Below are 72,089 nucleotides of genomic sequence, written 5' to 3' on the forward strand. Positions count from 1 at the left end.
TAGTTGTGGATTGTATGTGACCAATAGGGGAACCAGATTTATTTCAGGTTTTTGTTTATATTGTAGAAGGTGAGTTCTGGGAATCCTGCTTACCAGTGCTCTATACAGTTGCATAATTACCCCCTCCACCCATGAATCTATGCCCCTTTTAATACAGCTCAAGACCTTATTTGCCCTTGATGCTGCTGACTGGCATTGCTTGCTACAGACAAGTTTATTATCTACAAGGACTCCAAGGTCCTTTTCCATAATGGATTGGCCTAGTGCAGTCCCATTAAGGGTATAAGTGGCTTGGATATTTTTACATCCCAGGTGCATAAAATTTACATTTATCAACATTGAATCTCATTTGCCACTTAGCTGCCCAGATTGCCAGTTTGTCAAGATCGTGTTGCAAGGATGCCACATCCTGGATAGAATTAATTGGGCTGGATAGTTTTGTGTCATCTACAATATCCTCCCCTAAGTCATTAATGAACAAATTAAATAAAAAGTCATTAATGAACAAGTAAAATAAAAGGTAGCAATGAGCAAAATTTTTCACCAGGTTTTGCCACGAAAATAATGGCTATAGACTCCAATCGATGAAAAAAATGGTTGTGCGTCCAAAATTTGTTATGCAATTTGTCGGCTATCGCCCATTGACTTCAATGCATTTGGCGATTGTTTTGCCATTTTGCAAATTTTTGGTGAAGCAAAATGGGTCAGATTCGCCCATCATTATTAACAAGAAAAGCCAACTACAATCATTATAGTTATTCCCTGGTTGTAAAGCACAGTTCACCAAAGAAAATGTTAGGGGGTTATTTATTAAAGTCCTATTTTTTTCTGGTCAGAGTTTTAAAGGGGAAAACACAATTTTTTTTCAGAGGAGAAAAAAACTAAAATTTTTCGTGATCTATTAAACCGCGATGCTGCTAAAAGTCTAAATAAAAAAATACTCCATCTCAAATTGGCCGAGGTTATGTAGAAGTCAGTGGCAGATGTCCCTTCAACAATTGGAAGATTTCATGATCTGCGATGGGTTTTGTGTAATAATCCGAATAATTCGTGATTTTCATGTGACAAATCCGAAACGATTTTTAACGATTTTATCAAGCCTTTCCCGCACAAGATTTCTAAAATAAATTTATTGATACGGTAAAAATGTGCATGGGAGTTTGGTCGAAGTGGTTTTAAGAAAATAGTGAGACATTTTAGAATTTAAGTAAATAACCCCCTTTGTGTGTAGTAGTCCTTTAAAGGAAAAATATACTGTAATTAGGCATAGCTAACTTCCTAAAGCTGGCCATAGATGCAAAGATCCGATCGGACGAATCATCGTACGATCGGACTTTCCCATCTCCCGACCTGCCACTAACCATTCAGATCAAAGTCTTACCAGTCAGATTAGTTAAAGAACAGATCAGCAATGTTCTGCCCCTGACAGCAATCGTACGATATCTATGTCCAACCAAAGCTAGTGACAGTCTCCCACTGAAAATCGTATGATCGGCAATACGCGCAGAGATATTATCGGCAGTCGACAGAAATTTTCTTACCTGTCCGATCGACCAAACGACCGATCTCCGCCAGACGAAAAATGTCGGGACTCTCCACACACGGTCCGAAAATCGTACGAATCCTCGATTCGTACGATCAGATCTTTGCGTCTATGGCCAGCTTAAGAAAGGCAAGATGAGCAATGGAAGGGTATTGGACCTATTTATTTGAGGGGTTAACTCCTTTTGGGTAACAGACAATATATACTGGCACTAAAATTAGGCTATTTAAGTCCTTAATTTTGTACTTGAAGCTTCCTACTAGGAGTGCTCTCAGTGCTCTTGCAGTCACAGATGACACTTTACACACTTTGCCCATCACATACAGCAGCGCAGAGACAAACAAAAGATCCAAGACTACTTGTGGTGCTTCTGACACGGCTCTCCTCTGCCTGCATCCCTCCAGGTGTACATGTGCAGGGAGGGTGGAGGTAAAGTGATCTTGTGTGTTATAGGGGGCCTCCAATTTTTTCTGCGTCTAGACATGTGACTTTAAACCCAGAGTTAGTTCAGTGTTCGAATCTGTTTGCACATATGAGCACAAATGAATCACCATATGTTAAGTATCATTCTACATTTTCCCAATATTGCTCTGTACAGAAATGGATATCAAAATGAATCCTGTTTGATTGATGTGTTATACATTTGTGAGCCTTTATTGCTTGGTTGAATTGGTATTAATCTCTGCAATTTAGCCCCCAGTGGTAAGTGAGGAAAATTTCTGCTATCTCAGCAGTGTCTACAAATAACATCAGACCTAATGCATTATTGTTTGTTTTCCATTTCCATGCACATAGATCATTTCTAGCAAATGTGTCTGGAAAGTGTTTGTGCTGAAAATTAGAAAGCCAAAGCACGTGAGCAGTGCATGCTTAACTAATCACTGACCTAATGTAAACACGGATCTATCTGAGTTGTTTGGAAAGTGAACACCCCCTTTAATAGAAAGACATATACAGGTATAGAAACTGTCATCCTGAATGCACAGGAGCAGGAGTTTTTTGGATGAGTGATCTTTCTGTCATTTGGATCTCCATATATTAAGTCTACTGAATCCAGGATTCAGTTTGGGATTTGGCCAGGATTCTGCCTTTTTCAGCAGGATTCAGATTCATCTGAAATCTTGTGCCTGGCTGAACCGTATCCTAAAAATCATGTGACTTTTCATCACACTACATGAAGTAAAAAGATTTTTAACCGCACACGCAACACATGATTCTTTTTGCAAGGGCAGATGCAAATTAGGATTCAGATTCCGTTTGGTATTGGGCCGAATCTTTTGTGAAGGATTCGGGATTCAGCCAAATCTTAAAATAGTTAATTTGGCGCATGCCTGCATAAAATCAATTTAAACATTAAATAAACCCATACAAAAATAGTGTTTTGCCGCCACTATGGATTAATTATATTTTAGTTTGTAGAAAATCTGAATTATTTGATTAAAGTGGAGTCTGTGGGAGATGGCCTACCCATAATTTGAAAATTTTTGGCTAATGAGATTCTGGATGACGGATCCGATATTTGTAATACAAAGTGTGCAAACTGTGTAGAAAGATAGACCCAGCAAACAACAGAACTAAACGGATGGGGGTTAAACCCCTGTCCTTTGTATCTTAAGTCCAAGCCAAAAATTTGCATTTGTTAATCATAATCATAAAATGTCACACAAAAATATTTTGATATTCCACTGTAAGCGTTTATGTGGCAAATAGCTCTGACTGACGGGAGGGAGGTTTCTGAATTGTTCCAGGGTTCCAATGACTATTTCCTGCCTTTAGACTATATAATTAGAGGGAGCACATGGCTCTGACTCTTCCTGGACGCCATCCAAGCAAGAGGAAACTCTGCCAGAGAGCCTGAGATGGATGTAGACCTCAGTACAGAAGTCCAAGTTGATCCCTATTGTTGCTCAAGCTTAGAGAAGTTGGGGATAGGGCTCCAATGAGCAAAGTAAAGGAAGGGCCCATGTGAGAGTGATGGGGGGTCACAGGACTGGACTGGGAGTAAAAAGCAGCCCTGGCAAAGCAGGGCAAAAACATTGGTGGCCAGTCCCCCAAGTTAAAAAACCATTGGTAGCAAAGGTCCCCCATTAAAGTAAAAAAAAAAATGGTGGTTAGGGTGGGGTAAAAAAAAAAAAGACCATTGGTGTTCAGTGGGAACTTACCTTTGAAATTTGGCTGACAGCAGCTTCCTTGTTCTCGGTTCGCTTTAGTCGCTTCTGCTTCAGCTCCCGCTCGGCCCCCATCCAGGCTTTGGCTCCCATTTGGCTTAATCTCCCTCTCGACTTCAGCTCCTATTTGGCTACACTTCCCTGGCCCATAAATGGAGCGACCCACTGGGCTTTTGCCTGAACGGCCAAATGGCCAGTCGAGGCCAGGCGGGTTGCAGTGCCTGGACTGGCAATCTGTGGGTTCTGGAAAATGCCAGAGGGGCTGCTGTAAGTTGCCATAGAAAGTCAGTATTTAATGGGCTGGTGGGGAGATGTTTGGGCCTCTGTGTGCTTGAAATGCCTGGGCCTATTTTGACTCCCAGTCCGGACCTGAGTGCAACCCTGTCCTACTGATCAGCAGCTGCCGTTTTCAAGTGAATTTCATTTGACCAAACCTTCTACCTGTTACAGAACATAGGTATTCTATTGCACCTGTGCTATTACCCATAGCATCCAGCCAGATATTTGCTTCCACAGTTTAGACTAATGGCTTCTGGCAATTGGGCTTTTAGTAATTTAGTAGCTATTTAATAAATGAGTCCTACAGTTTCCTAAACTAAAACGTAGTAATAGAAAGATAAACAGTTTGCTTAGGTTTAAGGACATGAGATCATTTGGTGAGAATAATGACTAAAAGCAGGAAAAGGAAAGGGGTGCTGGATATGGACAAAGACTGGTAATTCACTTATTGCAGAACTGTAACAGCTGACAGGTAGAGCTGAGAATTAGAGAACTGCATAAGTTATGAGTGCCAACAGTGCAAAATTGATGATAGAAAGCGTATTTTACAAATATCATGTCTTTGTTTGTTACATGGACTGGCTAAAGACAGCTGAAAAACAGGCCCTTGACTCACCATGTGCTTGTATCCTCATATTAATACTCTTCTCACTCATCCATTTGCTAGCCTGACCTACTCAGTGCCAATGGATTGCGGATTTTCTGGTTTTCTAGTTTTCTGAAATGACTATTATAATACTATTGATTTACTTGATACACAGTGTTCCAATAATCAGCAATAAACAATTCCTAATTAGGTGTATTAAAGTAGATCAGCTTGCATTATATTATTTCCATGAGTAATCTGTTATATAAATAACACACAGGGGTAAAGGTGCCTTTAAATGTCAGTTTGATTGCTGATGTCTTCAGTAAGAATGTACAAACTGCATCACATCTGGGGCACATTCATGCAGTCCCATAATGGTCAGCTAGTTTGGCTAAACACATATACCCTCCAGGGATAGAAGGGTATATTTACTATACACCTACAGTCAGACCTACGGAAGCTGACCTTTTTCTTTATTAGAGCAACCAACATCATCTCAGGGAACAACTGGAAGGAACAAAGGGCATGAGGGGTTGGGCTTAGAGCCCATCAGTTTGAAAGGAAAATAACTCACAGAGAGTTTTAGGTCTAATTGAGGAAAGACTGGCGAATGAACTGGCATGTAAGCTGTTTGGAGCTGGGATTGGCCGAGGACCAGAGCACATAAACTGAGAGCAGCGAGAATCATGAAACGTCTGTCATCAACATTTATTTTTATAGCTCTAACAAGTTATGCAGCACTCTCCAATAACACTATACTAATAAGACTATTACACCCAGGAAACACTCCGCAAATCAACAAACAGGTGGCACATAATAAAACAGGAGTGGCATACAGTATAACTCTGCACATGGGAGCTTACATGGGAGCTTACAGTCACAGCCTTTTTTAAAAACTAGGTACAATGTGTTTAAAGGGCAGACATTTATGTATGCAAATACATTTCATGTGCACTGAAAATCGTATATTTTATATGTGAATGGTTCAACAGTTGTTGGTCCTATGAAAATGGACCTGACATTAGAGTAAGATAAACCCTTTAAGAACCTCTAAGGTGAAGCCCAGTCATATCTCTGAAGCAGTGTCGGTATTACAGTGTGTAACAAAACAAAAAGATGTGAGTCTTCCCATAAATCAACAAAAGAAATGTATAAATCCAAAAAACGTGAAATGACATGAAAGAGGCCCCAGAGGCCCCAGCAGGCGCTATGAGTAAGTGCCCAGCAAGCACAAAACATGAAAAGCCTGCTATACCCATTTTGCATTGCCATATAATTCTAGTTTGTATTTACACTGTAGCTTTTAAAAAGAACACTGGATTGGATTATCTATCTATCTATCTATCTATCCTGTACTATACTATATATATCTATATCTATAAATAAATAAATATATATATATATACTGTATATATATATATATATATATATATGTATATATATATATATATATATATATATATATATATATATATATATATATATATATATATATATATATATATATTGTATAGTATATACAGCATATATCTATCTAGCTATCTGTCATCTATTTAAAGTAACCTCTCTCTTGTAATTAAAAGTTTGCAGTTGATTAATGATTGCCCAGTTCATAGCAAACATTTGCCGACACCCTTATCTAACCTCCAGTTGATCCAGTTTTATTCGTGACACCCAAAGTCTAAATTTCCTTAACCAAGCAGCATTTCAGGATAGGCAACCAATCAAAATGACAAGGACGTCGCATGACTACCCTTTGCAGAGAGGATATGGAAATGATTTCTAAAAGAGAGGGATTGTACAGGGCCATAATGGTCTAATTGAAATGAAAATTGCTGTCACACTATAGCACATAATGGAAATAATCATATGAGAGAGGTATTGTCAAGTACAACAGCTGTATTGTCCAGAAAAAAAATGTAGGATAGGACTGTCATGCACTGACTCTTGCCTAATCTGCTTCATAAAGTACTGCTAATGTGACATTTTCCTCCATTTGCAGTATGTTAAGGACACTGAATACATTGCTGGGCATAGAACTGTATTACTATTACAAGGCCACTAACATATTGCAATCCATGTGGAACAGAGATGCATGATAAAGAGGTATTAAAAGTACCTATTGTTTGGCAAGTCAGTGTGATATTAGATAGTACACTGTATGGGGAAGCTGGCGTTACATATTAATAACATAGTGAGAAGCGGTCATTCTTCCACTGTATAGAGCACTTGTAAGGCCCCATCTAGAATATGCCGTACAGTTTTTGTCTCCATCACTCAAACAGGACATTATTGTATTAGAGGGGGTACAGAGAAGGGCAACTAAGCTGGTAAAAGGTATGGAAAAATGTTAGCTATGAAGAAAGACTGGCCAAATTGGGGATGTTCACGCTGGAGAAGAGATGCTTAAGGGGTGATATTATAACTATGTATAAATATATAAGGGGATCATATAATAATCTCTCTAATGCTTTATTTACCAGTAGGTCTTTCCAGCTGACACCAGGTCACCCATTCCGATTAGAAGATAAGAGTTTCCGCCTAAATATTTGGAAGGGGTTTTTTACAGTGAGAGCTGTGAAGATGTGGAATTCTCTCCCTGAATCAGTTGTACAGGCTGATACATTAGATAGCTTTAAGAAGGGGTTGGATGGCTTTTTAGCAAGTGAGGGAATACAGGGTTATGGGAGATATCTCATAGTACAAGTTGATCCAGGGACTAGGCCATTTTGGAGTCAGGAAGGTTAAAAAAAAGTTAAAAGGTTGAACTTGATGGACGTGTGTCTTTTTTCAACCTAACATACTATGTTACTATGTAGAATCCTGAGAACTCTGAATGTTTGTAGTATAGATGTAATGACTGTATTTTGTGTTATTTAGGAACAAACGTGTAAATTACATTAATCATGTTGTTTGTTTGATCTAGTGGACAAACCAATTGTACGGAATAGAGATGGTTCTTATTGTCTATAAATTTACTTTGTCCCTATGTGAATCTGTTCTCTGGCTCCCTATTTATTAAAAGACTAAATGGAATTGCCTGACACTGACTTTAAAGGCCCCTTATGGAAGTGGTACATTGGTCATTTGGCACTTGGAAACATGGACTGCTGTGTTTTTAAAGGAGCAATAGCCTGACAAGTGCAACCTTGCTTGAATTGGAGGCGCAAGTACTCTGCTTTGTCATATGTGCCAGTGCCTTAAAGGAATAGTTCAGTGTGAAAATAAAAACTGTGTAAATAGATAGGCTGTGCAAAATAAAAATGTTTGTAATTTAGTTAGTTAGCCAAAAATGTAATATATAAAGGCTGGAGAGAACAGATGTCTAATAAAACAGCCAGAATCCAACATCCTGCTTTTCAGCTCTAAGGTCCCCATACATGGATACATGGATAGATCCGCTCGTTTGGCGATGTCGCCAAACGAGCGGATCTCCCTCCGATATGGCCACCTTGAGGTGGGCAATATCGGGCAGATCCGATCGTGGGCCCTAGGGCCCAACGATCGGATCCTAGCATTCTCAAACGGGCGGTCGGATCGCGGGACCGCATCAACGAACAGATGCGGCCGCGATCCGACGGGATTTTTAAACCCATCCGATCGAGATCTGGCCGACTTTCGGCCAGATCTCGATCGGGGAAGCCCGTCGGGGGCCCCCATACACGGGCCAATAAGCTGCCGACACAGTCTGTCGGCAGCTTTTATCGGCCCGTGTATGGCCACCTTTAGTCAGCGACTTGAAGGGGGGCCACATGGTACATTTCTGTTCAGTGAGTTTGTAATTGATCCTCAGCATTCAGCTCAGATTCAAAAGCAACAGATATGACCCATGTGGCCCCCACTCAAGTCTCTGATTGGTTAATGCCTGGTAACCAGGGTAACCAGTCAGTGTAAACCAAGAGAGCTGAAAAGCAGGAAGTAGTGTTGTAGCTGTTATATTACACATCCAGTCACTCCAGCCTTTATATATTACATTTTTGTCTAACTAACTATATTAGAAACATTTTTTATTTTGCACAGCCTATCTATTTACCCAGTTTTTATTTTTACACTGAACAATTCCTTTAACATTTCAGCCCTACATCTGGGTCACCCTCTCCGAATACTCTGCATTGCTTCCCCTATGCTCTGCTTCTGACCGTCACTTCTCTTTCCTGCTTAAAACCTCATCCCAATTTCAACTGCAATATTGCTTTCAAGATTTTCATTGCTTTAAAGGCTATTATGATACTAAAATCTACATTTAGTATAGATATCGGTATATATAGTTTATTTACAATATGTGAGTGTATACAGTAGATAGGTCAGTATGAGTGTGTGTATATACTGTATGTGCACTGGGGTTCATTTGGAGGGGGTTGAACTTGATGGACTTTGGACTTTTTTCAACACAATGTAACAATGTTATAGATCAACATGGTTGTGCATTATAGATTCTGAAGAGACATGTCCAAATAAACACATTGTTGTGGTGTTGTTGAGCTTAGAATTTGCCCTGAGTACAAAAACAGGTATTGCCACAGGTTGGACAGCCCCGGAGTAGCCTTCTGGGAAGAATTTGCATTTACATTCCAAGTATTTCTCGTTTGCTCCTGTTGTTAAATCATGTAAAGGAAACTGTCATACATTCATTATATGCAAATTGTTGATTACCAAACTAACATAACTACTATTTACAGTAAGAAGTCCTCCCTTATACACAAGCTGGATAGACAGAGAATGAGGCTAAAGTATTATGGCAAAAACATATTAAATTCATGAAATGTAAAATGTCTTCTCAACTGCCAGAAATGAAAGTCTGAGTTACATATAAGGACACATTTAGTAGCCAAAACGTGTCCTCTGTTAGCATTGGATATAAACAGCACCATCTGCTATAGGGTTGTCAAAATAGATCAGTGCTTGATCATGAGCAGAATTTGATGCATGCACCTTCCTATACCCACAACCCATGTTTTTTTTCACTTAACCATATTATCAAGAGTAAGGGGCAGATGTATCAAGGGTCGAATATCGAGGGTTAATTAACCCTCGATATTCGACTGTCTAATTAAAATCCTTCGACTTCGAATATCGAAGTTGAAGGATTTTGCGCAATTTGTTTGATCGAACGATCGAAGGATTATCCTTCGATCAGAAATTTGTTGGCAAACCTATGGGGACCTTGGCTTCGGTAGGTTTTAGGTGGCGAACTTGGGGGTCGAAGAAATTTTTAAAGAGACAGTATTTCGATTATCGAATGGTTGAATATTCGAAAGATTTTTAGTTTGAATTTTTCCATTCTAAGTCGAAGGTCGTAGTCGAAGGTCAAGTAGTCAATTCGATGGTCGAAGTAGCCAAAAAAACATTCGAAATTCGAACTATTTTTCCTCTATTCCTTCACTCAAACTTAGTGAATGGGCTCTGAAATCTTGTCATGATAAAGGGAGGGGAAAAGGAATGTCATCTTATCACTTTTTAAGATAAAGTTGGAGCATCTAAATGAGTAAATGCAATACTACTTCCAAATTATAACTGTTTTTGCCCTATGGAGAGAACCTAACATAACAGACTGGATAAGCATATGAAAGTGTTGGGATGGCCAGAGGTGAGTTTGATAGAGCTGAATTAATATGTTTTGGAAAAGACACATGAACATCTAGTTCAGACCTTCAGAACAGAAAACAAAGAAACTGTCATAGAGATTCTAGAGATTCTAGACCAGGTTAATTATTATTTAAACATATTTTCAGAATAGTTTTCCACAAGCCAAAGTTAAGATGCTGTGATGGCCTTTTTGTAACATTCTGGAAAGATGCAACATTTTGGGTGTTTACATCTCCCATTGCCACCTAAGGAAGGGAGATAATGGCTATCACAACATCTTGAATTTGGTATTTGCTGGGCCTCCTTCTTTCAACAATTGCCAAGGTATAACATGGCCAAACATTTGGGAGTCACACCACCATCATTGTGAATAATTATTGCCCTCTCCACAGTGGAAAAGTCTGTGTACTTTCCTGGACTGCTTTGTTTCGCTGTTGGGTCTTTTGGGTGCACCAATTTTTATTGAATCATTGTGCTGGCGAGTTGGAAAAACACAGGGATGAGTTATTTATGAGAAGTTGGCCTGAGTTTTTAAGAAAGTTGGGCACTTTTCAATAACAGTTTTTAGTAGAGGAAAAAGAATGTTTTCAGTTTAGAGCTTCAAAATACAGATTGAAATGGGATACAATTTTTATTAAAACAGGAAGACACAAACAGAGCAAATTAACATTTATATTGATCATGGTTGTGAAAAAAATGTTTATTAAAAGCTTGCATTGAGCAATTGCTTATTAGCCATAAGAAAATTGACTTTGATTAGTGATAGGCAATGGAGGTTGCTTGGCCACCACTGTACCTTCCTGAGCACACAATGCTGTGTTAAAGGCCTACAAATTCAGTGCTCCTATTAGTTAAATCAGCCACAGGCATCTGCAAGCGGCAGTGTAGTAAATGATGGCAAGCCTTTCCGATAAAAATAATACTCCATGTGCCATAACCTGGAGTGTGTGTCTGTTATATATGCCATGAAGCCAGGCAAGACTTAATCAATGTCAGAAAGGAGCAGACACAAACACAAGGAAAGCTAGAAGACTGATGCATTGGCTTCTCTACTAAATGAAGGAGTTGTTACTCTGTAGGAGCTGAGTTCCAGAGGTTTCCTTTCCCTACACAAGTTATTTCAGGCGCACACAAGTAGACAGTTTTAGTTTCCATTCTTGCTGTGTAGAAATACACAGGTCTGTAACAAAACCAAACCCAACAAATCACGACCAGTATTATCTTTTTAGTCTTCTCAAGTATAACTGCTCTGTAGCTCAGAGAAAGGAGAGTTGTTGGAGTTTGATTCATTTCGAGGAACACTTTATAGCCGGGTCATTGCACTAAAGGACAGTTGTAAGAAAAACAAAACAATAGAACATGCCACACCTACCTTATATCATGAGCTCATATTGCTTGATTATAATAATTATTATGTGTTTTATAGGTAATACTAGAATAGCAGACTCAGAGATCTAGTTTCCGTCAAAAGACAGCTGAAATTCTTCTTTTTATTATTATTTATATAGCATTATCTCCCACAGTTTATAAATATTGTTAGGAGACTATAGGGTAAGGACCCTGCTTCTCTGTATTTGGTCACTTTTAGCAGGCACATATACATATTCAGACGTGTCAATGTTATATATTATATATGTTATATATTGTTTTTCGTTTTAGAAACTATAACTATGTCTTAATTAAACAATTGGCAAATAAGTATGTTCATTGCAAGCCCTATTCATATAGCTTATGTTAAAAAAGAGTGTATACTGTATACAAATTCTGTGTACATGTAAAAAATGTCTCCCACTGTGCCCCATTATGTACCAAAATGTGGAGTGATGCTGAGATACACTGTAATAATACATGTCTCTTCCATTATTGTGTGTATGCTCTTCGATGCCCTTGTGGGATTTTTCCTTTTCTCTCTCTCTATACATTATATATAGTGATGGGCGAATTTATTCGCCAGGCATGGATTTGCAGCAAATTTATGTGTTTCGCCGCCCACTAATGTTTTTCACGAAACTGCAGTGAAAATTTACCGGCGAAAAATTAGCCGAGACAGAAAAAAATTGTCATACGCATAAAAATTGTTACGCATCAAAATTATTCGGACACCCATTGACTTTAATGCATTTGGACAAAATAGTTGCGCGTTTAAAAATTGATGCTCACGTCAAAATTAATTATTTTGATGCCCATTTGCTACCTTTTTCACGGTTTCGTAAAACGGGACAGATCAGATCACTAATTATATACATCATTTACTCCTAAAACCATTCCCCAGTTTTGCAGTTAAGTAATTCTTTACTCACTTTACAGCATGCCTCAGTCTCCACAACAACAGACACCTTAAAAACATAATAATGTAGCTTAATAATATAGCTACAGGATAGAAGAAATACAGGTTTGTGCAAGGGTAAATATGGAAATGGCTGATCTATGGGGGGGCAGAGATCTGACTTTCCTGTTTGTTCTATTAAATGCACATTTGCTGAAGTCAAAAATTCCACAGATTAAATGAAGCATAGTAGCACAACTAAGCACTACCCGAGTACTAAACATGCTCGCCTCCGCGCTTAGAGACCGTTCATTTACACAAATAATAAGAAAAAGTTTTTTTTGTAGTGTATCATCATCCCTTGTGTTATGTGAAGTGTGTTATTGAAACCATCTCGTTTCTGCTGGCTACAACTGTCTGCAGCTAACAACTTTCAATATTTTGTTGATCCCTTGGGCAGAAAGTGTTAACCCACGAGTCTTCTTTAGAACATTGTTGCGTTGCAAGTCAGAACAAGCGAGATGAAAGATTCTCAGTATGCCCTTACTTGAATGCTTCGCTACATTGCTGTTACATCACTCCACCCAACCATCTCCCCTTTAAAAGGCTAACTTTGGAGATGTAATAGGAACAGGCATGAGAAGATGTATTGTGACACTGTGAATCCCTCTTCCTTAAGGGAACAGAAAGCTGCTCGTTATCTCCAAAGCTCAGTAACCAGGGCAGATATAAGGCACGGACTGTTCTCAGGCAAGCAAATGCCACTTTTAATGAGGTCATTGTGAATATTCATTTTCATAACATGATTTATGACAACTTATTGCAAATATTTAAACTTGATATTCATGTTGTTATAGCAAGGAAACTTGGAATTGTAACCTTACTTGACAGTAAGTATACATTTCAGCTCTTATTATTACTGAGAAAAAACAAATCCGTTAAAAAGTAAGAATTGCTCACAAACTGTGGGAAAAGGCTTTGCTGTATTTTGAAGTTTTGTGGATGACAGGTTTCTATTCTCTATTCCTGTACGTGTTAAAGAGTATGCACTGCCAAGAGACGCCATCACTGCATGTTATGATTAAAATAATGAGACCTGGGGGACATTATGGGGCAGTTAGGGGAGATTAGTCGCCTGAAGAAGAGGCGATTTGTCACCGGGTGACTGATCTGCCTGAAACTTCTTGTGTGTCTCTGCCCTAAGAGAAAATTGCCCATACAAGTTTGAGAGATATAATATCCTAAGAGGAGTACTTGTACATCGCTCTGGTCTTAAACCCTCTGATGACTCCAGGCATGAATTGGACATGGTGTAAAACCCTCTGATGACATAAAAATAAATGTTGGGTGATTTTGCTAGTAAATTGTTAATTTTTGAACATCATTAGGAAAAATACTTTGAACCTTGACCTTAATTCCTCTTAGTAGCTGTCCACCACTCAAGCAACATCGGCCATGCTGTCCTTGGTAGCCTCATACTGGCATTTTTTTTAAAAGGATCAGTAACCCCATTTTTAACAACAGTTGAACTAGGATGGTACTGGACATATTTTTTGGCTATTATCTAAATTGATAAAATTAAAACTTTAGTGTCCCAGAGAGAAGGCTCTGTGTAATAAGCTACTCTTTATCTCACAGCAGCTGGGGCTAAAGTTAGGATTCATTTTATACATGACTTCTATGAGGACTGTGCTGAATGATTTTGACTTGGGATGCACCGAATCCAGGATTCAGCTGAATCCTTCTGCCCGGCTGAACCAAATCCGAATTTGCATATGCAAGTTAGGATTCGGTTCGATATTCGTCGAATCTTTTGCGAAGGATTCAGGGGTTCGGCTAAATCGGTGCAATCCTAGTTTTGACTGTGTTTAAACAAACATAAAGTAGAATGTGTTCCCTGATACTGGTCCTCAGGGGCCCAGAGAACTGGAAATCATGCAGGCAGTAAAACACTGGCAATCTTCCCATGTGAAATATGGCCAGAAATGTTGCTTGGTGCAAATAGCAAAGGAATTCAATAAAATATTACACAGATATGTATTGAATTACTTTACATCTAAGGGTATCTGAGGCTACTTTTCCCCAAAAATGGCCCATTTGCAGCTGCTGGTATTTAAAGGGGGTGATGACAGCCACCACTCTATATATAGTATTTGAAACAATAGTACCAGTTCTGTTACAAAACACCCCCATTTACTTGCTGGAACCCAAACCAGAGTCAATGGCCTTTCTGTGTGGAACAATGGAGTCCGCCTGCATTACATTGGATGCAAATGAACAACGTGTGCTTCTCCTCTTCCTAAAACATTCTGGCGGATGTATTTTAGGTAAAAGCCTGGGAATAGAAACCACCAAGCCATTGTGACTCATGGATCATCTGAACAGTTTGTTCTCTGGCTTACAGTTGAGAAACTGGATTCAAGTTGAAAGCAGAGGCAATAAAGATAATCCGGGTGAGTTAACACTGGCTGTAAATGTGGTTTAACAAGTTGAATTACCTGACACTCTAAAAATCTCTTTCCCTTCGTTTGCTACGTGGAATCTAATTAAATGATATTTGTCTGAGCTTTTGCTCAAAGTCTTATGCTGACATTAAAATACAAAGTTCCCAAGACTGGCAACCTGTGACCCTCCAGCATTAACTGAAATACAGTGGGACTCATTTATAAACACTGGGCAAATTTGCACCTGGGCAGTAGCCATAGCAACCAATCAGTGATTAACTTTTTTCAGCCAGCTGTAGGTTGAACACTGAATGCAATCATCTGCCATAAGTTACTGCCCATGTGCAAATTTGCCCAGTGTTTATAAATAAACCCCAGGATGTCTACAAAGCTACTGACAGCCACCAGCTCTCTATGAATGCTAGGAGATGTAGTTATATGACAGCTGGGGAGCAAAGGCATAATTTAGTACACGTTATATTACATGTTCTTCACATTAAGGGGCAGATTTATCATGGGTCGAATTGAAAAATCAAATTTTTAAATTCGAATTTCAAGCTAATTTAAGAGGCAGATTTACTAAGCTCGAGTGAAGGATTCGAATGAAAAAAAATTTGAATTTCGAAGTATTTTTTTGGGTATTTCGACCATCGAATGGGTCAAATTCGATCGAATTCGATCGAATGATTCGAACGATTCGAAGTAAAAATCGTTAAACTATTCGATAGTTGAAGTACTGTCTCTTTAAAAAGTACTTTGACTACATACTTCGCCACTTTAAACCTACCGAGGTTCAATGTTAGCCTATGGGGACCTTCCCCAGAACTTTTCTAAGTTTTTTGTGGTCGAATAAAAATCCTTCGATCGATCGCTTAAAATCGTTCGATTCGAATGATTTTATTGTTCGATAGAATGATTTTTATTCGATTGTTCGATTAAAGTATTTGCCGTAAATCCTTCAAAATCGATATTCGAAGGATTTTACTTCGAGGGTTGAATTTGAGGGTTTTTTAACCTTCGAAATTCGACCCTTAGTAAATCTGCCCCTTAGTGTACTTCGGCTAGGGAATAGTCTAAATTCGATTTGAATTAAAAAAAAAAAATTCGAAATAGAATATCTAAATATCATGAACTGTCTCTTTAAAAATTCGGCTGTCAATTCACCATCTAAAACCTGCCGAATTGCTGTTTTAGCCTATGGGGGACCTCCTAGAACCTATTCGGAGTCATTCAGTGGACTTGAAATACTTTGAATTGAATTTGATCTAATACGGTCTGAATTCGGTTCGAACAATCAAATACAGCCTATTCACTCGAAGTTGAAAGATTCGATTTTTTAAAGATATTTCAGTTGGTCTTTTTTTTTTTGAATTTCGAGTTGTTGGGAGTTTAAAAAAACTCCCATCATCTCGAAATTCGACCCGTGATACTGTAAATCTGCCCCTAAGTGGTAGTAGTTGTGGGTGAAGAAGTTTTAGTTGCATTTTAAGTTGGCCATAGACTGGTTACATTTCCACTGGTGAGCAAACATGGTACACATTAATGGGGGGGGGGGGTCATTTGCAAAAATGATTTGTTTATTCAGTGAATGCAAAATGCTCATTGGTTGATATGGTTTACAAGACCTGCTGCAAACTCTGTCCAATTTAACCAACATGCTTTCACTGTATGTGCAGGGCCAGAATTACATAGTGGGCGCCCCTAGGACCACTGCCGTTCATCGCCCGTCCCCTCCCCTTTATTCGTGCAAATTTTCATCATCTGGAATGGAGCAATGGGGATTGGTGCATGGGAAATTTGAAAATTTTTTGGATCTCCAGCACATCCCCAGTGTTTTTTAACCAATGTGGATGTGGTTGGGCAGCATGCCACCCCCCTAAAATCCTGCCCCCTACGCCCAGGCCTAGGTGGACTTTCCATAAATCCGGGCCTGTGTATGTGGTCAATAGAACATAATAAATTCCCTTAAAATGGAAGCAGCATTATACACTGCAGCTTGGTACGGTTCTATCAAATTACAGACACCTTTACCTGTTTAGATAGGCTTCAATATTCAGGGCTGGAACTAGTGGTAGGCAGAAGATCACATTCGTAGGGTACAATAGAAGGAGGCAATAGGCACATACATCAGTTACATCACACATGGCTGCTGCCATTCGCTGTCCGCCCCCCTCCAACCATGATCAAACTCCGGTTCGAATCAACTTTGCTTGTCAACCCGCCTCTTCCCAAAATCCTCATCTCCCTTGGGGGGGGGGGGACAATGGAGGGCCGGGGCTGTGCCTTGGACACACCTAACATTTTGGCATCAATGTCAATATGTCTCTAATATAGGAAATACTATACACCCTGTTGCAAAATTAGCCACCCAGGAGTTATTTTCTATAGATACTACTAATGCCATTTTCCAAGTCTCCAAGGTTGCATCTCTAGGATCTTTACAAAGTATTTTGCCCAACTGCAATACCTGGAAACTATATTTTATAATGCTGGAGGTTACACTTTATACTCAAATACTCATTTGAGTCCAATATTATGCCTCATGCTGAGAGAATAGATACATATAAAACTTCAATTCCATCAGTATATACATTGTAAATATTCTAACTAAAATTATGGATGTTACAATATTCTTAGAACACAATGGAAAATGTACCCTGGAACTTTCCCTTTGGTGATATCCAGTATCTCAGAACTACACCTGCAGTGTTGCCATTTTCTTGTCCTGAATAAAAACAAATTGATTTACATGCTAACCTGCTGCCGCGTGCCAGAGACCATAGCATCACATTGCAAATGGGCTAATCCCTTCCTAATCCTAAAAAGAATTTATATGGATGACTGCTCTGATTTAAACCTAGGCAATCTGGAGACTGACCTCTATTTAACAATGAAAAAGAACACAGGTTTTTTTAAATTAAATTGTATTGTTGGCTAGCTCTGACTTACCACATACAGGTATAATATAAGGATATAAAAAGTCACCAATGAGTCCCATGACATGTGCAGGGTCACAGTTTACATGATACATTGTACTGTTTTTGATTACCAAATACCAGCAGGCCATCTGATGTTTCAGTTATAGAAAATTAGGAAACAAGGGAGACAACCTACAGTCACACCAAATACTCATTAAATAAACATTTTATTAACAAAGGCACACAAACTATTAACATTGAAAAATCTATTTACAAAATGCACATAATTTAGCGGCAAGTGTACTGTTGGTCATTGTATGTCCATCAAGACGGGTAGATTTATTTTGTTTCTTTTCCCACCAATTTAAATAACGGTTTCTAAGAGATATTGGAGCAGCTTTTTATGTTGTTAAATGGAAACAGTGTTGCTAACTTTTTCATACTGGATAATAAAATAAGGGTAGCTCTGATCATCGTTAAATATAACAAAAATCTGGGGCTCAAAGAAATTGTCCACGCAAGAGTCATAGAGGTCACTGGTCGAACTCCCTGGGTTTAAAGGAGGAGGCCTTCTCATGGTATGATTCCCGACAATGTATCTCCCACTTAGAACTTTAGCCAGGAACATATAGTGAACTCCTTTGGGGGAACGTTTGGAAAAGTTGTGGGAATAGCTGGCTTTCCTTGCAAAGTAACTGCCCTGTCCAAACATGGTGGCATGCTTTCCACACACTCTGGGGTCAAAGTTATGTTTGCAAATTGCATCAACAACTTCCTGCGATGTCCCGTGAAACAGGTGCCTTTCATTCATAATTCTGTCCAGTCCCGTCATCTTCCTTGTCATGAATTCTTTCTTCCTAAACAATGGGTAAAAAGGGTGCTATTAGAACATACAGTAGTTCTCAAAAGGACATTATACAATATGACAATAGTAAGGACTGCCTGCAGCTTCCTTTTGGTGGAAAACAATGGTACTCTTAGGTCTGAAGGTCATTTATCCAGAAAACATAACAAATGACATTATAATATAAGGCGTTTCACATAAAACAAAGAAAAAGTTGAATTCTTTCTCCAGCAAGATGCAGTCAATTCTAAGTCTGCTGGCAACTAAGAGTCCACTGTTTTAGGGTTTCACATTTAAATCAATGGAAAAAAAAGCATGAAGTCATGCTGAAACAAGGAAGGCAAAAAGCTAATTATTCACTGTGAGACTGCTGTGCAGTGGCAGTTTGGAATGACTCTCCAACTACAGGAATAGACCTAGTGATTTAGTTCATTTGGCACTGCCCTCAGTCACCAGGTAAACCAGTTCATATACAATTATTCTAGCATTAACAACATTATTCCATGTTGGTTTGGTTGTGTCCCCAAGGAAACTTATTTACAGGGAATCCTTAACAGCTTAGTAGAAAAGAGTCAGGTCATTGCAGCACAAGTTGATCCATGGCTGCATTAAAAACCCATAGCAATGATCTAACAGCAGGCAGCATGCTGGCTCACTGGTTAGCATGGTTACCTTGCAGCTTGCGGCCTACACTGGGTATTATCCTGAAGGAGACTTAGGGACAGATAAATCAAAATGTGAGTTCAGATTTTAATAAATAAAAACTCACCCACGTTTTATTCATTCCTATGGGATTTTTGGAAGCTTATTTAACAAATGGTGAGTTTTAATTTTCACCCATTCATAAATATCCTTCTAAAAAATCCCATAGGAATGAATAGAACATGAGCAAGTTGTATTTTTTAAAATCTGAACTCACACTTTGATAAATCTGCCCCTTAGGGCAATCTCCGAATGCAAAATTCACCAAAAATTCAAAAACATTTTTTTTATAAAATCTGAAAAATCACGAATTTTTTGAATTTATTAAACCCTGAGGATGGAAAAGTCCAAATCAGAAAATCCGGCATCTCAGATCTGTCAATGTTGCATAGAAGTCAATTGGAGAAGTCCCAATGATTTTTTGATGTGAGCTGGGTTTCATACAATACCCCGAAGTTTTCAAACAAAAATCTGAGCTTTCAGGTGAAAAATACATGAAAATCTGATTTTTTTCCCGCAAAGCAAATTTACGGGAAAATGCAATAATAAATAAGCGTAAAAACCCGGATTTGATCAGAGTTGTAGCAGAAAATATTGAGATAAATTCAGACTTTGATAAATAACCCCCTTAGTGTCTGTATGGGTTTCCTGCTATACTCCCAAACATAAAGGCTGGTTAATAGGCTCTTAATGAACCCAATGAAATTGATTTCTGTGTGCATATGAATATGCCAAGAAACTTAGTCTGTAAACAATACTCGGGGGGGAGACAGACTGAAGATGATGATGAGCAGCCTTTAACAAGTGGCCTATAACATTGGTGCTATAGAAATAAAGGACAATAATGAACTAATACTGAAAACACTACTGATTATATTAAAGGAATTGTTCAGTATAAAAATAAAAACTACAGTAGATAAATAGATAGGCTGTGCAAAATAAAAAATGTTTCCAATATAGTTAGTTAGTCAAAAATGTAATGTATAAAGGCTGGAGTGACTGGATGTCTAACATAATAGCCAGAACACTACTTCTTGCTTTGCAGCTCTCTTGGTTTCCACTGATTGGTTATCGGGCAGTAACCAATCAGTGACTTGAGGGGGGGCACATGGGTCATAACTGTTTGCTTTTTAATCTAAGATGAATCTGAGGATCAATTGCAAACTGAACAGTTATGTCCCATGTGTGCCCTCTTAAAAAAGCAATGGAGAGTGCATTGCTGACTTTGTTTCTGACGAAGGGAAAATGTATAAATAAATCCCCTCTGATAAGCTCTCCTATTGTCATATCTGAGACAAGGATAATTTGTTACAGTGACAAATTTCAGATCCTCTAAAACCACTAGCAAAAACACAGGTCTGCCCAATGTTCCACATATAGATTTCTATGAACGACATTCAGCAGTGATGAAAACAGGAGTTTAATCGAAGCGGTTTCCTTCTCCACCTTCCCCCAAACCACTAATGTCTGACAATATGTATTTAGGTACAGAACTGAAAAGAATTTTTTGCAACATTCTGTAAAATATGTTAATCATAGAGAAACAGGAGAGGCCATCCTGCACCCCTAGCTTCTCCTGACAGCTTTTAGTAGGGACTTAGTTCAACAGCTTGAGGCCAAAAATGTCTTAAAAAGGATCTTGACCTGTTGTTCCATTGGTTATTTAATTGCTTTAGGACTTCATTTAAATCTTGACAAATATTAAAGTGATTTGTACCTTTTATATTTTTCCCACAGGAAGAGGTTCTGGACGCGCATTATCTTTAAGACACGGAACCTGGTCTCTGGCACAGTTTTGTGAAACAGAGTATAAACCGTCCTGTAGCTTTTGTCTTCCTTGGACATAGGCACTTGAATGAACTCCTGAGATGCGTCCATGGGTAGCCACGTTTCGGGGTAGAAGTTGGGAGAGGTAATTGCTATGGGAGACAGGATTTGCAGGGAATCGGCTTGGTTTGCTGGAGATGCCACGGGAGATTTTCCGCTAAGTGTTCTAAGATCAAACAAAGAAATTGGGTATTTAGATGTGCAGTTGTTAATTGGTACAAATCCACATTCTGTTTACAACAGGTGAGCCTCCAGTCAACAAAAAGAAGACAATGCCTCACAAGTCACTAAAGGTTTCAGTTGGAAATGGCAGACCTAATCTGCATGGCTTTTTGACCTAAATTACAACATATCAAATTACCTTCATTACAATGCTTTTTCTGCCTAATCTCAAATGACGAGAAACATCCAGCAGCCCAAAACACACAACCTATTACTACTTTAACTGCGTGCACTATGTATTCAGTTACGAATGCTTTAATATTTAGGCATTATAAAATATAGCCAATAATACAGTCATTTGCCTGCACAAAACATCTCTCGGCACTAGTGTGAAATGCGTACACTATAGTACCAGTACATGATGCTTTTTCGTGGTATAGTCTATGTGGAGTAAATCGGAGAAGTGCCCAGATTATTCCCTATGTTTATCAGTTGCTAAGGGATTTAAACTGCTAGTGTGAAAGAACATTCAATTATCATATTTATAGTTCACAGTAATTTGAAAAGGAATGACTTAACTCTTTGTCTGTATACTGTAGATTTGAGAGTCCAGTCTGTTAGTAAAAATGGCCTAAAGTAGAGCTGGTTGCCTGTACAGATGTTATTACAGTTCATTTGTACAGCACCAGCATATTGTGTAGAACTGTACAGAACATTGTGTTGGATACAGACATTATGACAACCAGAAACAATACAAATAATTAATAAGCCTAAACCAGTCTGTAACATCCTGTAACCTCTTACAATTCATTGGTTCCTCAACAATATCTGAAGGGTCAACTAGTGTATTAGGGCTCAAACCCCTTTAGTACCATCAACCTGCTATTAAAAATGATGGATTTGATGCATATGCAAAAATATTCCAATATTCAAAATGGGAATGATGGAAGGTCAGTAGATGCAGAGTCACATGCTTATGATGCCATACACATGAGTGGAACAACTCACCATGTTACCATGAAGAATCAATGTCTACCCTTTTCTGTGTAACTGGAGAATGTACAGTATGTAGGTAACACTTATGCACTTAAGATATAGCAATGATTGTGAGAAGGTACTAGTAACTGGGGGAGGGAGTGACTTATAATTTGCTATACAACTATCATGGGGAGGCACGTTTATTAAGGGTTGAATTTTGAATTCTGAAATTCGAATATTCATTATTTATTAAAAAAAAATCAAAAATGTAAAACTCGGACACATTGTACCGACTCGAAAACTCTATTTAAGTTTTTCTCCAAAAAAAAACCTTGAATGTCAGGAAGGCTACAAACAACTCCAAATTGGTCACTGCACCTCTCCCATTGATTTATACAGTAATTCACCAGATTTTAGGTGGTGAATAGTCGAATTCCAGGGCAAGGGTATGGTGAATCTCAAAAATCTAAATTGACCCTTAATAAATCTTCTCCTTAGAGTAGAACAAGATGAGGACAGGGAGGTGTAAACACACTAAGTAGACCAAACCATTTGCAAGAGCCTGTGAAACAACTATGGCTTGAGCCTTCAACATTCTCTAGTAAATGGGAAGCTATTCTCTACAGTTTGCACCTGCTAGGATCTCTTTCAGAAATGCCTTTTATGATAAACTGCAAAGTCCAAGCCTTCTCAGTCTTTAGTAATGGGGTAGTGCTGGTGGTAGAAGTTGGACAATATCAGGATACCCACAGGCTAAATAACCATTCTATACACTGTAATGATTAAAAGTATTTATGGTTTCAGCTCATCATCCTAAAGTATTACTAACAGTAACATACACACTACCTCTTTCATCATGCAGGATTACAAATGTTAGTAAGTGGTCGCTGGCCACATTTTATTACACCAAATACTGAAGATTGAAATTAGTCCAACCAGGGCATCAGCAGTAATGTATACCATTCCTTTCAAGCAATTCCTCAAACTGTATCTGACTCCATGTTTGCAATGTGTGAGCCCCTGATAAAGAGGATAATGTACTGGCCCCTTTTGCACTGTGTGGCATTACTGGGGCATTATTGTTGGGGTATTGAAAGGGTATTTTCTGCACAGCAGTGGGTAAGATGGCCATGCACTATCTGATACTGCACAGTATCCAACATGGATACCTATTTATTACCAATTCTGTTTGGTTTGGTTAACATCCTAAATGATCGGAGCAGTGAAAAGTAAATCACTTCGTCATCAGCTGATGTACCATACACTGGCAACCAATACCATCATACTGAAAATAGTACTAAACATACTGGTAAGAGCCCTTGGTGCCCTAGGCCTAAATAAACATTTCCACTTGGCTCTGATGTATGAACGTTGTTTTATTACAGAGGCCAGCATAACATATTTCCATGCTGTCCATATTTCAGTTGCCAAAGAGCTCTCTTATCTTTTGAAGGGTAAAAGTTTTAATGCTATAACAAGGCTAAAGGTTAGATGCAACTTCAAAGTTGCTTACATATGGATATCCAGAGCAAACCCTTAACTCTATATGCTTTCTGCCCCGAGAACAAGCCTAAACCTGCTAGACAATCTGCTATACCTACAAAGTGCCAGCAATAAAGGGGGTAGGTGTTTTCACTTTGTTCATACTGTATCCTACATGCATTATTTCTCTATGTTTATGATGAATAAATCTAGTGTAATTTGAGTGATTACATGCTTAAAGAACCATTCTTTCTTGATTACCAACAATGTAGGGAAAACAAGGGGAAACTACAGTGTTTGTTTGCAAGCCCCTGCATGTACAGCTGCCTGTAAGTCTATCCACCTCCTGCCTTACACTTACACAGGACAGAATGTTCCTGAATGTGGTTCTGTGCAATTATACTTCCAACTGTTCATGGGAGCCACAGAAATTATACAGCTTTGCTCTAATCAAAACAGATTGCACTGCAGCTCCCTCTTGATGAGTGCACACATCAGCATCAGAAGGCTCAGCAGGACACCATGATTTTACATATATATATATACTGTATATATACTAGATGCATAGGATTTGGAAACTGGTGGCTTTCTTGCTCGTTTGACTACTTCCTGAAATTCCGGTAGTTGCAGTTAACAAACAACTACAGAATCCTCTGTGTGTGTGTAAGAAAGGAACATACACTGTAGGGATTATATGTGTGAATGATGTATAATCTGTGTTAAAGGAAAACTATACTCCCCAGAATTCATACTTAAAGGAGAAGGAAAGCAGTTTATTGCCAATAGATTCGCCACAACGATGCAATCTAGAACACCATTTCTATTCTGTATTCCTGAGTAAACGGCTCTAGACACGGTATCTGTTTGTTTATGATAGCAGCTGTCATATTAGCTTGCTGTAACATCACTTCCTGCCTGAGTCTCTCCCTGTTTGCTCTGAGCTCAGATTACAGCAAGGAGGGGAGCAAACTGAGCATGCTCAAGCCCAAGCCCTGGAGGTTTAACTGATACAGAAGTCCATGTGTACGCAATAGAAGGAAAGAAATGCTGTGTTTCTTTTGACAGAGGACTCTGAACAGCATTACTTTGAGGGTTTACTGCTGTATTCATATAGACTTTTCTAGTAACGCTTACTTCATTTTAACCTTTTCTTCTCTTATAATCTACATTTAGTTTATATCATTAAGTTGCCTATTAAAGAACCACCAAACTAGAATATATACAGTAAATATTGCCCTTTTATTTTTTACCTTGAGCCACCGTTTTATGATATTATCTATGCTGCCTCAGAGATCACCTGACCAAATGATGAACCTTTAACTGTAACAGGAAGAAGTGCGGGAGTAAAAAGCTAGAACTTTGTTCATTCATTGGCTGATGTGGCCTTACATGTATGTGTTCCTTTTTTGTGGGAACCAAGAATTGTGTCCCTGGGGGACCATACATGAAAACGGTTAATTTAAAGGAAGCAGGGTTTTACATAAGAACTATTTTATGCATTTTTTTTATAGAGATCTACATAGTTCGCGGGTATCGTTTTCCTTTAAGAGCTGAGGAATAGCTCTATAATTTACAGCTCTGCGTTGGGACTGCTTTACAAACATGAGTGCTGATCTGCTCAAACGAATAGCAACCAGTAGGTCAACTTGCAATAGAATGGTCAAAACCAATTTTGATTGGTTACTGTCGCTTTTGTGCAATATAGCCCCGCAGGCATTAAAGAGTTAATTGTTAATACTTTTCCAGGGCCAGAAGCCCCATGCTCAGTAATGCAGCAAACACTGCTATTTAAGTGTGTGTTGAAGCACTGGACACAGCACAGACAGCAGATTTTCAAACTAAGCCCAATGATTCATTTTTGCTTGTGACCGTTACTAAACATATCCTGTAAACCGCACATCTCACTGCTGCAATTTTTCCATATCAATCAAGCGTCTGTTACTCGGGCTCCTGCTGAACATAAGCCAATTGTTACCTCTACCACGTAATTAGAATCACTGAAGCCTTTTTTTTTTGTTGGGCTGAATAATTTAGATTTGTTAACACTTACCTTACCCCTCAGCATCATTTATTATCAATTTTGTTCCCATTATCTGAATATATTCGTCTCCAATTAGCAATAGTGCCCTAGTATTACAATCATGCACTACACTAGTTGCTTAAGGCATGGGCTACACTACAGATTCATTCTATCAACTCGAGTCTGATACATAAAAATAAATATTAAATGTAGTCATGATGGTAGCACCTGCTAATCTGATCTAGTAGGTTAACTTTCTGTGAGGGTATCAAAAGTTAAAAAAAATTGGATCATAAAGCATTATAAATTAGATAAGGGTAAATAGTCTGACTACCCCAATGACAGAATGCATGCAGTTTATCATGGTGAGCTTTGCACGGACCTCAGCAGTGACTTCTGAGGCAAATCTAAGTGCCCATCATTCTATGAGTTCCACCCAGTTTGGTCTTCCCACAAGGCAACTCTTGTCATTATTACAGTGATCACTTAACTCTTTCCGTCACAGGAACAGCACTGGCCAGGTACTCAAGAATGTAAAATAAAAAATATGACATGTAACAAAACAGTGGATTGCCTCTGTACTCTGGTTTGTGTCTTTTCTCTCATTTCTGTCATTTCCTCTGCTAGATTGTGTGCTCTCCTGTTATTCTTCACTCCCACAGGTTCCCACAGTGCTTTTACTGCAGATAACTCCATGGTTTTGGACATTCCTCCAATATTATGGTCTATTTTCAGCACTGATCCTAATGTGTTTTTGTCTCTAGTTCTCTATTCTTGCCTCCCCATAAACCTGCTCATTCTTAAAACTGGTAGAGATCTGAAGAGAGAACCCTCCACATATATTTATATATATTCTGTAACACCCACTATTTTGATTTTTTATGCATTCAAATGGATTTTGTGAAAGCAATATGCTTGCTAGTGTGGGTGCAACTCAGCTACTGTAGAACATCTTTAATTAGTTAGATATCCATGTGTCAGCACACAGCTGTCTTTAGAAGGGTTGCAGATAGGAGTAACAACACCAGCTGCCAGTCGTGATACAATAAGGCAAAACGGCATTCAGGTTATTAGAACAGTCCATCTCACAGCCACCTGCTGTTAAACTACAGTATCTAATATGGCGAAATTCAAGTTGGATTCCTAAAAAAAGAGCCTAAAGGGGATATTTTACCCCGGGACCACACCTTTCCTAAACAAAGAACTGAGCACACACTGTCACAGCTCAACTATGAGGAAACAGTTTTTCAGTTTCTTATATAAAAACACGTTGACAAATGAAAAGGGTATCAGAAGCTGCCACATGTTACAGAGCTTTTTCTGGTACATATTACTTACTGGAGATGTGGCAGAAGTATCACAGGGGATCGGAACAAGGGCCTGCGTTTGATTTCCTTCCGGAAGCATGCATTCTGCTGGAATCCGTCCTTTATATTCAGTATGTACTGGTTGTGCCATGTAACAAAGCGTACCTCTTTTAGGCCCCGACAGCTGGCCTCTTCTATCAGCTTCACAACAGGCTAATTGGCAGAAAAATAAGGTATATTTAGGAGGATTCCCCCTTAAACACAAATCTTTTTATAGAGAGATTTTAGAAAAACAGAAATGATATATAGATATACTGGGTTGAGTTCATCCCTGTAAACAGCAAATATTTCACTAAATAAGAATCCTGATACTGGGAGGCCCACTTATCAAAGATCGAACGTCGAATTCATGTGAATTCCACTGGGAGGTTTTTTAAGAAAAAAATTAGAATGTCCTGGGGCGTCAAATAAGTGCTTTAGTAACCCCTATGTGGATTTTCAACCTACATTGAGGTTCTGTTTGGCAGTACACCTGGTTTTTATGCAGCCAAAATGTGCATCCAAGCCTGGAATTCAAAAATAAGCACCTGCTTTGAGGCCACTAAGAGCAACATCCAAGGGGTTGGAGAGCAACATGTTGCTCAACATGTTGCTACTGGTTGGGGATCACTGCTCTAGACAGATCAGTAAGATCTTTTAACTGTAGGTACAGTGAATAATTTTAGATTCAATTTTAACATCCAGTTAGTGAATGGCAAGACACAATATTTGCAGTGGGCACATATGCCGCTGGCACTTTGAGCCCAACACTCCCATATTTGCAAGCAAGCAGAAAAGAAGTACCCATGGGTGAACAAAAGAAGTAACAGGAATTTACCTCAGAATACTCTCGCCACCCGAAATGATCTCGGCAAAAGTACTTCCACACAGTGTGATAATTAGAGGACACGCCAGAGGTAGTTGGTGTTGACAGTCGTCGGATTTGGTCAAATTCAAGAGATTCATAAATCTCCATACAGTTCAAGTCTACTAAAAAATCGTGTCCCCTTAGAATTAAAAATAGAGAGAGAAAAAAAGTGTTAGTGCCAAATGCAATTCGGTAAGGTCATATAAAGCACAAAATGAAACTTATATTTTATGTCTTGAACAAGTGATTAAAAAAAAGTTCTTCAAAAGATGAATTTCTATTCACAATGTGATATTCCACCAAGGCCACCAAGTTCACCAGGCGGTTGTACAGCTGACCTTAACGTTAAGACAACAATCCTTTAATATAATGAAGGGATTTCCATCAAATCCTCAAATGGTGCCTGTCAGGGAACTGAGCTTAAAATTTCAGCTCAGTAAGATTATCTGACAATTCCCATTTCAGATTTGGTGGAGGAAAAATCTTTCCCCGGGTGACTCATGCTAATAAGCACCTCATTACAATATCTACCTTTTACATGAGCAAGCTGTGGAACATGATTTATGATGACTTGTCAATATGGAGACATTATTTAAACAAACGATACATTATTCACTCTTTATGGGAGAATCGCAGTCAATTATATGAAATGCCATTAAACAAACAAACCTGAAATTTACTTAAAAAATTTAATTTCTTGACAGTTTTAAATAATGTATTTATTGTTCTGAACTTCTGACTCGTGACTTGAGCTGTTTTTTATGTAGGAGCGACAAGTTTCATGAGATTCTAGGCGCATATATATCAAAGAGTGGTACTAGAGTTCACTGTATTTTTGGAAATTTGATTTTTCACACTGCCTATTCACTTGAATAGGAATTTGAAGGCGAGCTAGGGAGTTCCTGTTTGAGGAACTGGTGTGAGATCTATTTTCACTCTGATAAATATGTCCTTCAGCAAACATATACTATTCTTCTTAGGTCACGGTGCTGCATACAATTTCATAAACCCCCCCCCCCCATCCCAGTTTAAATAGATAGCCTTTTGTCTCTTTTGTATCTTGTGCTAATGAAGAGAGACAGGAGTGCTATTTTATGATAGAAAATACATCATAACATGACAACTAGGAAATGATCTTCTACATTCTTCCCCTTAACAATAAAGTACATTGCTCAACATACCACACAATATTAAGACATTTAAAAAATAAAAAAACCAGCCCTTTTTATTCTTTTTATGAACATTGGCCTTTTAGGATTGAGCTTTTAAGACAGCAATGCTCCCTGGGCACTTTTTAAAAGAACATTAGAATGCTGTAAAACAAGAACAAGCATGTGTTTCCTTTCTGGGTTTTATGGTGGTGCTGGAGAGAAATACATTTCTTTGCTAAGACTTTTGTGATTCTGACTCCAACAAAATTAATATTTCCAATGAGTGTGTGGGGTAGATGTGCAGCTGCCAGATCCCGCTACATTCACTACAAAGACGGACCCTGGAGGGTTTTGCTAATAACACAGTGAGACCCACGGAGAAAGCTACCAAATTTCCTGTAAGTTTACACTGCACATGACACTAGAGCAGTGATTCCCAATCTGAGGGGCTGTCTCCTGCCAAGAAAGGCTGGGAGCAGTGGCTTGGTGAACCAGCCTGAAAATCAGATGGTGATCAATTAAAGCTCAATTAAATTTGAGGATAAACACTAATGTGGTAATGTAGTCATAACTATTTCTGAATGGTTGATACAGTAATGCTTTCCTATAACTGTAATCATATTTAAATAACTAGACTATGAGAAAGTGTTGGCCCTTAAAGGGGTGCTTGAGCCCAAAAACATCTGTAAACCACCAATTGGTTTTGTTGACAGTCACAGTAACAGTGTAGAGATGCAAGGAAAGCACATGTACTAATTCTCACACTATTACCCTTGCAAAAAGCCAAACAAAAAGCATTGGTCATCATTTCCCTAAAGTCAGCGAGAGCTGCTCCGAGTGCCTGGAAGTGAACTCACACACCAGCCCCTTACCCACTGCTGCATAAGACCGGGAAGAACAAACGCAATGAACAATCTGTTTTACAGCTGTGAACAAATATTTGGAAATAAAAATGAAACTGGGCAGAATCCTGCTGGGAACTGAAAGTACTAATCCCTTCTGCGAACGATCTGTGCAGATTTCATACATACACAACAACTCTGCTTAGAAACCTCAGGCGCCACTCTCACTCACATTAGCATAATCAGATCCAGTTCAGAAACAAGAACTTAAGGAGATACAAAAAAAAATCAGGATCCAGATGAAGGTCTCTGTGTGAGACCGAAAGGCTGAATAATTAACCTTTGCTGTCCTTTGTCTGGTATGTACTGTATATACACTATAGATAAAGACCAATGGGGTTTTACTTGAAATACAGGGGCGAAATTCTGGTATGTACTGTATATACACTATAGATAAAGACCAATGGGGTTTTACTTGAAATACAGGGGCGAAATTACTGTTATACCTGTATCACCAAATTACATAAAGGGTTTTTATATTCCAAGCTTGTTTATTTCTATTAATTGTTAGTAAAAATCATGTATTCACAGATAAAAAGGTCATATTTCTTCCATAATCCACAAATAACATGATATATGCACCTCTAAATTCTCACATGCCCGACACTGCTGACATCTGTTTGACATCACATGGCTCAAAAAAATGTATGTTGTACATGTATGGGATCTGTCATCTGGAAACCCATTATCCAGAAAGCTCTGGATTATGGAATGTCCATCTCCCATAGACTTTATTATAATAAAATAATCCAAATCTTTGAAAATTATTTCTTTTTTTCTCTGTAATAAAACAGCACTTAATACTTGATCCAAACTAAGATATAATTATAATTATTTAATATTTACATGATTTTCCAGTAGACTTAAGGTATGAAGATACAAATTATGTAAAGATCTAGTATTCAGAAACCCCCCAGGTCCCAACCATTCTGGATAACAGGTCCCATACTTATACTGGAAAAAATATCATATGTATGGGGCCATAAACACACCAAATACACAGCATAGCATGGCACGTCCAGTAAATAATCATCTAAACTAAAGAGGGGGTAGCTTAAGTTACCAATGAAAAGGCTTTGATAAAATTGTTTGTCTGCAGCAATGTATTTCTTTTATGACTTTTCTTTTACCTTCCCTCACTAACTCTATACCCTCTATTTGTCCCAGTTTTTTTTAATTTATGTAGCGTTAATAAAGGTCACACGAAAACCACAAAGTATTACTGAGAAACAGATCACCATCTTGCTCAATCTGTGATAAGTTTTGCCCTTTTTGTGCACCTTACATTATTTTAATTTCATGGGAGTGTTGAATTTTCCTCTGCATATTTACATGCAAAATGTACAAATAAACCACATGTAAATAAGGAATGTGTGGCCACAGTATCTACAACCAATGAAGAGGAAAATTATCAATTAGAATGACATTGTATAAACCGGTTATAACCACAAACTCTTTTATAGTTGAAGAACTGTGATTATTTAGGGAAGCTTAGCCTTCCCAAAACAGGGACAAACCGCCATATACAAAAATAAAATCTCCAATGTGAAGTATGCAATAAGGTTAAAAGTTAGGTTTAAAGTTTCCCATGGATAGTCATCTGTTGGTTGCCTTCCCAGAGAAATATTTACCTTCTGCCCCTGAACCTTGCCTTCCATAGATGGTGGCACCATAAGTAATTTACTTAGCCAGGTGTTTCCTATATTCCCCATGGTGCTGAAATAAATAATAAGGGAACACACAGTGGGGATAATTTATAAAGTTTGTGATGTGAATATTTATTCATAAATGGCTGTATTTCCCATGTTTTTTCCTGAGCTCTAAAATATTACACTACTGTGCCTGTCTTTCCAACTTTTGCAAATTCGTATTGTGACAAAATATTCACAAATAACTCGCAAATGAGATGGGTGTTTGCGTTAGTGCAGCCACTGTGTGAAGTAATTGTGCAAGAAAATAGCATTGACAGTAATTAAAAAACTGTTTTGCAAAAAGTTGTGGCATAACTCAAATGCAGTGTTCGCATATATATTCTGCAGTTCTGATTGCACACTCTTATCCAGCTTTATAATTATTACCATGCGCAAGGCAAATATATTCACTGTGCGGACCAATCTGCCCTGCACAAAGTTTATAAATGAGCCCCAGAGACTTCATAAAACATAAAACACGATCTGCTTTGTTGTTGTAACATGATGTGAAGATGTCACAATGTTTGTTAAATTCTCAGGCAAGACTTCATTCATGATAAACAAGGCATATTTGTAAGAAACAGAACATGTACATACTGTACGAGACCGAGGAAAGGAAATTCCTGCACTGAGTCTTACTTACTGAAACCTCCTAGGCAGACTATAAATAATCATTTGCATGACAAAAGCACAGGCCTACTTACTGTCACGCTAACCTGCAACAACTGAACAGGAATACAGGATTTTGTCAGTGTGTGCCAACAGTGGCTACCTTTCATTACGGTGTCATTCATATATCTAGGTGTAATTGCTCTTTTTCATCACACAAGCAGACACAAGATACCACATGACTAATTTAATTCTATCATCTGTAAGATACATGTTGATATTATCCGAAACATCTCATACAGGCAATATTATACACTCGCTACATTGGCCACAGCATAGCTTCTACATTGCCCTCTTGAAAGTCATGTCATATTTTTAATCTAATGTTCCATTGATTATAACAGTATATGGCTCCTGCCATAGCAGCTGCCAAACAAAGCTGACACCAATGACAGTAAAGCAGATGAAAACTGTCTTATATTGATGGAACCTAAAATAGCTAAACCATAATAAACTAGGGTTTATTTTTGCCTATTGCAGTAACCCTAGCAACCGATCAGTGATTTTTTTTTCCTTATTGTAGCTGAATTACAGAGGAACTTTACCCCTGAACATCACAGGTCTCATATAAATATATGACATAAATTAGTCCCAATATAAACCATGGTTTTGTATAAATAATTTTTTTCTAATAGAATGTGACATTGGATAATGTCCCAGCTGTAACACTGCTACTATAGTCTGTCCCTCTGCCTTTTAAGAGTCACTATGCTCATACACAAAACAAGAGCACACACAAACATGTTGATACATGCATCAGCCAATGGGGGTCATTTATAAACACTGGACAAATTTGCACCTGAGCAGTTACCCGGCAACCAATCAGATGTTTGCATTCATTGTTCTCCTTGCAGCTGGCTGCAAAAATCTAAACATGGATTGGCTGCTATGGGTTACCGCCCAGGTGCAAATTTGCCCAGTGTTTATAAATGAGCCCCAATGAATGGACAGATATTTGTATTGTTCTCCCTCACTTCCTGGTTAGTTAGACCCTGCAATCTTCCTGTCAGGTGTTCTGTGAGCAAGCATGCAGAATATCACAAAACTATGTAAATGTACAACCTGCAATTCTGATCTGTAGAATGCCCAAAAGACTAGAAATCCAGGATATGGTTCAGTATTCAGCTAGGATTCTGCAAGGATTCTGCCTTTTCAGGACAAATCCTCATGCTTAGCCAAATTGAATCATTAAAATCATTTGACTTTTCGTCACAAAACAAGGAAGTAGAATTTTTTTCAGCTGTGCGCTACGTGCGCGGTTCTCTTTTTCCCTTCCCACACCGATATGCATATGCAAAATTAGGATTCAGATTTGGTTAGGTATTTGGCCAAATCTTTCACAAAGGATTCGGGGGTTCAGACGAAACCCAATATAGTGCATTCAGTGCATCCCTAACCCTGACAGTCAGTGGCCCTCCAGTAATAGAAGGGGGTTTTGCCTAAGATTTAAACTGTACTTCTATATATCAAAATATTGTCATCTGCCGGAAAACTGTCATAATCTGGAGTCTCATCTCTAACAGGAAGCACTTGAGAAGTTTGCTTTCCATGATGTGGTCAAGTCAAATACAACTGACATTGACAGTAACATTCAGACCCCTCCCTGAAATAAACACTCATTGTTCAGCTTTACACTGAATTACGTCTTCTGAATGCTAGATTGTTAGCATATGGGGATAATTTGTAGCACCTTCAGTCTCATTCAAATTAGGTCAGGCTATAAAGAAAACAACAGTACTTTAAGAGCACATAAAAAACAGCAATTACAGTTCTCCTTCAATACTCTGTATACTGTATCAGGTCTAGTTAGGACCCTAACTAGAGTATCTCTACATTAAAAAAAGCTAATGGTCATGGTAAGGCATTTGCCATTTAATTGAACAGAAGGAAGCAAGAGTGGTTTTGCTCTGCCATCAACCTTATCAGACAGAATAAAGAATAGATTCCCACTGAGCTTATACTTTGTCTGTACTATAGGTATCAGAAATGCAAATTAAATCATACATAAACTGTTTGTACAAGAACAAATCTGTTTAACTCTTTACATTCTAAACAGTGGTTTCTTTTTGATTTGTGCCAGCCAGCACATACAGGGCTAAACAATTCTTCCATCCACATGCATTCAAATAGTCAGAAAGAAATACTGAATTCCACCTTTAGTCTAGGACCAGACCTGGCCGTAATTAATCTTCTGAAATATGAAGGCCGATTTCAGACCTCAACAGCTAGCTGAATCCTCTTCTGGTTTCACGTGCAGTCTTGTGTCGGCTCTGGAGCAAACACACTCCAAAAATTTCAGCTCAAAATTGAAAGCCTTGCGTTTCCTCAGCAACATCAACCAAGTGTGTTTTTGTCAGATCCGACACAAGACTTCTGGACGCAAACACAGAAATGGATTTAGCTGGTGGTTGGGGGCTGAAATTGGCCTGCGGACTTCAGCAGGCTGATTTCAGGCTCATCTGGTCCTAACCCTAGCCTCCTCCAAACTAAACACAGATCCTATCTCTTGGAACACTAGCTAAGGATTAGATTCAGTCTTGGCAATTATAGGCCAAAAACATTGTGATGGCTGAACGAATTAAACCCTTGTCTGTGCCTATAAGCTCTACATACAAGAGACTTTCTTCTTCCTGTGTTTTCCAATTTTTGCCACTTTGGGTCTGATTTAATATTACCATATTTATTTTTACAGCAAAGATACCTTTACAAAACTCTAATTCATCTTCTTCTACAACAAAAAACAGAAACCCAATTCAAAGGCTGAGAATTTTAATAGCTCACAGTTTCCCTAGAAAGCCAACTACTAACTCATAATTCCTTTAATCGCAACAGTAAAAATAGCTGTTTCCTCCTTTACAATCTCATTGAGGTGCTTTATCATTGGATCCTCCTCTTCGTGGAGAAAGCTAACTCCTTAATTATGCCTAATATCATAGTGTGTATTTTCATCAATGCACAGCTCACTAACACCCACACTGATTCACAAGTGCAACCCATAATTACTGAAGCTGCTGCGTGACACTGAAAAGAGGACACATGAATTTTAAACAGGCAATTTTAAGCAGGGTTTTGAGGGCGTGATATAGCTCGGGCCCATTCCTCAGAGAACTGCACGCTGCAACATAATTTGTGAGGCTCTTTTAAGTGGCCAGCATGGAACACATACCTTATTCAGGGGTGACAATGTAGATATATTATAGAAATTAAAATATATCTGCATATATATAATAAAAAGTAACTCACGCACATATCATTTTATTGTATATTATTGCCATTTTACATTTTTTTCCCTTGAGCCACCATTTTGGGAAGTTCTATGTGTCCCTCATTAATCACCTGACAGGAAATAATGCAAGTTATATCTACAAAGAAGCTTTGTAGACCACTTCATTGGTGTGTAAGCACAGTGCTAATTACAAGCTAAATAGATACACTTTAGTACTTAAAACACCAATTTTTCTTATGGGATTATCTAAGGACTCATAGTACTAGGAAAGTATATTCTATATGTTCTGCCATGTTCAGGGGTATACTTTATCTTTAAGGACCAGGAATATATGGATGGAATAATTCTTAAAATAATTGAAATATATGTGCAAGTAATGAAAATTTACCTAAGTAAGACTTGAGTCCCAAGTAAGACTACTTGAAATACAGAGGTGATTTGCTAGTCTCTTGTTTCATTTACTTAATTTATTTACATCTATAGTTTGGAATGTATGATATGTCATTTTGAGAACTAAGGTTAAAACAAAATGTTTGATGTCAAGTAGTAATGAATCTAAAGGAACAGGGCCCACAATCAGTACCCATTCAGATAGGTCACAACCCAAGATAAGTACTTTGCCCACTGTCAAAAGTTTATAAGTGTTACAGAGGGCACATGTAAACAAAAGAACAAAGAACATTAGAAATCTGTTAAAATATTCTTCAATCAGAGCACAAAACAAACTATACCAACCTCAAAAAGCCAGCCGTCTGTTTAAAGGGGTGGTTCACCTATAAGGTAACTTTTAGTATGTTATAGAATGGCAAACTCTAAGCAACTTTTCAATTGGTCTTTATTTTTTATTATAGTTTTTTAATTCTATGCCTTTTTTTCTGACTCTTTCCAGCTTTCAAATGGGAGTCACTGTACCCCATCTAAAAACAAATGCTCTGTAAGCCTACATTTATTGTTATTACTACTTTTTATTACTGATTATTCCAGTCTCTTATAAAAATTAATGCATGGTTGCTAGGGCAACTTGGACCCTAGCAACCAGATTGCAGAAGTTTCAAGTGCGTAAAAATGCGAGTCGAGATAGCGGCTACCAAACACAGCCCTTATTTGGCACCCCAAGGGAATTTTCTTTTTATCTCTTGTATTGCTCCCCCACTCTTTTTATATTTGTATGTGGCTCATGGTAAAGAAAAGTTATGGATTGCTGGTTTAAAGGATTTTGGTAGGACATGTTGGAAGTTTACAGACACACATGCAACATCCATGCTTTGAAATTATGCTGTAACTGTTTTTTCATCATATTTGTGGTCAGGCCCGGGCTGGCAATCTGTGGGTTCTGGCAAATGCCAGAGGGGCTGCTATAATGTGCCATAGAAAGTCAGTATTTAGTGGGCGGTGGGGGGCTGTTTGGGCCTCTATGTGGGCTGAGTGGGCTCTGTGTACCTGAAATGCCAGGGCCTATTTTAATTCTCAGTCCAGGCCTGTTTGTGGTGAAACCTAAGCAAGCACAGTGATGTAAGGAGACGGTGATGTACCAGACTCAGACATGCCATTAAAACCATGCCTGCACGGACTGCTCAGTTAGGGCATCTGTTGTTTGTCACTTACACACAGGACTTTTACTTGCTTAGCTTATTGCAATTGAATTTGTTGCACTAATTCATAAGAGCAGTGAAGTTTATGTATCAAGTAAGGAAATTGCTTTCAAACATAAACTGAAGCAAGTCTGCACTCCATCTTGATGTTGGCATGCTCCTGTGTGCTTATACTACATCATCAAAAATGTAATGCACTTAGACATGTTTTTGATTAAAGGGGCAGGATTTCTACAAAATCCATTGGTTTTGCTACATGTCCACCTGTGGAAGTAACTTTACATGTCAATACAAATTCAAACAAGCTGCAAGGCCACAGGTCTTGTATCCTCAGATTTCCATTTCACTGTGTAGCACATACCATAGATACAATTACGTTGTTTTTACAATGAGCACTTTTGCCAAGCAATATTTAATTTCATTAGGGAATGTCTATTCAACCCTGTAGGGATTTTCCGCCATGAATTTCAAACGTTGGAAATGTGTCAACAAAACATCAAGAAAACAGAACCATGTCAGTGAAAATTAAAGACAAGGTCACAAGCAGCTCTAGCAAGGGTTGCCACAGTATAGTTGTACTGAAATAAGTGGCACACCAAATTGTTCACTTCTGATCCTTTTTCCATATCAAGGCAGATTTGAAGGGTCAGAGAAACCCGTGGGACATGCAAGTTTGCACGCAGAGTGGAGGAATGGCCACAGATCAAACTACAGCTTTAGCAGGTATGTTTATGACCAGGGAACATGTTATATTTCAACTCTGACTGGCGATGAATTGTAGCTTTCTCCCCTTCTCTTCCTTTCAGGAGTCTGTACTCTTGTTTATCCAAGTCTCTGATGAATGTCCATATCAAATTCAAACAACTGATTAGCACAACCGTCCTTCCTCTTTAGTGACTGAGAAAACATTGTATACTTATCTCTCTTTTACACTATCGATTTTGAAATGCTTGAAGCCCAAACACAGAAACTTATTCAGGTTAAATAGGCAGTTTCAATCTCAGGGTTTTTGTTTTTTACTGAAATAATAAATAAAAAAGTGGGTTTTGGAGGCAAAACTATTACCTATACAGTAATTTACAGAAAGTTGCCTTTTACTGATCTACAGCAGGCATTTTACTGAATTACAGTTCAGTATAAAATGCAAAATATGCAGCTCTCCTTCAGGCAATATCTGATTACGGTTTATTGTGTATTTACAAATTTTGCATAGGCACTTTGCTTAGTTGTAGTTGTAAATAGCTATGTTTGCATAACTCCAACAGTGCCTAGAATATGAATGTGCCCAAGCCTGCTGTTTCTATCATTGTCTCACAGCAGAGAATCCAATTATGCAGTAACAATGTAATGTGCTTAAACAGACTGTAAATCGTCCTTACTTAAACCCTAAGACCCTTTACCCGACGATAATAAAAAGCACTGCAGCCAGTGGTATTGCCAAATTAAGAAAATGTAAAAGGAACTATTTTGAGAGTTATTTAAATTATTGGCTTGGTTCAAGTGGAATTTGCATTTCATTAAACAAATGTGAAGGGAAACAAAGACAAAATTCAGTGGGGTGAGGGCTTTTATATCTCTTGCAGCACATTTGTACTGTTAGGCAAAGCAAAAGCAGTACAGGTCATGAGGAATTGCTTGGTGCAAATCCTGGCTGACGATAACCACTTGCAGATAAGGCGTTGGAAAACCATTCTCTAAGACAGTGATCCCCAACCAGTGGCATTGTGAGCAACATGTTGCTTTCCAACCCCTTGGATGTTGCTCCCAGTGGCCTCAAAGCAGGTGCTTATTTTTGAATTCCAGTCTTGGAAGTTTTAGTTACATAAAACCAGGTGCACTGCCAAACAGATCCTCCTGTAGTCTGCCAGTCCACATAGGGGCTTCCATCAGTCAATTACAGCCCATATTTGGCACCCCAGGAATTTTTAGCATGCTTGCGTTGCTCTCCAACTTGTTTTTACATTTAAATGTGGCTCAGGGGTTAAAAAGGTTGGGGACCCCTGCTCTAAGATAATCCTTTGAAAGCTCAAACTGTGTACAGCAACAATGAGGCAATGAGGCCATTGAAGCAAAAGCTTTGAGAAAAGATTCTACCATTAAAGAAATTCACAAACTATTAAAAAAAAAACTGTAAAATATATTTTATAAACGTGAATAGTGATATCATAAACACAAACACATGATCACCAATGGCCCCAGGCCCAGATTTGTGGAAAGGTCACCAAGGCCTGGGCCTATGGCAACAGAATTGTAGGGGACAGCATGCTGCGGAACCACACCAACAGAATGTATTAATGAAATCAAATTTTCCCAACTTGGAATGAACTTGAATCAAATTTGATTTGAAATAGAAAAACTCAAATCTAATTAAAAAGACTCGATTAGAGTTTTTTTTTCATAAAAAAATGTGAAAGTCCGGAAAGCTGCAAACATCACCAAAACGATTTCTGGACCTCTCCCACTGACTTGTACAGCAATTCAGCAGGTTTAAGGTGGCAAATAGTCAAATCCAAGTTCTTAAAGGGCCAGAGTATTAAATCTCAAAATTCGAATTAAAACTCGAATCGAGTTTGGATAACTCACAGTTCAAATTTGAGAGGCGAAAAAGAAATTCAAAAATTACAATTTTCACTTTGACCATAAATAAATCTGCCCCTTAATGTTATCCCCACAGTAGGCAAAAGAGGGTGATTTTTAGGGATTTCAATGCCACATGTTTAGTGGGAAAAAAGTTGTGGGCATAAAGCCAAAAGCACTTGTGAACAGTATACTGGTACAGTACAGTCAGGTGTTTCCCATGTTTGGTAGCAAAGAAAACACCCTGTGTGCCATCAGCCAATGGAAAGCTCATTTATGTGTCACAATGTATAAATGTTATGAAACAGAATTCTATGTAGTCAGCTATAATGCACAATATGGCTTATGAACACAGTACGTACTATAATACAGGTTGTTCTTTCCATTACATAATCATGAAAATGAAGCACTTCTTTATCTCAAAAATGAAAGGAGAGCCAATCGTTAACCCAAGAACTGAAGACAAAAAGCTGCAAAGACTTGCTATCTGCTTTATGGAATGTATTTATCTCAAACTGAGAGTGGAGCAAATTATAAGGCAGGAGTGCCCATACTTTACTAATGCGAGGTCTATTAGTGATTATGATCTACCTCCATAAAAGCATTGTTAGCGTTCTGTTCCATGGAAAATATTACTTCAACAAACCACTATTCCTTATGTAACCTTAACATAATCAATATCTGAATGAACAGAATGAAACAGGAGGGTAATTTAGACAAGCTGTTTGTTGACAGTGTCTTGAGATGTACTGATCACCAGCTAAAGGTCTACTGGTCGGTCCTGATCTACCTTTTGGGCACTCCTGTTATAAGGCATTGGACACGGCACCAGGTAAAATATCTTCTCCAAAGGAGAAGAACTTCCTGCTTGTGAGACTTTTATTTAATTTTTATTGTGTTTTACCATCTTCTATGTGTTACATATTGTTTGCCATTACCCTAAAGGCCCCTATACGTGGGGCGATAAAAGCTGCAGACAGACCGAGTGTGTGGGGCCAACCAACGGGCGTTCCGATCGACATCTGGCTGAAAATCAGGCAGATGCTGATCGGGCAGGTTAAGAAATCCCGTTGGGTCGCGGCCGTATCTTTTCGTTGATGTGGTGTCCAGATCTGACTGCCCGTTTGGCCTCCATTCTGATCCAATTGTTGGACCCTAGGGCCCAACGATCGGATCAGCTCAATATTGCCCACTTCAATGTGTGATGTCGCCAAATGAGCGGATCTCCCTGTCTGGGGCCACCTTTAGGGCCGTTAAACTGTGGCCTCTATTTTTTTTCTTTCCGGAACCCTGTTTCTGACCACGCAACTTACTCCTTGGAAGGAATAGCAGGAAGTGTCTGCCATATCTGACTTCAAGCCTACCTTCCTCTGATGAACATACTGTATATCTACAAATATTATTAGGATAAATTTATTCAGAAGTAACATATGTTTCAGTCCCTCCTCCCATGAAAGTAATAAAGAAAGTGTTTTTTACGTATCTGTGATTTTGTTTTTGCACTAAACGGCCATTCGATTTTATTTCACAGAGAGAAGAATAGAGAATCCGGCACCAGTAGCTGGAACACTATGTAACCAGATGAGTACCATTCCAGAGATGAGGAAAGATGCTGCATTTAACAGCTGCTACATGGGGTCAGGTGAACATAACTTTTCCTAAGTCCAGTCTCCCCATTCATTACCCTAGATGAGTTAGTATTTCTTCTAGGCACGTAAAAGGCAAGGACACCTTGTCCCCAGCAAGCCATTGTATCAGCACCTGAATAATTTGAATGCAAAAGCTGCTAGATGTCTCAGCAAGACGGAGAAAAGATAGCTTTCAAAAAATATTGTATGAATTAAAGGGAAACTATATGACAAAATGAATACTTAGGCAACAGACAGTATAAATCAAATTAAGTGGCAGATTAAAGAATTTTACCAAACTGGTATATATATGTAAGTAAATATTGCTCTTTTATTAAGTAAATATTGCTCTTGCCTGGAACCTCCATTTCATGATGGTCTGTGTGCTGCCTCAGAGATCACCTGACCAGAAATACTTTAACTCTAACTGTAAGAGGAAGAAGTGTGGAAGCAAAAGACACAACTCTGTCTGTTAATTGGCTCATGTGACCTAACATGTATGGTTTGTTTGGTTGCACCGTGAATCCTAGGATCCCAGGGGGCGGAGCTTATTTTTTAGCATGGCAATTTTCTATTTATCATTACCCAATGGCACATACTACTAAAAAAGTTATGAAAAGGGCTTATTTACATGAAGCAGGGTTTTACATATGAGCTGTTTTATGAAATATATTTTTATAGAGACCTACATTGTTCGGGGGGTATAGTTTCCTTTAAAGACACATTATAGCAGTAGGCTTCATCTAGGGCTGCAGTTGATTCAGCCTTGTAACTGCTAGTCTACCCTACAGCCCTGCTGGCAGTGGAAGCTGTAAATAGCAATTTAGTAAAAGCTGAAATATGCCATTGTTTTGCACATCTCCAGTCTGGTACACTCTCTCCCACTGCATCAGATTTATTTATTTAATGGTTTATTGAGGAGACTTGTTGAGACTTAATTTCAATACACTGTAACAAGTTATAGTTGTATTGACAATAAAATATCCTGTATCCCTATATATGGGAGGTGCCGTATGGTTTATAGCCAAGGCATGCACCATATGTTGATATAGAACAAACATCTATAGAGGATATTTCTGCTGCAGAAACAACATGGCAGCTAAAATACACAAGTACAAAAGGAGGGAATATAAAGGGCACCCAGCAAGTAGTTTGATTTCATAATTGCATTTTTCCATGTGACTGCTTCAACTAACTGCTCACACAGACAATCACATCAAACAGTTCACAGCTTTATCATTCTTTTTGAAACTGAACAATGACTGGAAAACGTTTTCCTTCAGATGTACATTATAATACATGCCATAGCTGAAATGGGTTGTTGGGAGTTAGAAGATTCAATATCCAAGCTTTTAACAAAATTTAAGGGCCTACTTTTTGAGTGACTGGGGTCAGGTTCCTTTATATCATAGTTACAGTAACCATACACTTCAGCAAAATAATCCACGCTCTGCCTGCGGAAGATCATTCAAGATAATATATCATCTGCACGATAGTTCTCATCTCTTGTAATCTGCCATAATGAACTAATAAACCCTTTGCACACGCTAGTAAATGTGTGATAACGCAGGCACAGGAATGTGATCTTTCGCCTCCTTTAGTAAACAGACTAGAAGCGCTATTCTTGTTTTCCACTGGACAGAACTGCAGCAAGTGGGAACGGTCAGTGTGACAGCTCCATTCAAATATTTAACACATGACTGAATGGTTTAACAGCAAATTTCCACTGTCCCCTCATCCAAATGTAAAGAGGCAACACGTGAGGCCTCCAACAGAGATCACTCTCTGCTTGCATGACAGAGATGTAGCAAATGGAGAAAGATGATTAAACTCACTTAGTTTGAGCAAAAACAAAAAAGAAATTGGCAATGAACTGAATAAAGCATCTCTTCTTTCCTTCTTACATCCACCAGCAGATACAAGCTGGGGAATCATGCATCCTTTAGTAACAGCAACTTCATTATTACAGATATAAATTACAAGTTGCACATATCATACACTGAATGAAACACGAGGGCCCTGCTCATGAGACCACAATCTAATAGATCTAACGGCAATTTAGTCTCTCAAATATTATCAGGTTACATGCACTGGTGTTCAGAAAGGTAACTGGAGTAATTATTACCGTACTTGCAATTCCTGAACTTTTGTTCCACTGTACATGCAGTCTGGCAGAATTGCACCTATTTGTTTATTGGGGTTTTATTGTGTAGGTCAGTTATCCCCAACCGGTGGCTCACAAGCAACATGTTGCTCACCAACCCCTTGTATTTTGCTCCCAGTGGCCTCAAAACAGGTGTTTATTTTTTCATTCTTGGCTTGGAAACAAGTTTTGGTTCCATAAAAACCAAAGTTCACTGCCAAACATAGCCTCCTGTAGACTGCCAGTCCATATAGGGTCCACCAGTAGTCAGCCACAGTTTATAATTCACACCCGGGGAACTTTTTTCATGCTTGTATTGCTCTCCAACTTTTTGTAACATTTGAATGTGGCTCTTGGGTAAAAAAGTTGGGGATCCCTGGTCTAGTTTATGTGTGTCACCATATCATGCATCATATTCACAGGCGTTTCGAACTGTGTTCCCCTGTTGAAACACACCTGTACTCACACAAGTGCATCCAAGTACCAGATTGCAGGTGGAATTCATTATGTTTCGCACTATATGGGAATAGGTAAGTAAAGATTCCCATGTGCAAACACCCAAAGGAAATCTGTGTGGGGTTGAAAGAGTTAAACTTTCTTGTATTTCAAAGGGGAAGAAGAAGCAGCAGCCTCTTCTCAGCTATGACATACAGGTGACAGCTGCTCCCAAAACTTTAAACTGTTTATTCAATTAAACATAAATAGGGGATGCATTTGTGATTGCTGATTCCCCAAGACCATTCTTCAAAGGGCTGCCAACTTGCTTGGAACTCGGCACAAGAAACCAATTAGTTTAGTTCGTATACAAATGAAAGAGAGAAAATGTGCAGCTAGGAATTCATTACTGATCATATCCAGACAGCTGAACGCCACATCTCTGGGGCCCTTTCACCCAAGCAGTACTCAGTATGCCTTATCTGCTTTATCACCTTCACGGAAAACTATAAATGCTTATTTTTACTCCAAACAGTTCTGTTCCGTATTTGAGGTGTCATAGAGATTAATATTATTCAGGCACTATAATTTAGGAGGTATTCTGTTGCCCTTCAGTAGCTAGACTACAACTCCCAGCATGTCCTAAATACAAGCAAATGGGGTAGGTCACCTATTAATTAACTTTTAGAATGTTGAAGATGGAAGTACTTGAATCCATTCTGCATCTGCTCTTTATTTTACTTAATTGACACCGTATTCTGCATCCCCCGAAGACCCCCATTTATTATAGTTTCATCTAATAAGTCCAATCAGCATTTAAAGTATCTTCTAATGAGCCAATAAATACATATGAATAAATCCAAAACGCAGCTGTGTGTGCTTATGAATGTCAGTCGTTTAGTCACTTACTATGAAAAGGTTACACTTCAGATGCAAAATGGGCATTAAACGACTGTGCCTTATTTGGGCTCCGGATGGGAAGATAATTAGGAGGAGTCAAATGGCAGACCCTGAAGGTGTGTAAGCATTTCACACTCACGCTTTCTGCAGTTGGAACAAAATTATGTGTGAAGCTTGGATACAGAGTGCGGAATGTTATATGGCTTTGGGTTTCTTTCTAGCCGTCTTGTGAACTCAGACACCATAATTCAGTCTGAAAGAAACCTTTCACGTTTGGTACAACACAACTGCTCTGTAAATTATTGTTGCTTCTAAGAGCATGTACACATGGACATATAAAAATCACATTGGCTCACTAAATACAAGGCGCAGCTGAATTCATATAAAAATGTTTATGGTAATAATATATTGATAATACATCTGGTATTCATGTATAGTGAGCCAAATGTGGATTTCAGTGTATAGAGTTAGAAGCTTGTGTTGGTGGAAACTGTCTTGGTCTCTGCATTGAGATGTGTTTAAGGGTAGAACTACACAAAAAACTTGCAATTGATTTTGGCAGATCCGACGCGCTGCGCAAAACGCAGGCGTCAAGTCGAATGCGACAGAAAATAAGGTAAGAAATACAAATGTCGAATGGTGTCGCAGCGTTCATCCGACGCCACACAACTGTCAGATGCAGATGCGTTCAGATTGATTGGTCGCCGTAAAGACGAGGCGATTAGTCGCCAGGCAACTAAATCTCCCCAAATCGCCCAGTGTGCTCCTACCCTAAAGTTTAATTTTTCCCCTTCTAAAGCAGCTCGGGGGGGTTGCCGACTCTTTTACTGTTTTAAATTGATACATTTAGTTGATCCATTTGTTATCTTTGTCCCTGCTGAGCAGAATCCCTGAGCTTCATTAAAAGCAGCAGTTAGAATTGTAACAATAGTATCCAACTAATATTCCACAGATGCTGTTGAGAAATGTATCAAATAATTGAATCAACTAAATGTAGCAAATTGTAACAGTTCAGAATGCTCCTGGATCACTGAGCTGCCAGACTCAAGCACTACACAGGAACACTGAACTTTAAACTTAAATTTTGGGAAAACGATAAGAAATTAAAGATGGAAAGCAATTGAAAAAGGTTTTGTTTATGGTGAACAATTTGAAAACAACTGAAATGAAAACAGTTTTTGAAAGGTGAACAACCACTTTAAAGGGCTCTTACACACGGGCGTTCCGACCTGCGCTCCCCTGCGTTCCGTTTTTTGGCGTTCAGCCGCAGGGGAGCGCAGGAATAGACGCAAGTCATTATTTGAAATGGGGCTTGCGTCTATTCCTGCGCTCCCCTGCGGCTGAACGCCAAAAAACGGAACACAGGGGAGCGCAGGTCGGAACGGCCGTGTGTAAGAGCCCTTAAGTACAACAAGATACTTTACCATCTATGATATAATTCCAAGCTTAAAAAAACAAAAAAAAGGATTAACCAATGATAATATCTTGTAAAAGGGCAACTTTAGATGGCTTGTTTTCTCCTGAGTTCCACCACATAAAGTAGATGAGAATGGAAACAAACACTACCAGAAAATATTTGCCAGCATTTATGGCAGGGGACTAGGCCGTCTCCTGCATAAAATCTTTGGGTCATGGGAAGGTCCGGGTCAAGCTCTTCTCCTGCTCTCCCCGCCCCCGACCTAGCAGTTCTGGCTTCCAGCACAGCAGCGGGCCAGGGCCGGGTGCGGATTGGGAGGGGGCGGGTTAGGGTCGGCTGTGGGCCGAGAAATTCTGGGGGCACCAGGAGGTATACTGGGCCCATGAGGGCCTAATTCATATACAGCTTCAATAAATATTGATAAAACAGATTAACCTCTAAACATTTTTGGGGCCTGAAAAATAATTTGCTGTCTGGCCCAGTAATATCTAGTTACGCCACTAATTCCCACTATAACAGAACCACAAATCCAAGCATCTACGCTGGCTGGGAGCTACAGTATTCCACCAAACTGGCCTGTTTCTACAGCAAACACAGAAAGGATTACTGGGAAACAGCCAAAGGGGCACAACATATCAAACACCCGCTGTTTACTAGTAAAGCTGGCCATAGATGTTGAGATTTTTAAAAGATCCGATCCTCATCGTGAGACCACGATTTTCTCGGAACGATCGTACAATCGTACGAATTTACCATCAACTAAAAAAGACCAATTTGCCAGGAAAACAAAGGGGAGCTGCCTGCTTGGCCCTGCAAACATAGATAGATTGTACTGGGACCGACAAAGATTTTTCAACCTGGCCGATCAATTTCCTGGCAGATGTCCGCCGAAAAATGGTAAGATGTACGATTGTTCGAATCACACTAATCGCACGATAATTTCGAAGGATTGGTTGGACTTCCCTAAAAATCGGTCGTTCGGCAAGAAGAATCGTCGCGTCTATGGGGAGCTTTAGGCAGCTCCAGTTTGTTTGATGGAGCAAAGTGCTGACTAGCACTTCCTTGCTTTGTGCAAGCTGCTGTCCATGTCAGCTAAGCACACCAGACCCAATGGGATTAATAGCGTTGGCCCAGTAATGTGGTAACCATGTAAATCTGCACCACTCTTGCTTGTTTAGGAGCTACTCAGCAAGAGCTCCACAACAGGCTGTTAGCCACTGTTGCCAGGAAACAGCAACATTGCTGTGAAATGTGAAGCAAGTCCGGTTGCTGTGACCCTACAGAAATGTTCTCAAAGCTTACACATAACACCAAGCCATTCACATGCCCGTATATCTGCCCCAACAGTTATGAGATGAGGTGAAACGAAAGCTGTCCCTCAGTCAGGTGGCACTCCCCACAGTGCTCTGTAGGTTGCTGTTGTGAAGTAAACACTGGAGGTTAATGTAGGTGGATCCCCACTCCTTACTATGCAGTCAAACGAGTTCTGGGTACAAGCTATTAATATAATTCCACCAACATTCTCAAACTATTTTAACTCTTACATATAAATACCTTCAGCAGGATCTAGAATAGATTTTCCCTTCTTCGTTCCTTAAATTGAAGAAATTGAAGAAGCTACACAGATCAAACACAGACTTTCAACGTCAGCACCCAATGACTAGGCTAGGCTGCCCATTCTAGAGTTTAAGGGGGCAATCTTCCTGCAGCAAGTTACTGGACCACCATTAGAATGATAATTATAGTTCATAATTACCTACAATATATATGTAGTGCTTTATAATAATATCATTTTGAGAAGATGGTGTGTTTTACAAACGTATATTAAAATGGCACAAAAAACTACATTCCTGATTCTGCTTATGCTATTGTTACAGCCCTGTCAATGGTTTTATCAGCTACATCCAATTTACAATGAATAATTTCTAATCCTGGTGGACCAAGGAGTAATGGTCCTGACATTTTCTGTCAGAACTATTACTCCTTGGTCTACCAGGATCACAGAATTATCCATCTGCTGTTGGCTGCAAGGAAGCGAAGAAGAACCACAACTCCTGGTGCTCCAATTGTTTGGGCAGTTGGCCCGAACAAACATAATAATGCAAAAGTATATGGCCTCCAGTACGGTATACGTCCCCACTGGGCACTTGGTCGAACTACTGTACAATTCTGCTCATATATGGCCACCTTATATGTACACAGAAACAGAATAACTGTGCCTGACCCACTGAAAATTGGCATATGGTTATTCATTATTCATACAGTTCTTGGCACATACATGGCTCACCCACTGCATTATGGAAGACAGAACATACTTATTTCACTTTTTTTATGACCTTCTAGTAGGCACCCACTGGAACAACGCCACAGAGATTTCAAGGTTAATTTCAAGCTGACAATCCCCTATTGCCTCAATGTGGGTTATTTATATAGTGACTTAAATGGTCACTCCATTTGAGCAGCAAATGGTATGAATGAAGTATGTAAAGCCCTGCAGAATATGTCAGAGCAATATAAAGGATTATAACAATAATAATAAACTACTTATATTGAAGCAATTGCTTAATTATAACTGGGATCCCTATGTAAAAATATTTGGTTACATTCACAGCTATAAAATTAAGCAGAACAGGATTCTGCTCCTGAACTCATATTGTAAGGTTATTATATTTACATTAATGACTGTTTGCACTCATTCTCATAAACTTACATACAGTACATACTAAGACTAATGAGCAACAAAATGTCAAAACACGTTTGCTTATATTACAAAATGTGTTTTCCCACACAAGCACAAAGCAATGTAGCTATTCAGACCAAATCAAAGAATTCACACTGTTTAAACTAGTTATTTGAACTACAACTCCCAGCAACTTCCCTACTCTCAACAGCCATCCTGGTTTACATTAAATGTGGTATTTAGCAACACTGCTTTCCTTTTAAAGACGGTTGTTAAGCACAGAGTATTTGGTGGAAAGAAAAAAAAAGGTTACGGATGACCCAAGGGCTAAAACAGGCAACATTCTTTTCATTTCACTTTGAGTTTTTCATAAGAGGCAGCTATGAGGAGACATGCCAAAGATAAGATTGTGTACATAGTTACTGTTAACTTGAAACTCATGCAGTAAAACCTCCATTTTACGTTTTTCAGGGGACAAGAAAAAAAAAATGGAGTAAAATCCAGGGAAATGCTTTATACATTATAAATTGGTGGGACCAAAATAAAATGTTACATGTGGGAAAACTTAAAATTAGGGAATGGAAAACTTTTATATATTTATAATTTTTCTTAGAAAATTTTATATTCAGCCAATTATCAAACCACCCAAAAACAATTAATTGAATGCCAAATCGATACCAAACCTTATCTGCCTTGTACTGCTACTCTCCAACCTAACAGTTAAGCTAGGCCTACATTGTAAGAGCCATTATGGCTGCCAGCAAATGGATATTTACCAGTCTGGTTGCCAGATTTTACTGGCCAGTGCATGGTTACCTTTTACAATGCTAATTACTGGGGTCAATGACTTCATAAATCAGGAATAGTGATGGGCCAATCTGACCCATTTTGCTTCCCCCGAAAAACTGCAAAACAACATATAATTTGCCAAATGCATTTAAGTCTAAGGGTGACAATTTTTTTTTTTGATGCGCAACTATTTTTTTTTCACTCATTGGAATCTATCGCTCATCACTAATCAGGAGTCCGCATACAATAAACAATTCCTGTCTTGGAATACAAATATCTCTACATAAAAAGTCAATGTCACATTGAATTGCCCCTTTTGCACTTATTCTCCAAAATTGTTCCACTTATGATGAAGCCTGTATTTGGTCCATCCCCAATACAAAAAACACAACATAGGTTATGAAATGGTTGCATACCCGTGTACAATATACTTACTGATATCTCATTTTGATTCGGTCGCTATCTGGACTGCAGTAGAGTCTTTCCACATGCTCTTGAGAATCATCGTTCACACTCTGCCAGATGCCAGTAGCTCTCCTCCTAACCTGCCAATGATATGGCAACACCGTGTGATGTTTCTGGCAATCATTTCCATAAAAGCACAAACCTTGTAGGAAATCCACACAAATGTCTACCCCATCTTTTTGGTGGACATGATATTGCAACTGATTCAGAAGTTCGAACACAAGAAGTAGAGATGCCTCCTCTGTTTTGTCCTGAAATATTCCAGCGCTGGAATTGTTTTGGTTTAAACTGTATTGGTCCAGTGAGCCATTATCCTGGAATAACCCTGAAGAGTAGCTTTCTGGTAGCTTATCCAAGAAGCCGGGATTGGTGAAATCTGTTGAGACTGTCTGCAGGAGAGGATCTTGGAAAGACCCATTGGCAGTATTATTATTATTATTATTAACAGTCACATTTGAATTATCTGATGGAAATGTTGGTTCCGTTGTCTCTAATACAGTGGGTTGATGTACCACAATATCTTCCTGCTCTGTATGAAGGGTCGGTGGCTGGTCTTTTAAGGGGCTAAGATTTGGACTCCCAGATATCAGTGAATTGTTTGGAGTGCACTGCTGTTCTATCCCCAGTGCCTTTTTGTCAATTGGCTCACATAAACTACTTGTATTCCCAGCTCCATTCCTAGACACAAATATTCCATCAAGAGTCCCAGATCCCAAAAAACTAGTAATTATTGGCCGTAGAGCATTTATTGTTTCCGAGTCTAATAATTTCGGAGCCTGTTTTTTTTTAAAACATGGCTTTAGTGGTGGAATTTTGCTAGATTCTCTGGCAAAGTCTCTTTCACTCATATGGGTATCACTTATGTTAGAACCAGGGACCTTTACAGAACATTCCCCATGAGGCGCAGTATCCATAATTTGTATAGAGTTCTCCATGGCTTCAAATTGCCTCAAATATGCCTAAGGAAACAAAGAACAAAAGACAAAAGTGTAAAGTGGTCTATGTATATTTGATCAAAATCAATTCTTATCCTTACATTCCCTTGGAATTGTATGGCAGTGAACTCTCAAAATGAAGTCATATTCCTACATATTACATACCATAGAGTAGCTGTAGGAATGTGTACTCTAGCTTAGTGATGTGCAACATATGCTTCTTGTGTTGTTTGTGAACTATAGCTCCCAGAATCCCCTTGGCAGTTCAATGGTTAGCTATGACAGATGTAGTTTAACAATAGTTGGAGAGTTACAAATCAAATATCCAAGCTCTAAATCATGTTCACATTGCTTACCATTACATGGGAAAAACACAAATATGTTTTGCAGACAGCTGTACACGGCTCCTGAAAACATCTCACCTTTTTCTAACATTAAAGGAGAAGGAATGGTTAAAACTAAGTAAGCTTTATCAGAATGGACTATATGAATTTACTAGTAAACCCACAAAGTAATGCTGCACAGAGTCATCTGTCAAAAGAAACACCACAATTCGTTCCTTCTATTGTGTACACATGGGCTTCTGTATCTGACTTCCTGTTTTCAGCTTAAACCTCCAGGGCTTTGGTATGCTCAGTTTGCTCCCCTCCCTGCTGTAATCTGAGCTCAGAGCTATGAGCATGCAAAAAGAGACTTAGGCAGGAAGTGATGTCACAGCAAGCTGATATGGCAGCTGCTATCTTAAACAAACAGAGACAGTGTCCTGCCAGAGCTGTTTACTCAGGTATGGAAAAGCATTCTTAAGAATAAAAATATCGTTCAAGCTTGCACTGTTATGGCTAATCTATTGGCAATAAACTGCCTTATTAGCTTTCCTTCTCCATTAAACACTGAAAAGGCACATAGTGTATCCCTAAAAGGCCTAGCAAAATACACAAGCATGGCTTAATTACAGACATGTGTACACACCCTGTCTCTCTCACTATTTCCCTCTCTGGAGCACACCCAGTCTGGTACATTCACATGCCCGTTTCCCAACTCTGAGGCTTGCTGAGTCTAATGTGGCTCACACACCCAATGGCCTCACCACCTCTCTCTCTGGTTCATGTATTTCGGCAATGACTGGGGTTAGTCATGGGAAAGCAAAACGAAATCATACATTCCTTTGGTAAATACTTTAAGGCGATATACAGTAAATACATAATTGACGAAAAACATATATGTGAAAAGATTTATACTTGTAGGTATTTTACCAAAATGCGCCTATCCACTACAGGTCATTCAAGGTCAATCTCCCTGTGTGCCAAAGGGACTATTCATGTAAAGGTTTTCCCTACAGACTCACACAGCTTCTCAGCAGCACAAGTAGACATGTTTGAGCACATTCAATATGCTTTAAGCATTGACTTGCACCAAGGCCTCAGTAAGCTTATGCTCACTCAAACAAGGTTCCCAAACACATGTGATCCAGGGCCCGCAGATTGCAGTCTATTGTATTGCAGGAGAACAGTACGTCTGTCTTCTCACCAGAGTGCCATGATTCAAATAATAAGCATAATGGGTACGCTCTAGGGGTTCCCTGAGGTCAAACTGAAATCTTAACATGCAATTCAGTAATGTAAGCAAGTCATACACATCTGCTTATTTGGCCAGGTCACCAGACGTTAGTATAATTGTCCAATTTGGGCTAATTATGATGTCCTGCCCTTAAGATGATTACACTGTGCATTCAGTTGTCTTTGCCCAAAATCCTCTTTTACCTGGCCAGATCAGATGCTTAAAGGGGTGGTTCACCTTTAACTTAACTTTTAGTGTGTTATAGAATAACTAATTCCAAGCAACTTTTCAGCTGGCCTTCATTATTAATTTTTTATAGTTTTTTTTTAATTATTTACATTCTTCACTGACCCCCATCTAAACAAAAAAAAACAAATGCTCTGTAAGGCTAGAAATATATTGTTATTGCTACTTTTTATGACTTATCTTTCTATTCAGGCCTCTCTTATTCATATTCAAATCAAGGCATGGTTGCTAGGGTAATTTGGACCCTAGAAACCAGATGGCGCAAACTAGACAGCTGCTGAAAAAAAGCTAAATAACTCAAAAACCACAAATAATAAAAAATGAGAACCAATTGCAAATTGTCTCAGAATGTCACTCTCTACATCACACTAACAGTATATTTAAAGGTAAACAACCCCTTTAAAAAGCCATTACTATGGTCTCATTCATGCTATCCAACAATAAAACCCTGAAACAGCAGCCAGCATCAGCCTATGTATGAGCATAATAATAGGGTCAATAAAAACAGGAAGTGATTTGTATGCATTTCATTACAAAATATTTTACCTGTACTCTTACAAACTGGTGTGTCTGGTATTAAATCTCTAAAATAGCTGTTACATATGGCAAAGGTATTGGAAAATGGGTATATCTTATGCCTTGGCACAAAGGGAATATACCTGCAGACTGATCATTATATGATTACTCTGCCACATTTCCCACAAACTCTTCTAACAGTTTATAATGTAAATGACTTCTAAATTATAAAATGAATGTGGTCTTACACAGTCGTAAGGCTACAATCATCAATATATCACAATCCTAGCACATTGTCCTATATCACACAGCATAAAAACAGAACAATGGCAATGGAAATATATACATAAAGAAAGGTCATCTAACCCCATGTTATTAGGGTGATAATGATCCAGTGATGGATTTCCTCTTTAAGGTCTAAAATATGGCCAGAGTGGGACTATTATCTCCCTAAATTACATTGATTGATGTTGCTGCATCCGAATGAATGTGTATATATCTCCTGTAAATGGAGAAGAAATACAATTGGACTGTGAGAAACAGGTGCACTTTAACATTGAATACAATGGACACTTTCAGGAATGCAAACTTGGGGCCATTCACCTTTCAATGGCACTATATAAATAAAAACATCTATACATGCATACATACAGCTCCCTGCCTTCCCCCTAAATCCTCCAAGCCAAAGCAATGTAGAGATCTGTAGTTCTCTTCAGCTGGTGGGCTGGATGTTTGACATTCTGTCGGCCTATTGTGTCTTCAAGTATCCGAGTACGTGCGATTTACCAAGTGGGATTAGGGCAGACAAGGAATGTGTTGAGCGGGGAGGGAACAGGCAAAGCGGGGATCATAAGACTCCATTTGCTCTAGTTGATAGCAGTGGCGGTTGGAAATGAGCTTCTAATTACAAAACAAAGGAGGCAAATGGTGCAGTATCACACTAGGCATGGAAATCATTTAATTACACCCAGTGATCTCTAGCTAGCACTATAAAATTAGTGCTTATCTCTTTTATTATCTGTACAATAAACTTCGAAGCTGGAGTTGGACCTGCTGACCATCTGCAACACTGTCTTAAAAAACAGGGGCTCTTCCCCAATTGCCTTAGAGCACATTCCCATATGCCTAAGTAAAGTTTGACATCATTAAAGGGGAACTTACCCTAAACCCTCTTTTTAACAGGATTACCATTATTTGTAACTGCAATAGCAGTTGAAAACGGTGTTTATCCCTTTCTGTTTTTCCGGTTCTGACTCCTGAAACAATGTAACAGAACAGTTTTCCTCCGGGTCTATTAAAATCAGCTGGGCTCTGGCGCAGAGAATAGAAACAGCCAGGAGCAAATATACAGATCACTATAGAAATGTTGAAATACATGAATATTGGGCAGTTGCTTAGAATGAGATTTCCATTCAATTAAGCAGGTTTGGCTAGAGAACCCCCTTTTAGGCATTATTATTGAACTTCAACTCAGCCCCTGAGTGAGCAGAAGGAAAGTCAGAAAGGTGTGGGCCCTGGTCCTACTGCTCACTGTCTAATGTCAAGCAACTATTCCGCATAATAAGTGGACCCGAGCGAATCCCTTTGTTCTGGGTGAAGATCACCAGCGGTTGCCCATAACCAATGGAAGAGGGAGAGCTCGGGGCCAAAGAACAAGGGGCAGGGGCGCAACCTGTGGATCAGGACCAGGGGGTAGAAGATCAATTTCTTTATGAAACTTGCCAGGACATTCCGTTTCCATGCAGCAGATTCCTTTAGATCCCAGGTAAGTCCACAACTTGATATAATCACACTACGCGGAGGGGCTTCAGGCGGGGGAGCTGTCCATACACCGCTGAACTAACCGAAGGCAAAGAGACACTTACCCGCCAGTGCCGGGGCCAGGCTGAGTTCCTTGTCCCCTGGCTGAGCCTCTGTTCTACAGGGAGGTGGGAGGGATTCCTAGCCCCGCTCTCGCCTGCTGCTCCCTACGTGACAAGCTTCCCATTACAGCAGCTCAAGTCCAGTCCTGATCCCTCACGTGGAACATTATTAAATATCTCCTGCCGCAAGCCACGCCCACACGAGGCTGCACGACTCAAGAGAGGAGCATAAGGGGAGCAGGAGGAGACACTCTCCATTGAGCCGCGGGACAGCCTGTATTACTGTACTTCCTCCTGGAGCTTATACTGCCATCTGCTGGACACTGTCTCACCTGCACGATACTTTCATTCATAGGCTCTGTATATGCTGCACTGAGCTGCTTGTGTCCGAGGGTTGCCAGGTTGGCTGTTTTCCAGCCAAATTGGGCTACTAATTTAAAGCCCAGGCGGGTTTTGAAAATACAAAATAGCCAATGTACGGATGTAGGCTACTTTTTGGCTGGTTTGTACTTTGGAAACCAGCCAAAGTTTTTTCTTGCTCTAATGTGCCAAGCTTGTGTCTCCCTCCCAATGCATGTTGGGTAATGTTTTTTGTCTAACAATTTGCCAACTGCCAAGTATAATGTAAGACTACAATACCCAGCATGCAATGGGACTGACTTCTGTAGAAGTCGGGAGTTACCAGACTTTGGGCTCCGTCCCTCTTAAGCATTCTCACGTTTTCCAGTGACTTTCCTCAATTTCAGACAACTTTGGGACGAAAATCTGCTGGCCACCAAAATGTCTAGAGGTTGACCTGTTATACCAATATATATTGAAATTGTATGGGGCCCCTATACCTCCTGGGCCCCCCTCTGTAGTTATGCCCCTGGTGACGGGCTAATCTGTCCCATTTTGCTTCATGGGAAACAGGGAAAATTTTAAAAAGGTGTTTTTTAACATAAATTATTTTTTAGAATTTTTTCACTGCAAAAATTGTGCTATTTTTGGGCTACTGTTGAAGTGCCTCTCGGCTGGTTTTGGGCTGGTTTTGAAAATTAGACCTGGCAACCCTGTTAATGGGTCCTCACTCTACTTCCGTCTGTAAGCTCTTCTGACAAATTTATTTGTAAGTTGTTATGACTTGCCTTTGTATCACCCTACTATACAGACTATGTTCAGGATGTGACCTACTTTATATACATGATGTCATTCTTCAGTTTTGATTCAAACATGCATTTTTTTTCTTTACCTTTGTTTTCTCTATTTCTGAGCTCAGTACAACTATTACTATTCCACTACTTCCAATAGGGTGTATTGCTCTGCCAGATCCATTTCTATTACATCAATAATAATTAGGGATGCCCCGAATCCAGGATTCAGTCCGGGATTCGGCCTTTTTCCAGCAGGATTCGAATTCGGTTGAATCCTTCTGCCGGGCCGAACCGAATCCAAATCCTAATTTGCGTATGCAAAGTAAATAATGTTTTCCCCTTCCCACCACTAATTTGCAAATGCAAATTAGGATTTCGGATTCGGTTCGGTATTCATCTGAAACTTTAGTGAAGGATTCGAGGGTTCAGCCGAATACAAAATAGTGGGTTCGGTGCATCCCTAATAATATTGATTACTTAAAGGCACACTATCCTGTTATGTTATGCATAGAAAATTACTGTTTTCAAAAGGTAACACTTCTGCCCGGCTGAACCGAATCTGAATCTTAATTTGCATATGCAAATTATGGGTGGGGAGGGAAATTGCTTGACTTTTTGTCACAAAACAAGGAAGTATGCATATGCAAATTAGGATTTGGATTCAGTTCAGTATGCAACTAAATCTTCTGCGAAGGATTCAGGGGTTCAGCCGAATCCAAAATAGTGGATTCGGTGCATCCCTAATTCTGAGACAACTTGCAATTGGTTTTCATTATTTGTAGTTTTTTAGTTATTCAGCATTGTATTTAGCAGCTGTACAGTTTTTGCACTTTCAGCAATCTGGTTGCTATGGTCCAAATTACCCTAGAAACCATGCATAGATTTGGATAAGGGACTGAAATATGAATAGGAGAGGGCCTGAATAGAAAGACAGGCAGTGTCGGATTGGCCTACCTGGATACCAGGAAAACTCCCGGTGGGCCCAGGTGTCAGTGGGCCCTCTTGCTTCTAACCATTTGGCCTATTTCATGGTCATTACCTATTTCTTTATGGGGAAAAAAGAGGCTTAATAATGGAAGAATGTAGTATAGAAAGTAGACATAAAAGACTAGGAGAATAAAGAGGTTAAATGAGGAAAAGAGGAATAATAGTTTGGAAAGTGGGCCCATGGTCTAAAGTTTTCAGGTGGGCCCTTGGTATCCCAGTCCGACACTGAAGACAGGCAATAAAAAAGTGGCAATAACAATTATATTTAACTTTAGAGAGCATGTCTTTTTAAATGGGGTCAGTGACCCCCTTTTGAAAGATGGAATGAGTCAGCAAATAATTCAAAAGCTATAAGAAATAAACAATGAAGACCAATTGGAAAGTTGCTTAGAATTGGCCATTCTGTAAGATGTCAAAAGTTAACATAAACGCAAGATGTGCTTTCTTTCGTGGTACTAAGAGGTATTGTCCAGTGGCAGTGGGATTTTCAGCCTGCAATTTCAAGTCATATAAACTTTAATTGAAAGTTTTCTGCTTTTCCTTTCAGAAAAGGCTTTGGGATATTTCTTATAATGAAGCATGATATACAATGGCAAACATCCAAATATTTGTGTGTTTATATGTTATTTCTGTTTGGGGGTGAATGTTAAGGTGAGATATAAATATTATACAGGGCATTGTATGTTTTTTTTTATTTCAGGTATTATTGTTCTGTATAAAGGTCATTTGTCTGCAATGTAAAAATGAAGGGTTAACCAGTGACTCATTTTCTTCCTTTTGAACAATCTTGGCCTGTGAGATTAAATGTATTTATGCCTCATGAATAACTAATAAGAATATGGATAGCAATTACATATATTGGCTATGGAGGCTGACCTTGAAATGGAGCCAAAAGACTAATCTTTGTGTTTTCCATCTGAAGTAAATTCAGTATTGTAATCAACAGTGTTTAAATAATGCAGTTTAATGAAATATAATTGAGTTTATGGTACCCTTGGAAAGAAGAGTTTTATGATACCCTCAGAAGCTCCACTAATGTTATTTGCTTTTCTGCACAGTTCGTATTTGTGATCTACATGGTTAGCAGATGCACCCGGGTTTGTCAGTAGAACATCATTTACTTATATATCACCAGCAACATATGCTGAACAAACATGAAGTGGGGCATGGTAATGACTTTATTCACATTACATGACCTTATCTAAAGTAGAGGAGGAAGGTGGGGGCTTGGAGCAGCCAGACAAGAGAAACATTTATACTAATATCCCTGTGTGCCATTGCCCTTAGGCTAGAAATGAAGCTGCTGCCAGGTACCCACTGGATCACTTTGAATGGGAATCATCTGCAACATATTATAACTTTCAACTTCCTTGAATTTTCTCAGGAGTTACCCAGCTTTGCACCCCATCCCCCAGCATTAGATGCCATTCTCCAGATTTTTTAAATTGACCTGGTTATTTTAGATATGTGCAGTGGCATAAGAAGGGTCTGTGAGAATGTGTAATGAGAATTTAGCTCCATGAAAGTATCTCTCCACCTGTACATTAAGCATCCAATGCCGAAGTCTGGTGGCCTCTGATTAGGTCACACCCATATATCTTGGTTCCCAGACAACAAGCCTTGTGTGCTCGAGGGGGGCAGTTTTAAAATATTTCCATATGTGCCATTGCCCTAAAACCAGGTAGTTAATATACCTTCAGCTTCATAACAAATGGGGAATGCAATAACAGAAAAAATATTCGCAATGCGAAAAGTTATGCCTTTGCGAGAACAAATTTGCATTTGCGCGAATTCAATATAGCTTTTGTGAACCTGGAACCTGTTTAGCGGCCACTTCCGATAGAGGAAGAAGGTTTGCGAATTTTATAGTCTGTGCCAGTGAAGGTAATAACATTTCTTACTGAAAAAGTTGTTATGTTTGCTCCAAAAGATTACGACAACTTCAAGCACTTCTTAAAAGTGGGCAATGCGCAATTCAAATTAAAAGCTTCCTTGGAGTACTAGGGTCCTGAGTTCATTTACAGCAAGGACACTATCTGCAAGGTTAGTAAGGAAGCATGGAAAGGAAGTATTATCTCTCTGTGTCTGTGTGGGTTTCCATTCCTGTTCCAAAAACATACTGGCAACTTATTAATTGGCTTCTGACTAAATTGACCATTGTGTGTGTTGTGTGAATATAATAGGGACCTTAGATTGTAAGCTCCACCTATGTAAATGACGTATAATCTCTGTAAAAGTGCTGAGGAAATGTGTCGGCACTATATAAATACCAGGAAATAAAACTATATGCACATGATTTTGCAATCTTGGAACTGACTTCTATCTGTCCAGTTGGACTCAGTACCTATTGAAAGGCAATTTGTTCATTTGTAACTTAAATAATTTGCAAAGCTTGCGGGTTTTCTCTTTCTGTCTTACTAATAAGGTTTATGTGATAAAAGGCACTAAGTTTGCCTAAGTGCAATAACCGATAGCAACCAATCAATTACTGGTTACCTGCTTAAAAGCAAATATCTTATATGTTGCTATAGGTTACTGTTCCTGGGCAAACTTAGTGCCTTTATAACATATAGGGGTAAGAACTTGAGCTTGTATCTCAAATATCTGCCATTTATAACTCATGGGTTGGGATCCTCCTTGAAATACATGTTGAGTTCTTCTGGTGCTCTAAATATATCATCACACACATTTAATGGAGGATAGTCCTTTGAGAGTCCTAACAGAATCATTTCCTGCAATATTTTTCAATAATTTAAATATGGCTTATTACAGGGACATTGCATAGTTTTCTATTTACTTGTATTGGATACTTGGGAGAATTTGAATTAAACAAAGGGTGAAAAGAGAACAAGGTGTTTGCTTACTTTTTAATAAATATGTCCACGTGATATAAATCCATATGTCCATAACAGAGACCCGGGAATTTCATTCACACCCAATTTTCAGTCTTCGATAAATATGTTCCAGTGGAATGTAGAATGTGCAATTGAACATATTATTATTATTAACATGTATTTATATAGCGCCAACATATTGCGTAGCACTGTGCATAGATGTGAAGTCCATAAAATATGGAAAAGCAGGATTGATTTAGAATGGAATCATATGGTTCTGTAATTAGGAAAAAGAGAAGTGTTTTTTAGATTTTGTGAAATAGAAGGGCAATACTATTCAGTTAGTTTCTAGACAAACTGTATACTAAGCTGTGCATAGACTAATTATAACAAATGATCAATATTTGATGCAATTGCATGAAAATGAAAAACTGGACCGATGAATTACTCAATTTTGTAAATGGGGTGGATCATAAATTAGTTAATAACTATACAGAACTGCACTTCTGTCTGGTAATGACCTTTCAGATGAGTCTGTAGCCCAAGTGATCTTGCAATCCATGTGCCTGGCTGATTGGCCTGAGAGACAGTCACATGCCCATCTCACAGGATGTCCAGCATTAAATGCGGAAGAAAGCTGGCAATAAATACCAAGGTATTGTCATATACCAGATGAATAGCTGTAAGATTGATTGTTCAGTAAACAGAACGATAAATCATGAACATGAAAACTCTTATATAGCAAACATGATAGAGTTTGCAGAGCAGATTGGCCGTTGAATGGATCGCGCACGCAATTAGAGCAATCAAATGATCAGTTAGGACATCAAACATCTGAAAAGATGGTATTGCTGTTATGGCAAGATATTTCGATATGAACAAATGGTAAAAGTCAAAATAAAGTGCCACGATCACACTGATCCGCTGTTTGGAGCATCGGGTGCACGTTGTAATCGTCTCTGCAGAGGTTAAATCCACACGGCAACTGAGGCTTGATAAAGGGCTGGTATAGCCCGAAACGTTGCAGTGTTATTTGCACAAATCAAAGTTTGAATCAAAGATCGGAGTGCTGCTGCAGCAATTATTTTCGTGCCATATGAACAAACGGAGACAACCACAATTTTGCATACTGTCCAATCACAGAAACAAACATCCATGGCATGATAATATCCATGCAAATTGTTTTCTCAACAAACACAAACAGCTAAGGAAACCTTGTTTTCACTTGTCCCAGTTCGATAAGTTTGATGTTGCTGGCCATACTGCTCTTTTTAACTCTTCATTTAGGGAAATTTTTTTATTTAATTTCTCCAGTTCTTTTAAACCCTACCATCTGTTTCACAGGTTTCAGAGATACGTGATGTACTTCAAATCTGTACAAGATGAGCAGAGCTGCAGTGCAAGGGATACATTCTGTACTATACAAAGTACACCTTCAGCTTGATATACATTGCCTACATTCCAATACAGGCTAAAATCTGCTCTTCATTTCCCTAGAGAGTTGGTTATGGGCCACTTCTACCTTACCCTGAGGTATGGAAAATGAATTTGGCCAGATTCCCTCAGACAGGAGCAAAAAGACCCTAAACACAGCAAGTTCAGTTCTGTTGTAAGTACACTGTCCCTCCTAAAGTGCAGGAGCAGCAGGAATTGTGCAAGTGCTCACTGTTCTGAACATATCCTACCTAGATTATTTCAGGTTGCAGCTGGTAATGCCCAGCCAGCAACAACAATGGTTGTGCATTTGCAGTATCACACACGCACAGGATTCTGGAGCATAACATTTCCCAACAGCAGTTATTCATTTTGTTTATATGACGTGCAGGTCAAGCAAATTGGATTAATCTGCCATTGACTCATTTTGATTATGGACCAAGGAACCATAACTAAAAATGGACACTGATTGCAACAAATATGCATATATAAATCAAGATTTAACAAGGGTACAAGCATTTGCTGCACCAGCTGTTCAAAGCTACAGCTCTGAGAATGTCCCCACCATCTTAGCTGGATTATACATCATGTAGTTCTGCAACAGTTGTACAGAATGAATGAAGTCTTGTATTACAGGTATGGGGCCTGTTATTCAGAATGCTCTGGACCTGGGGTTTTCTGGATAACAGATCTTTCTGTAATTTTGATCTTCATACCTTAAGTCTACATGTAAACATTAAACCAAATAGGCTGGTTTTGCTTCCAATAAGAATTAATCATTGTATATCTTAGTTTGGATCAAGTACAAGGTACAGGTATGGGATCCGTTATCCGGAATGGCCATCTCTCATAGACTGCATTTTATCCAAATAATTCACATTTTTAAAAATGATTTTCTTTTTCTCTGTAATAATAAAACCATATATTGAACTTGATCCAAACGAAGATATAATTAATCCTTATTGGCAGCAAAACCAGTCTCTTGGGTTTATTTAATGTTTACATGATTTTCTAGAAGATTTAAGGTAGGAAGATCTAAATTACAGAAAGATCCGTTATCCAAAAAATCCCAGGTCCCGTGCATTCTGTATAAAAGTTCCCATACCTGTACTTTTTATTATTACAAAAAAAGCTAAATAATTTTTAAAGATTTGGATTATTTAGAAAGAAAGCTGCTTTTTCTTGCTTCTTTGCTTGTAGATTCAGCTTTGCCTAAAGATAGGCAGCAATCCTCTGCTTCTCTCTGGTAGCAGATAAAGCTATAGTTGGGCTGCACCACATTTCCAAGCAAGTGAACGCTGGTTATCATTGGGGTGTAATTAAAATAAACTGATATTGACAATGGGCAGGTGTTGAATAGACATTTTAATGAATAATTACTGTTCTTCATCATAAGATTAAAATGAAAAAAAAAATTACATTTGGCATTTGCAAATGTTTGGACACACATGTAGCTGAAATATTTAATTTCATAATTTCATAGCAATAGCAAAAAATGACAAACTCCAATCACAAGGCAATATTTATATAAATGGAAGACAATGTATGAGCATTTGTGGTTGTTACCGTACTGCTCGGTTTAAGCCTTTGAATCTGGGTTGTGACATTGAGGAAATTGTAAATGTTTTTCAGAATAAGTTCTGAATAAGTTTCCTGGGCAGCAGACATCCTATTACTTGAAGTGAATGACAATGATGTTATCAGATTATAGAGGCACAGTACTGATTGTATCATTTTACTAATGGGTATTCTGAAGCTTTAGAAAAGAATTTTCTCTAAACAAAGAACACAGTGACATTACGCTGATAGTCAAATCCTAGCAGATGAATAGGCAGCTTTCTAGTGCAAGGGTGGCTTCCCCTGCTGTTCCCTTTTTCATAAAATTAGAAATCTTTTATTTTTATCACATTTACAGCACATTTTTAGCAACACATGTGTGCAAAGCTGTCATTTAAATAAACTTCTACCTGCACTCTTCATACAGCATTTTTGGACAAAAATTCCTGAACTAAAACATTTCTTTTTTTTCACTCATAAACATATATTTTACACATATTGCTAGGCAAACTACCCCTGCTTTTCTGTAATATTCCTCCCACTTTTACTACTCATATCTTCACTGTGTTAAAAGCAAGTTAAAATAGCATTGCTAAACCAATGAAAGCATTCATCTAATTCATCGAATTATATATAAATCCATCTCATTATTAATGGATCTCTAAAGATAAATTGCATTTTCTATAGGTTTATGGATGTAAGGCAGAGGGTTATCAATACAATGCTCCTAGTATGAGAATCAGAATGCAGGCAGATTCATTTACAGGGACACTCTGCTGGTCATGTAGGCTTTACAATAATTGCAATAATTGTTTTGTTTGGATTTTCCTGATGAATAAAAACAAGGGAACTCCCATGTCTAAGAAGTGTTTATTTCAAAACAAATTGTTGGTAACACCCACTTGCCACTAATTAATATCCACCTACACAGATGACATTAATGCTGCTGCCATTCATATTAAAAAAATGCAGATAAATAATGTTCACAAGGCAGAACAATCTAAATCAATATACAAAGTATTTAATTAATAGTACTTAAAGAAAAATACACAACTTACATTTTTATTTAAATTAGATGTGGAGTATAGTACATCAACCCCCCCCCCCCCTTTGCCTTGACAGCAATGTCACTGACCTGTACAGTCTGATAAAATAGAGTAGTAGTCATATGATAACATTCTCATACAACCCTATTAAATTCTAATAAAATTGAACCAGCCAAAAAAAATCACTGCTGCTAATCTGGACCCTATGGTGAGGCGGGAGAGCTCTACAGGCACACACTTTTAGGTCCCTGGCTTTTCTGAAGCAGTTGTGCTAAACCTACCTTCAAAACACAGACCATGGGTTAGGGCAGGCAATAGATGGGGCATCAGCGTAAAGGTCAGGGTAAGCAGCCAAAAATCAATGTCCAATATCCAGTATAAGCTCAGTGTGGCGAAGTCCATGTATCCAAACAAAAACAGTCATGGCAGGTTCTGGCAGAAATAGCACGGACATGAGTGCAACTCTGCTGTGAACTATGGCTCATCTGCAGTGATGTGGACTCACCAGGGCATCAAGACAAAGTAGGTCTGGACTGAGAATTAAAATAGGCCCTGGCATTTCAGGTACACAGAGGCCCAATCACCCCACAAACAGGCCCAAACAGACCCCACCAGCCCACTAAATACTGACTTTCTATGGCACCTTATAGCAGCCCCTATGGCATTTGCCAGAACCCACAGATTGCCAGTCCGGGCCGGAGACAAACTCACTTGCCTGGCAGTGAGCAAGAGACCTTTCTGGCAGAAGAGCGACCACTATGTGAAGAGGTGTGACCTTACATTACGTCTCTCCTTTCTGACTCTCCAGAGGCTTTCAAGTTAAGAAATAACTTAGAATGAAACTTATTAGCATGAACATACTTTATGCCAACCCAAGATCTTTCCTTAAAACCTCTCCAATAAACCAGACACTGTATCTTGCCTACAGATTTACAAGAGAATTTCCTAAACCTAGAATTTAGTGCTTTGGAAATAAGCTCAGGCTCAGAAACAAAAATCTTACCTGCATGATGTACAGGAGAGACCGAGGACCTTGATTGGGGTGTTCTGGAAATGTCAATGGTATTGGAGAAATAACATGTTCTGGGGTAATGATAAGGAGTGAAAGATTCTGGACAAGAGAGCCGCTTTCATGAATTTGAAGCTTGGATGATAGGAGATTACAAACAATGATAGTTTGAAAGGCCCCTCAAGCAAGTGATGCGATACTTCAAGAGAATAACATTTTTTCTCAGCAGAACATTTCTGGTAAATGTAAAAATATGTATACTGTATATACAGTATAACCTTGAAACATAGAAAGCTGAACCAAAAAATGGCTTCAATACCACTACTAGAAGCCTCTGCCAATTGCTTTGACTTTAGATTCCTTCCTGATAAGAGTAATAACAGGGCCACAATTTGAGAAAAAGCCATTGATGAAGCACCCATAATAGCTGTACTGCAACAAACGTAGCTGGAACCATTGCAAACCAAATAAGAAATGTTCTCTCAGGTATTGTAGGACCAGTTTAGTATGGCCTGTGTGCTCTTGCTTAGACAAAATATAAACCAAAATAGAATTATGGTAAATGTTAAAAATGATTGGAGGAAATTTCAAGGCAACATCCTTAATTAATTCTTCGAAGAGAGAGGGGGCATTGCAGGTGCCAGGGCTTTGCAGTGGATTTATCTCTTACCACAGCAACCAAAAAAAGCATATGGCTTTGTGATTTCATTTCTATTATTCTTATTTTTTTGTTGCTTGTGTCTCGTCTTAGACATTTTTAGACCCATGTAAAAATGTTAAATGCAAATATTTTAAAACGGCAAAACAATAAAAATTAAGATTAGTTGGATATTTTTGTAAAATAATGTTGAAATAAAATGAATTTAAAGTTAATGTTATGCAAATCTGCTCCTTTAACCATACTATTCAAACTAATTTAAAAATCTCAGCTGACATTCATACAGTATGTTGCCTTCCATCACTTTCACTTTCATATCTGTACATTATTATTATTATTTATAACACATAGCAACCAATCACTTTCTATTTCTATGCATCAGTTACCTTTTTTTTCTGCTGCATACAATACATTTTGGGATGATGCAAAGTTTGCCTTAATATTATTATTAAAATTTATTTTTAGAGCACCAACATTTAATAATATTCATATGTTGCCTTCCATCACTTTCACTTTCATATCTGTACATTATTATTATTATTATTATTAATAATAATATATTATTTATAATACACGGCAACCAATAAATCTGTTTCTATGCATCAGTTCCATTTTTTCTGCTGCATGCAATATATTTTGGGATGATGCAAAGTTTGCCTTAATATTATTATTAAAATTTATTTTTAGAGCACCAACATTTAATAATATTCATATGTTGCCTTCCATCACTTTCACTTTCATATCTGTACATTATTATTATTATTATTATTATTAATAATAATATATTATTTATAATACACGGCAACCAATAAATCTGTTTCTATGCATCAGTTCCATTTTTTCTGCTGCATGCAATATATTTTGGGATGATGCAAAGTTTGCCTTAATATTATTATTATTATTATTATTATTAAAATTTATTTTTAGAGCGCCAACATTTAATAACATTCATATGTTGCCTGCCATCACTTTCACATCTGTACTTTATTGTTATTATTATTATTTATAAAACATTGCAACCAATAACTTTCTATTTCAATGCATTCAATCCTTTTTCTTCTGCTGCATATATATAATAGTCTCAGGGAGCAAGTAAATGGCACAATTATATTATTTATCAGAGGTCAGTACTTCAAAACTCTTTTTCTAAACACATAGGAAGTAAATAAAGTAGCTTACCAGCAAACATAGCTGTATAGAAGACAGGGAGGTGGCTGACAAGGGAATAATTGGCAAAGATAAGCAACTGTGAACAACCACATGAACCCCAGAAGACTAGCTGGTCAGTGAATTAATCCACAAAAGGAATGTATTACTGTATTTAGCAGTGACCAAGTATAATGAGTGAAAAGACATTTGAATACCAGGAAAGAGATTATGATGCAGACTTTACTGATTCAGCAGCAAACATGTAGTCCCAATCTGCTTCTCAGTCCTAGAAAAAACTGGATTCCTAGTGACCAGCTAGAAGTTACAGGAATTTTATCTGGCAGCACAACCTCATCTAGGAAAACTCCTACTTCTGTCCTAAGTTCTAGAGATTCCAGGCTTCGTTGGACAAGACTTGCCATGTTGTCCACATGGGTTCCACAAAAGAGGACCCACGTGGAGACTAGGAAAGTTTCTTTAGGTGCAGTCCTCCTGTCTTGCCCTTAGGCATAACCTTAATACAAAGGGTCACCAGATCTTTGAAGGTGGAAGGTTGCAGAATGTTCTGTTGCTTTCCAGAAAGAGGAGTGCCACAATATGGATTCCATTATGCAACAACCTTTCTAGGAGTGCAGTACATTTTTACTCCCAAAACTATATTACTAAACACTGACAGCAGTATCCCTTTAAACATACCATTACATAAACACAAAGGACAAACAGAAATGTAAAATTATAGTGGTCCTTTAAAAGAAGATAGGACACAGACATGAGTTGAGAGACAACCTCAAATAAAGGGAGAAGTAAAGAAGAAAGGTTATTTGTTTTCCATATGAGGCAAAAAAGGATTGATAAGGAATGAAGATATTTAGATCAAGGAAGCTACTTTAGAATAGGTAGCCAGGGATTGCAAAATTTGATCAAGAAGGTTAATAGAACTGAGAGTGGAAGTAATTCCAGGAGGATTGCATGAGATGTGTCCTTTCCAATCAAAGCAGAAATTATGTGTTTTCAATTAATTGCTTTTTCACTGACCAAGATAAAGTAAAACATTTGCTCCCATGACAACTATAATGGAATTTAACAGCTCCAACTCAGAATAGCAGTTACAGACTGCATCGTGTTTGCATGAAACGTGGTCTTAATGCTCAGGAAGAACACAATGTTATTTTAATAACACTCACCCTTGTGAGCATATTAACACTTGATAAGAATAACACTTGATAAGAACACACAGATATCTGATTGATAAACAAGTTTTGACTAGATGAGACTGACCAACATTTTCACATTGTTAACTTTATTTAATGTAGTTATTTAATGAACATTTAAAGGGGTAGTTTTTCATTTCCCATACCATTAATTGTTCTCTTTAACTTTTACTTCGCAAGGTCTGGCATTGGAAATAAATGCCACTAGATTTCACGAAATTTTGTATATAAAGTAGATACCTCTAGTTTTATAAATAAGACATTTTCCTGATTCAGGGTTAAAGCAAAAGAGTATGCCTTACGACTATGCATGGTTGGTTGCAGTGCTCAGAGCTCTGGGCCATCATCCTGTAATAACTGGCTCCCTTGACCCCCTTTAAAGACCTGCTCTGCTTCTCCTGACCCACAAATGAGAAGAACAAGGAGCACCATTGCGCTCTAAACCTGGTCAAGCAACAACCCACTTCTTCTCAAGACCACACTTCCAATGAGACATGGGGTGGCACTGAGGAGAGACTGCACAGCTCAGAAAGTAGCAAGGTAAGCTCTAGCACTCCACCTCCACAGAGGTCTTTTTTTGAGAGAACATACACATGAAATTGAAAAGCACATTTCAGACCTAGAGGACAGAACACAGCCACTGCAAAGCACATTAGGGACCACACTTGCAAAACTGCAGCTTTACAATCAAAAAAACAACCTGGAGAGCCGCCAACAGCAGAACAATATCATAGTATTGGGCATTCCTTAATGTGCAGAGGGCAGACAAGTTGCGCTGTTTCTGAAAACTGGCTTATTCAAATGGAAAAACACATTCTCTCAATGCTACATAACTGAAAAACTCATAGAGTCCCCAGTAAGGCCCCACCACTGGGCTCACAATCACATCCAATTATAGCCTGTCTACTCAACTATAGGGACCTCCAGGAAGCCAGAAGCTTAGGCTCCCTACAATTTCAGAACCATCGGGTGTATATTTTTTCCAGATACTACCATGAAAATCTGCAACAGTAAAGGAAAAACAACAGTAAAGGAAAAACTGTGCAAACTACAATTACAGTACTCAATAGCCTTCCCAGTGCACCCGAGAGTAGTAAAGGATGACAAAACTCACTTTTTCACATCACCGGAATGGATAAAGATATTTGTGTTACTTCCTCACCCCCCTCACTCACCAAGAGGACCCAGATCCCCCAATCTGACAATGCAGGAAATCTGAAAGAGGCAAGCAATGGCTCCACCCTCCTCATCCTTCATAGGTCTGCTGAGGATCCCCTGGGAAATATAGCTATTTCATCATACGCTGAGGCAATTTAAAGAATCTATCGCCTTAGAAACAAAGAACGGAGGTCATCACTCTTTGTTTCCCCCCTGTAACAGGCTTTGAGCAACAGGAGTCTCTCTCACAGTACTACAGAATTCTCCATTTCCACTGCTTTATTCATCTGTCGTGGGTTTTTTTTTGGAATGTAAGTGGATTGGGTAATCCAATAAAAAGTGGTTTGGTTTTAAAGTAGTTAGAAGGGTCAAACTGCATCTGATACTGCTCCAAGAAACACACTTGAACAGGAGCAAGCTGCGAAGATTACAGATACCATGGTAAGGAGCTTACTACCACTCCATGTGCTTATGCCAAAGGAGTGTCCATCCTCATACTCAAAAACTGTGCTTTTACTCTTGCCAAAATCATTACTGACCCTGAAGGACATTTTGTTAGTTTATGTAACCTACTGTACATGGTAAACATACATCATAGGAAATTTGTATATTCCCCCTCCCTTTACTGAAACTTTGTTGACTCAGGTTATGGACAAGATCCAAACCCTGCCTCTAGCTCTGCTTATATTTATGGGTTATTGTAATGCTGTTATGTCTGAACATATGACAGGTTGTATCCTAGCTCTGGACCTGCTATTACCCTGCCTAACTGGTTCTCTAATTTTAACCTCTTTGACCTCTGGAGGGAAAAACACCCCCATATAGACCCAGCCCTGGGCTTCTCAGAAATACTTACACAGACTACCCAGGTAGACATACTCCCTGTTGGCACCTCTCCTCTTCTGTTAACAATAGAGACAGGCCTCCGAATCCCTGATAGAATCTGGAGGCTCAACAGCTTTTGGCTTCAACAGGAAAACATAACCACGGCAGATGAGGTAGGAGCTCAAAAGCCATATAGATATTAACCTAAACTCCAACAGCCCCCAGGTTATAACAAACAAGGGAAAGTTGTGCTCACCACTAATTTTTAAAACCATTAAGGGGGGGTGCAATGAGACTGTGACCACAAAATACCTATAGACACATACAAGAGTCCTCTGCACTCAACCCATTATCAATATATTTAAGACAGAGACATTTTGTGCATACTGCTACTGAAAAATGCCTTACCCTTTAAACAAAACAGGGATTGTTTGTCCATATATTGCAATATATTTAAGCTGGCCAACTACGTCAAAGTCATCCCATATCTGGCCAGTCCTATGCTCAATTTTCATCTGATTCATTAAGAATTATATTGCTTCATTATACATTTTACAAAGGGACTAGGTTTACCTGCAACTTACTAGCTGCTTTCAAAGTAAAACTCCCAAACTTGGCTGCCCTTTTATTAGACACCAGTGGGATCACCTGACTATAGCTGGGAAGGGTGGGAGCTACAACATGGAGCTGGTCACTGCTCCTGTATAACTATAATAAACAAGGGAAAGTTGTGCTCACCACTAATTTTTTAAGGGGGAGTGCAATGAAGCTGTGACCACAAAATACATATAGACAAATACAAGAATCCTCTGCACTCAACCCATTATCAATATATTTAAGACAGAGACATTTTGTGCATACTGCCCTCAGGTTATGTGGCATTCATAAAAAGCTTACACCAGAGGCCTTCCAACAAATCAGAACCTTTAACAAAAACACTCAATGTGAAATATCCAACTTAGAATCCTTGGTTAACCAGGCAGAAAAGGCACTTTGCCAAGCACCCTTGTAACAGATAAGACAAGAATAGCTGGCAGCCCAAAATGCTTTACAGATAGTTCAGACTAAACAGATTAAGGGGCAGATTTATAAAAGGTCGAGGTATATTTTCAATGAAAAAAATTTGAATTTTGAGCTAATTTGAAAAAAGAATAGAAAATTAGAATATCGAAATTTAACATGTACTATCTCTTTAAAAATTCGACTTCGACCATTTGCCATCTAAAACCTGCCAAATTGCTGTTTTAGCCTATGGGGGACCTCCTAGAACCTATTTGGAGTCAATTGGTGGACTTTGAAAAATTTTATTTTTTTCTGGGAAAAACTTCGAATCAAATTCGATCGAATGCGCTATTAATTTGATTTGTACAATTGAATTTGGTCGAATACAGACCTATTCAATCGAAATGGACCTATTCGACCAAAAAAAAACTTCGACTTAATTTCGGCTTTTTGAATTCGAATTTCAAAGCTTTTTCAATTTAAAATTCGATCCTTGATAAATAAGCACAATTATTTCAAAAAAACAATATATTTGCAATAGGGGATAAAAATGGCAAATTACTCCTGACTCACAAATGAGAAGAACAAGGAGCACCATTGCGCTCTAAACCTGGTCAAGCAACAACCCACTTCTTCTCAAGACCACACTTCCAATGAGACATGGGGTGGCACTGAGGAGAGAC

At 38.7% G+C, this 72,089-nt stretch overlaps 1 protein-coding gene across 2 annotated transcripts; it reads right to left on the reverse strand.

Moving 5' to 3' along the window:
* Positions 1 to 18,003: 18,003 nt before the first annotated feature.
* On the reverse strand, positions 18,004 to 55,563 carry tiparp.S (TCDD inducible poly(ADP-ribose) polymerase S homeolog). Of its 2 annotated transcripts, none has more exons than XM_018265740.2 (6): positions 55,407 to 55,563; positions 50,258 to 51,246; positions 27,993 to 28,161; positions 27,147 to 27,328; positions 21,057 to 21,332; positions 18,004 to 18,650 (listed from the first exon to the last, which is right to left on the reverse strand). In XM_018265740.2, exons 2-6 carry the CDS (start codon positions 51,220 to 51,222, stop codon positions 18,203 to 18,205), a joined length of 2,040 nt encoding a protein of 679 aa, XP_018121229.1. In that variant the 5' UTR covers positions 51,223 to 51,246; positions 55,407 to 55,563; the 3' UTR covers positions 18,004 to 18,202. The 2 variants fall into 2 exon arrangements, with proteins under 2 accessions (XP_018121229.1, XP_018121228.1); XM_018265739.2 differs by lacking the exon at positions 55,407 to 55,563 and adding an exon at positions 54,703 to 55,400.
* Positions 55,564 to 72,089: the final 16,526 nt, after the last annotated feature.

This window comes from Xenopus laevis, chromosome 5S (genome assembly GCF_017654675.1).
Source record: "Xenopus laevis strain J_2021 chromosome 5S, Xenopus_laevis_v10.1, whole genome shotgun sequence".
In the NCBI taxonomy this organism is placed as follows: Eukaryota; Metazoa; Chordata; class Amphibia; order Anura; family Pipidae; genus Xenopus; species Xenopus laevis.

Coding starts and splice junctions, on each gene's coding strand:
- tiparp.S (XM_018265739.2), bottom strand. CDS start 54,918: ATGTATTTCAACATTTCTATAGTGATCTGTATATTTGCTCCTGGCTGT. Junction 21,333..27,146: donor ATACTTCTGCCACATCTCCA/GTAAGTAATATG, acceptor GTTTGATCTTAG/AACACTTAGCGGAAAATCTC. Junction 18,651..21,056: donor CTGTGGGAAAAATATAAAAG/GTACAAATCACT, acceptor CCCATTGTTTAG/GAAGAAAGAATTCATGACAA.